General features: G+C 39.7%; 1 protein-coding gene across 1 annotated transcript; it reads right to left on the bottom strand.

Moving 5' to 3' along the window:
- Window positions 1-46,570: 46,570 nt before the first annotated feature.
- Clca1 (chloride channel accessory 1) lies at window positions 46,571-71,557 on the bottom strand. Its single transcript, XM_070007523.1, has 14 exons — window positions 71,328-71,557; window positions 66,267-66,407; window positions 65,964-66,111; window positions 63,800-63,905; window positions 60,862-61,042; window positions 57,727-57,945; window positions 56,731-56,958; window positions 54,966-55,140; window positions 53,435-53,541; window positions 51,421-51,636; window positions 49,755-50,016; window positions 48,940-49,110; window positions 47,847-48,083; window positions 46,571-47,065 (listed from the first exon to the last, which is right to left on the bottom strand). The coding sequence occupies exons 1-14, from the start codon at window positions 71,487-71,489 to the stop codon at window positions 46,683-46,685; spliced, it is 2,736 nt and encodes a 911-aa protein (XP_069863624.1). The 5' UTR covers window positions 71,490-71,557; the 3' UTR covers window positions 46,571-46,682.
- Between the last annotated feature and the right edge of the window lie 532 nt (window positions 71,558-72,089).

Here is a 72,089-nt window from a genome sequence, read left to right as displayed (position 1 = left end):
CCTCTCAGGGTCAACAGAAGTCCACAAATAATTACCAGAGTGGAAAAACTGGCCTATTCAAGTTTAAGAGCATTAATAATGCTCTAGGGGAGCTGGGACTATTTGGCAAATAGCAGCATTACCCACAATAGACAAATGAGATTAAGAAAGAATGAACCATGGTCCTGGCACCACTGGCTTCATGCCTGTAATCCTAGCTACTCAGGAGGCTGAGATCTGAGGATCACGGTTCAAAGCCAGCCCAGGCAGAAAAGTCCTGGTGAGACTCTTATCTCCAATTAAAAACCACTGAAAAACCAGAAATGGAGCTGTGGCTCAAAGAAGTAGAGCACTAGCCTTGAGCAAAAGAGCTCAAGGACAGATAGTATCTAGTCACTTAGTTCAAGCCCCACAACTGACAAAAGAATAAATAAAAAACCTTTTTTTTTTTGTAAAAGAATGAACATTACCAAATTAGTGAATAACAAACTGCAAAGGAAAAATTGGCACATGCTGTCAATAACATCCTTAAATGTAAGTGATCTTGATTTTCAATTAAAAGACTAAGATGGGCTGAGTGGATTAAAGGGCAAACTGTGCTCTGTCCTCAAGGGATAGATCTCAGGCAAAGATGCACACGTCATGAGAGTGAAAGGCTAGAAGGTGACAATCAAAGCAGACAGAATCCAAAGGCAAGTGGGAGTAGCCAGCCAGAATTGTATCTAACAAAGCAGAAGGGATGAAAAAGTTTCCCACACATGAAAGGGAACAGGCCATCAAGAAGCTACCACACCCAGAAATAAAACCATATACTTGCAGTTATCTGACATTTGATAAGGGAGCCAAAGATATATGGTGGACAATGGGATAGCCTCTTCAATCATTGGTGTTGGGAAAACTGAAAACTATTCGCCATTCCTTAATACCAACTCAAAACAGCTCACAGACCTCAATGTGAGACCTGAAACTTTGAAATTACTCCAAAAGGGAGTGGGAGAAACACTAAAACTTATAGGTAGAGGCAGAAACTTTTTGAAAGGAATCTCAGAGGCACAGCAGGTAGGAGAGAGACTTAACGAATGGAATTATATCAAAATAAAAAGTTTCTGCACATCCAAGGACATAGTTATTAAGCTAGAAAGACAGCCAAACAATTGGGAAAAGATCTTGATCAGCAATACACCAGACAAAGGCCTAATATCCAATATGTGCAAAGAGTCAAGAAACTAACCTCTCCCAAGCTTAATACACCAATTAATAAATGGGCAAGGGAGCTAAGAAGAGATTTCTCAGAAGAAGAGGTAAGAATGGCAAAAACAAAAAACAAAACCCAAAACAACCTCCCCTCCCCTGCAAAATCCCCACAAGGAAATGCAAATAAAAACAACTCAGATTCTATCTCACCCCAGTTAGATTGGCCAACATTGTGAAGCTGAACAACAAACATTGGTGGGATGTGGGGAATAAGGAACCCTATTGCACTGTTGGTGGGATTGGAAACTAGTACAACCACTCCAGACAGCAGTCTGGAGTTTCATCAGAAACTAAACATAAGCCGGGCGCTGGTGGCTCACGCCTGTAATCCTAGCTACTCAGGAGGCTGAGATCTGAGGATCGCGGTTCAAAGCCAGCCCAGGCAGGAGAGACCGTGAGACTCCTATCTCCAATAAACCGCCAGAAAACTGGAAGTGGCGCTGTAGCTCAAGTGGTAGAGCGCTGGCCTTGAGCTGAAGAGCTGAGGGACAGCGCCCAGGCCCAGAGTTCAAGCCCCACGACCGACAAAACAAAACAAAACAAAACAAAAACTAAACATAGACCTTCCCTATGACCCAGCCTACCACTCCTGGGCATCTACCCACAACATCACAAACCAGGATAGCATAAAAACACTTGTACATCTATGTTCATTATTGCACTCTCCACAATAGCCAAGCTGTGGAAACAGAGATGCTTTACAATTGATGAGTGGATCTAAAAATTGGGGTATGTGTACACAATGGAGTTTTACACAGCCATTAGAAAGAGTAGTATTATGTCAGTTGCAGGGAAATAGATGTACCTAGACCAATTCATGTTAAGTGAGGTGAGTCAAGCTCAGAGAGAAAAATGGCACATGTTCTCGTTCATATAAGGAAGCTAAATCTAAAATACACCAGGATATGATAAATTATTCAGGACTCCAGCCATTCACACAGTGAGACCAAAGGAGGATACTCTTAGAAGAAGAAGACAAAAATGCAATGCCAATGTGCATCTCATCATATGACATAATATTTATCGAAATAGATGCCAGGAAATGGAAACAAGAGCTTTTTTTTTTCTCTTTTTATCTTGTTTGTTCATTTATCTGTCTTTGAGGAGGGGTTAAGTGGGGGCACAAATGGAAGGACAAAAGGTGAACAAATGCAGTGGTACTCATTAGACACTATATTGAAAATGAACTAAACAGCTTGTGGGTGGGGACAGGAGGGGAAAAATGGGGAGAGAGTGAAGGAAGGGGCGATATTGTCCAAAAAGAAATGCACTCATTACCTAACACGAAATGGTAACCCCTCTATATGTCACCTTTATAATAACAATAAAATGAAAAAGGTACAACAATTGTGAATATTTGTACCAAATATATGTACCTGATTCTTCTTTTCTCTTTCTTTCTTTCTTTCTTGCTTTCTTTCTCTCTCTTGTTTTCTTTCTCTCTCTCTTTTTCTCTTTCTTTCTTTCTACCTTTCTTGCTTTCTTTCTTTCTTGCTTGCTTGCTTGAACTCTGGTTCTGGGTGGTGCCTGAGCTCTTTTTGCTTAAGGCTAGTGTTCTACCACTTGAGCCACAGCACCATTTCCAGCTTTTTCTGTGATTAATTGGAGGTAAGAGCCTTACAAACTTTCCTGCCCAGACAGCCTTCAAACTGTGATCCTCAGATCTCAGCCTCCTGAGTAGCTAGGATGACAGATGTGAGCCACCAGTGCCTGACTTTGCATCTCATTTCATGAAACAAAGGCTACTAGATACAGAGGGACAGACAGTTCCAGATACAGTAACAGTAGGTGATTTCAATATCCCACTCTTACCAGACCAAAATTATTAAGAAAGAAACTTCAGAATTAGACTGCACCACAGATCAAATAGACTTATTAGATATTGAGAAAACATCCTCCATAAGAACTGTAAACTACACATTCTTCTCAGAAGCCTATGGAACTTCTTAAAAAGTGATCACATTTTCGTTCACAAAGTAAGTTTTTTTTTTTTTGTTGTTGTTGTTTTTTGTCAGTCATGGTGCTTGAATTCAGGGCCCAGGCACTGTCCCTGAGCTTTTTCACTCAAGGCTAGCACTCTACCACTTCTGGTTTTCTGGTGGTTAATTGGAGATAAGAGTCTCACATACTTTCCTGCCCTAGCTAGCTTTGAACCGCTATCCTCAGGTCTCAATCTCCCGATTAGTTAGGATACAGGGGATGAGCCACTAGTACCCAACCATAAAGTAAGTTTTAACAAACAAAAAAATAGAATAATGTTTTCTATTATCTGATCATAATGGAATAAAATGGAAGTCAATGGCAAGAGGAACTACAGAAATTATGCAATTACAGAGATGGAACAATGTACTTTTGAGTGATTAGTGGTTCACTGTGGAAATTATTGGGGAAATGAGAAAGATTAGATCAGATAAACTTGAAAATAGAACTTATCAAATGCACTAGGACGCAGAAGTAGTTCTGCAAGGGAAGTTTTTAGCTATAAAAGATTTCAAACAAATGAAGAAAGCTAATGATTGAGCCCTGGGGTGGGCCAATATAGTCATAAATTCATAATTTAAACATTGGATCTATATTTACATAGAGTTGCCACAATTTGAGTTCAAGCCCTGGGTCTGGTAAAAAAAATAAAAAATTAAAAAAATTAAAAAATATGAATGAAGCATTCTGGCTCAGAATTCTCTCCATTTTTCTGCCAGAGCTGGGATTTGAACTCAGGTCTGAGTAACTCTGTTGCACTGTGGGGGAAGGGAAAGCTCAGGCCTGGTCCCAGGGCCTGAATTGAAGCCTCAGCAGTGGAAAAAATAATATGCCCACCTATTTTAAACATAGGATTTCTATTTACATACTGTGTGGAATGCATCTTGCATTCAGTGTAGTTATTCTTTTTATTGTGTGCCTTAGTCATGGTTGTATTTTGTATCTTACTGAGTATGATTACAGATATAACTGTGCTGACATGGATGACAACCTATTCCATGTCTATAGAGTTGCCTATGCCTTCTCCATCCTAGCTGAGACCGAGGACTGTCACAGGACAGGGAAACAGGTGGATCGATTGGCTTCTCACGTAAGGATTCATCTTTTGGCTGTGCTGGGATTTGAGCTCAGAGCCTAGCAGGCCCAACTGGCGAAAGGGTCAAGGTGAGGACACCAGCCTGTGAACAACTAAGGAGCTAGGCCCTTCCCAGGACCAGAGACTGAGCCCCAGGGAGGGCCAGGATAGTCATAAATTCATAATTTAAACATAGGATATATATTTACACAGATGTGCAGACACCATCTTGCATCCAGTGTACGTCTTCTTATATTGTGTCTAATTCATGGAGGTATTGTGTATTTTACTGAGTATGGTGACAAGTATAACTGTGCTGACATGGATGACAACCTATTCCCATGGTTATAGGGTTGCCTATGCATTCTCCATCCTAGCTGAGACCCAGGACTTGCACAGGGCAGGGAAACAGACGGATCCATTGGCTTTTCACATTAGGATTCATCTTTTGGCAGTGCTGGGATTTGAACTCAGGGCCTAGCAGGCCCAATTGGTGAATAGGTCAAGGTGAGCACACCAGTCTGTGAACAATTAAGGAGCTAGGCTGTCCCCAGGACCTGAGATGGAGCACTGGTGGTGGCCAATAAAGTCACAAATTCATAATTTAAACATTGGATCTATATTTACATACAGAAGTGGGTGGCATCTTGTGTTCAGTGTACTCATTCTTTTTATCTCATGTCTTATTTATTGATGTAATGTGTATTTTCTTGAGTATAGGATGACAGATATAAATGTGCTGACATGGATGACAACCTATTCCCATGGGTAAAGAGTTGCCTATGCTTTCTATATTCTAGCTGAGACCCAGGGCTTGCACAGGACAGGAAAACAGGTGCAAAGATTGGCTTCTGACATCAGAATGAATCTATTGGCAGTGCTGGGATTTGAACTCGGGGCCTAGCAAGCCCAATTGGCAAATGGGTCCACATGAGCACACCAGCCTGTGAGCCACTAAGGAGCTAGGCCATTCCTGGGACCTGAGATCGAGCCCTGGGGGGAGGGATATAGTCTTAAATTCATGATTTAAACATAGGATCTATATTTACATACATGTCCAATGTCCCCCAGCAGCCAGTTGGCCACACAGGCACAGGTTTTCTTGGCATGTTTGGGTGTTCATAGCTTGCTGGTGGACTGTGAACTTTTCAGCCTCCTCCAACTCTTTCTCTGACTCCTGGGAATCTGGGCAGCTCAGGAGGAGATTTGCACTCAGACTTTCCATGGTGGTACTTTGAGAGCCGGGAATGTCATGGGCATTCAATCTGGTACACATAGGAGACCAATGAATTTCTTCATCCTTTTCAACCTCCTTGGAAAAAAAAATTCCCTGTTGGGGATTACGACAGAATCCCTTGAGACCATCTCTGCTGTTCTCTGGACTGCATGATGCTTTTTCTCCATTGCTAAGTTGGTCCCTCTCCTCATTGGTCTGTCTCTTAGGCATATCCTGAATCTTTAACTCCCTCTTCGGATCTTCTTGGCTTTTGGCTTCTGTGTCCCTTGGGTGGGGAGGACTGAGATGACACGACACCTTCAGTTCTACAACTTCTTTGGCTTTACAACTTGAACAAACTTAGATATTGAAATTAGAAGTGAGGATCTACACTGAGAAGGGGTCTTTATGTTTCTGAAGGTTGCCGATGTTCCCCAGCGGCCAGTTGGCCGCACAGGCACAGGTTTTCTTGGCATGTCTTCTCAACATGCCAAATGGACATTCCACCCACACAGGGGAGTTTGCGGCTTCTGGCAGAGGGCACCTCTCCCTAGGCACCACGTGCTGGCCAGCTGCAGGCATGATCATTCTATAAAGGGGCCAGCTTGCAGGCCCAGGTCCTGTGCGGTAAACCCTCCGAGGTAAGGTTGGGCAGCAGGGTCCATGAGGAAATTTACTGAGAATCTTTCCCATCACTAGTAATGGTGTGTGAATGATCAGTAAAATAGAGCAGCAGCCATAGCCAGCCCACTTTCCTTCTCTTCTGGTGTCTAAGGACGCACTGCCCAGCTTGGCACTGTGTGACATGATCTGACACGTGCCACAGAAGAGGTGCTCATATGGTGTATGGGCACGTGACAGGTTCATGTCCAAACACGTGAGAAGCTGTCCAAGGACCAGCAGACAAAAGCCTGCCTGCTGGATTTCTTGCTCCCCACCCCTCCTTATAGGTGTTGGTACCAGAAGAATGCTATCTGGTCCTGTGTTTGGCTAATATTTAGACTCGCCCGGTGGCACAGAACGGCCTTGTGCTGCGCCCACTTCTGCAAAGATGAAGGCACCTGATCCTCTGCCATTTCTCGTTCAGAGCACAGTGCTAAAAGGTGACTGGCTGAACAATCTCCAACGTTTTTCTGTATCAGGCATGTTCTGCTTGCTTCCTTTTATTCATTTGGTAAAGCAACATTTAAGGCCCATTACCTTCTTCTGTTCCCTCCAATGTCAGTGGCTCTGGGCCTAGGAAGAGTGAGTCATGCTCTGCACCCATCGGTTTCCTTGCAATGAAAGCATCCTTGGTTACCATCTCTATATCTGTAGTCCATGCATGACCTTCACCTGCACTTCCTATCTATAGTGAGAACAAGCATTGCCTAGGGGAGTCACCTCCTAAGCTGTTATAGGTCCACACTAGACTCCATGCCCCTGAGGAGTGTTGGTGTATCAACTGTCATACAGCTGTATTTCCCATCTCTGTTGGACTTGAGCTTGCAGAAAAAATTAACTTTTGTGTTGTCTGTGCTGAAGAAATTCAGTAGCAAATTATTCAATATATCGAGCCAGGTTTCTGGTCTTCATGGATTGTGTCTACAAATCAAATACATCATTGACTTGCTAACAACGAGGGCAACAATGGGTTGAAAGTAAGATCCACATAAATGAGATATTGTGAGCATACTGGTTGGATCGACTCTTCACCCAACATTACTGTCAACTTCATGTAAGTTTAGATCTTCTTATGCCCAAGAGAAGAGCCCTCTTCAAAGGAAATATATACAATTATCCTAGGAGCTGTGAATTTCAGCATGATAAGGAAGGTTAGAAAATACATATACATGGCATTCTCCAGATTGGATCTTGTAGCTCTGTCTTCATCGATTCTGCTAATCTTTCTTCAAAGACAAGAAAACTAGCAATCAATTACATACTTACTATGGTCATTCACAATTGAGAAGCTGCCAACTCTTTCTCACCTGGTTCTCAGAAAGACAAGCTTGATTTTCTACTCATCATTTCATCCTTGCTGTCTACCTATTTTAGTGACAACTGCAGTTACAGAAACTTGGTAAAGGTATATATTCGTGTGTGAAGGAAATTTAATTAATATGAATTTGAATCAAACAAATAGACTATGCTTAAGCACTGTTTCTAAGACTTCACTCACTGGCTACTAGGTATCTGGAATGCCCTTGCCTGGACAATGTAATAAAATACAGTCATAAAGAAGAATATTTTAAGTCATATTCAGTGGTAATAATTGAGGATAGGGCCTCATTCATGCTAGACAAGCACCATGCCACTGAGCAAATCTTCAGCTTAAAATTTTTTTTTTAAAGAAAGGAGATAAAGTATGGTTTGCAAGTGGAGTACTCCCTCTCTGAAATGCTTGGACCTGATCTTGGACATTTTCAGATTTTGTAATATTTGAAAATATATAATGAAATATCTTGGGGATAAGACCCAAGATGAGCATGGGAATTAACGTTATTTCAAACAATATCTTATACGTGTAGCCTGCAGTTAATTTTATCTAACTGTTCATGTTTTTTGACTTTGAAATGTCACATGAATTGTAGAATTTTGCATTTGCAAGATTATGTCAATTGCTCAAAACATTCTGATTTTTGCATCATTTGGATTTAGGGTGTTGCCATTTTAAATTATATTGGAATTTTAAATATAGAAGAAATGAAGATTCCAAAAGCCTGAATCTGAGCATACAGAAACCAGATTTGAGGATTAATGGTTTTGTATTTTTAACTCATTAGAAAGGAACATTTATGAATAAAGTTTACTCATGGCTTTTCTCAGAACCCATTTAAAAACAAATGTTGCATAAAGCTTTAAAACATTAAAAAGCAGAAAAAATTATCTAAACTTCTGATAGTAACCTTGAGTTGTCTAGTAATCTAATTTTATAGCACAGAACAATGGACCTTCAATGGATTTAGCCAAGCCTATCTGTGGTTACAAACTCCTGGCTTCTCTGATTCCATGAAGGTCTTTTCATTCTGGCAGTACCAGTTGGAATGTAAATGATAATGCCAGGTACTTGGAATGCAGTTGGCGCTCAAGTAAGTAAGGCTTGAACAACATCATCCTACAAGTGAGGACCACAGTATTTCTGAAAGCTAAACAATTCAACCACCGACGGATCAAAACTGAGCTACAGCTAGTCCTATAGGTTCTACAAATTTCCCTACTGATCCCCTTCCAAACTCCCTGCAACATAAACATTAGGAAATTCTGAAATTCTATGAACTCCATCTGTGGGTTTCATCACTGAATCCTCAAGTTTGAACATAGAGTAGGTCTTCAATAAATAGTTAAGTGAGGAAAGATACAATCTCCAGGAGTGTAAGAGTTGATCACTGTTTTCAAATCATTCTCTGGTTTCTCCCCCCTTTACCTAAACATATCCCAAGTCTCAGGCCTTCACAGAAGTATTGACTCAAATCTGCATTTTCAATACATTTATAGCAATGTTATAAATGACATAAACTCTAATTCCATGTTCCTCAACTAATCAAACCTCTAAAACCTCTCTGTAGAACTTAAGCTAAAATGATCCTCAAGTGTCTGGCAACAAGTGCTGTTAGAAATAGGAAGACAGGAAGAAGCTAGGATTTGCTCCTTCTTGGGCTGTCTCCTCCATTTCTCTCCTCTATTTCTCACTATCATAACTCCTCCCTGTCCCATTCCTCCTTCCCGCTTTGCTCCCTTTTCCTGTGTTCATCATGAAATCACATCACACAGAGGAACAGAACAGCATCAACTTTTCTATGCTAATTAATTTTTAAATACTCATATTTACTAGACAAAGCCAGTAGGAAACTAAAGCAAGGCAATCATTTGCTTTGATTTCCTCTCCTTCTGCCTATCTGCCTTCTCTATAGCCTCATGGCTCCCATTCTTGCCACTCCTGGCAGGGAGAAGGACTCTAGGTTTGTGGTCACTGAGCAACTGACATGGGAAGGTGCATTAGGTTAGATTAAATGATTTCACCAACACCAGCAGGAAGTACAGAGAACAGGATGTAATATCATGTGAACTGCAGTCAGGCCTCATGAACATTCTTCGAAAGTATCCTTCTAAGTTGTTTTAGGTTCATTGCTGCCATAACTGTGTATTATATGAAGAAAATGCATTAGAAAAGAATGAAGAACAAAAGGAAAACGGTGTGATTATAGAAGAAAACTTTCATGGAACATAGGCATTTTTAACTTATCTCTATTATCCAAGACTGCTCTATTAACCTCATCTACCCTCCATCTATTTACGCTTATTCTATAGTATTCCTCTGTACATTTCTACATTGTATTTTTTCATTTTTGTTGTGAGCCTAGGACTCAAACTCTATATTGATGTCTTGCTCATTAGCTGCTACTCTACCAACTGAGCCACACCTCCAACACCTACCCTGTGATTTTTTTAAAATGGAACTTAACTCAAAATTGTTCTAATGGGACAGCACCTACTACATATCCTTCTAGTATGTGAGTGGAAATTTCACTAAGACTGTGTGTGTCAGTCTAATAATTATCACAGACTGGGTCAATGTCAACAATAAAAGTTTATTTTGGATAATTATTCTGATCTAATGATTCAGGACCCATACGTGGTGGTGACACTTTTTCTGGCAGACTCAAGACTCTATATGACATCACAACCAATAAAGTATGAGAACACATGTGTCCTAGCACAAATGTCATGTAGCACTGACATGATTTCTCTCTGCTTGCCTTATAGAAAATCTTGCTCAAGTATATGGTCAGGATTTACTTTAAAATTAACTATGTTTCATTAAATATATTGCAAGCAACACTGATGCTGTGCTTATGGATGTGGGAAATAAGTCATACTTGGAGACCCAAATTTACGTCATAGGAACTAAGGCATTATACACAATGAAACACTACAATAACTCCATCAAGATTTTTTATATCATTCTTACTATTGTTCAATCACTGTATTTCTGAGTAGTCAAATACACTGAAATTATTCAAGTTTTTTATTTCTTCTTCTGTAAATTGAGAATGACTGGACAAATATCTCCCAGTTTTTACTCCCTGAATTTTTAGAGATTTTCCTCATTCTAAAGCCTAGTGGAAACCACCTTTTGTATGTGGAATAAAGATGATCAAGTAGGTAATGGGGGGGGCGGGGGGAGGATGGGATGGGAAGGGGAAACAAAGGAGGAGGCTACAATGCTTGATAAGAAATGTACTCATTATTTTGCCCATGTAATTGTAACCCCTCTGTACAGTATTTTCAAAATTAAAAAAAAAAGAAAGGGCAAAAAAAAGTAGGTAAGCATCTTTACTTTGATTTTCAGTTTGTTAGGTATATTTTATTAAGCAATTGTGATGATTACATGCTGGTCAGAAGCCTAAACTCAGCTGAGGCCATCTGAGAGGCGCAAAGAGAATTGCAAAATCATTCTCATCTCCCCACCTTCCACTCACCTGGCAATCCCACGCTCTGTTACCTCTCTGCCATTTTGAAAATGGTGGATATTGATTCAATGGGGTTTTTCTTTAACAAAAAGTTTATGATGTGAAGTTATATACTAACCTCCCACACTGGGTAGGCGGAATTTCACTATCTCTCTCTCATATATCTTCTCTTTCTTCCCTTCTTCTCTTTTCTTCATGTGTATGTATATACATACATATACATATATACATATATGTGCAATGGACCATTACTGAACAATTACAAAATGAAAACAAATTGTTTGTATGAAAATGAAGGACACTGGAGATATAATGTTAAGTAAAACCATCCAGCCTCAGAAAGACAAATATTGCATATTTTTCCTAATTTATGGAATCTAGATTTAGAAATAAAGAGAATATATAAGGAATTCAAGAAATCAGCCCCTTCCAAAACTATTGAACCAGTCACTAAATGGGCAAAGAAGCTAAGGAGAGACTTCTCAGAAGAGGTAAGAATGGCAAGAAAAGCATGAAGCTCATCATCCCTGGCCACAAAGGAAATGCAAATGAAACAACTCTCAGACTCCATCTCACCCCAGCTGGTGGGAATGTAAACTACTACAACCACTCTAGACAGCAATCTGGAGGTTTCCCAAAAATCTTAACATAAATCTTCCCTAAGACCTAGCCATTCCACTTCTGGGTATTTACCCAGAACATCACAAGCCAGAATATCATAAAGACACTTGTGAATCCATGTTCATCGCTGCGCTTTTCACAAGAGTCAAGTTATGGAAACAGCCCGGCTACTCTACAATAGATGAATGGAAATATGGTACCTATACACAGTGGAATTTTTCATAGCCATTAGAAAGAATAGCATCATGTCATTTGCAGGGAAATGGATGGACCTAGAAGAAATTATGTTAAATGAGGTAAGCCAAGCTCAGAGAGACAAATGAAGCATGTTTTCTCTGGGGAAATGATAAATTAGGCAGGACTCTAGGCATTCACACACAGTGAGACCAAAGGCTCATAGGGAAGGAACACAAAAGCACACTGTCTATGTTCCTCTGATCATGTAAAATATCTATTGAAATGAATTCCAGGAAATGGAAACATAATTTTATAAACATACACATTGCCTTTAATATGCTCTTCTTTGATTTTTTTATGTGTGTGTGTTTGTGTTATGTGTGTGTAGATGGACACCTTTGATTGTTGAGGATTTGATTGAGTGATACATCAAGGATACTCCAAAATATTCAATCAGTCATTCAACTCTCCATCCATTGCTATCTTCTAATAAATGCCCTCTGACTCTTCAGCAAAATAACCTTCATGCTAAGATTTTAGTCTGATTTTTTTATTAGTTCTTTCCTTTTGTATTTTGTAATAATCGTGAAAAGCTTACACCTAGTCCTATTTTTGTGTTTTCAAGAGTACACAATTTTAAGCTGGTCCAGGATTCCTTATGGGAGGATCTGCTCCTTTGTCACTTTTGTTGCGCTGATTCACCTGTTACTTGAGTGTGGACGGGAGCTGTTTCGGCAGTGGCCTGTTACCTTAGAGCCTGAGCATGTCAGTTCACCTCAGTGTCCCTCCTGACAAAGTAATTCCACTCACCAGTCACATCACTCACTGTTTTAGTGTCATTAGGTACTTTTGAGCAATATTTATGATAGCAGCTTGAATATTTGTGGCAATGGACTACTGATACTAGTAAGAGTAAGTTCCTTTACTCAGGTACACCAATCACAGCTTGAGAAATAATACACAAAACTCTGAGAGGATGTTATAAAAATGGGGACAGATGCACACACATGTGTGTTGGGAGAAGAGGTGGCACTGTGACAAGAGATCTCCAAGTTCTCTTATCAGGAGGTGGGTGCCTATTGGTAACTGAGGAGTTATCCAAGCACAAGTCAGGGGCGAGAATGGAGAATCTCTATGCAGATAGATTATCCCGTGGTTCCAGATCATCTATTCTTGAATACATCAGGAAAAATTTTCAGAATGTGCTGTGTTATGCTCTCAGTAAACTATAATATGCCTCAAATCATTTGTTGTGATTGGACAGCTGATACAGGCCTGTGGTGAATTCAGGAGGCCATACTGCCGGACAGGTGAAGAAGATGAAAGAGGAAAGACCTATTGTTTGGGACTCCTGCACCTCTTTGAAGTCTGGTACAAATGTAATGCTTGGTGTTTTCTGCCTTTAGCTTCATCTGGGCCACAAGCATTCTTTTTCCCGGACGTTCATGGCACTGCAGATGCAGAACAGCCCAGTCAGTACAGGCTGATTCCCCGGTGTATCTTGTGCATGCTGAGATACCCCTCCCAGTGGCCCTGCACTTGGCCTATCATAAGGTCTGAAGTGTAGACATACTACACTGCGGAGAGTCCAACGAATGCTTCTCATCATTGTGTTTCTGCTCATGACTCTCCTTCGGAGTGTCAAAACTAGCACCAAAAGAACGCAGATGTAACAAGGGGGAGAGCATGGACTCCAGTTTACTGGCCTCAGGTGGGCAAAATACTGCTGCATTTCTTCACATCATGCCACCCACACAGAGGAAGATGACCTCTCATTGAACCCCCAGGGATGCTGCTGTAGAACTTCAGGGAGCCTCTTCCAACTACACATGAGCTCTGTATGTTCTGACATAGGTTTTGCAGGCCCAAAGCTGCTCTCATTTCTGTAGTTCTCCTTAAAAGAAAGGAAGAAAATCTCCAAACACAAATCTCTGGGTCCTGTGATCTCCTGAAATGAAAGCTTGGCGTAACCTCATATTAATTCTGTGTCTGGGACTCCATAGAAGCCACCGTCCTCTTTTAAACTCAAAGATGATTTTAGCCTCAGTTTTGACTGAGATTTGTAAGTTCCTTACCTCTCAGTTCCATCCTTCACTCGAGTGGCCATGCTATTTCAACTATTTATTCATTCATGAGTATTTTCACCACTTTCAATTTTAAATAATAGTTTTTCAGAGACATAATTTACAACCATCAAATTCACTTTTCAATATATTCATAGAAATGTCCAATCATTACTATTAACTAATTCCAGAGCATCAGGACAATAAACTGCTCCGTGTGATACTCCAATGGTGCACACTTCTCACAGAGACTTATCTACGCTAGAGAGAAAAAACACCAAGGCTGAATCCTGATGTGACCTATAGACTCTGAGTGACAATTACATCTCCATGTGGGTTCACCAGTAATCACAAGTGTATCTCTTGTACAGCAAGGAGTATGGGAGAGGCTGTACTTGTGGGGGTGAGGGAAAACAGTATTTTCTACTCACTTGTGAAATGAACTAATTCTTTTTCTAAAAATAACTGATGGGACACAATGTTTTGAAATACTGATTCATGGAGAACAGTAATTCAAAACCCAGAAGCACCTGGTTTTAGAGTCAATGCAAGATCACTTAAGTATATATACTAGATATTGCAAATAAGGGAAACCATGGGACCTATGTTTCTTTGGGCCTGGCTTACTTCACTTAATATAATTTTTTCCAAGCCTTTCCATTTCCTAACAAATGGGGCAATGTCATTCTTTCTGTGCGGGGGGGGGGGGGGGGAAGGGGGGAGGAGGGGAAGGGATGGGAAGGGGAAACAAAGGAGGAGGCTACAATGCTTGATAAGAAATGTACTCATTATCTTGCCCATGTAATTATAACCCCTCTGTACAGTATTTTCACAATAAAAAAAAGAAAAAAGAAAGCATATATAGAGGGGTTATGCAATTTTATTAAGATTACAAAGATTTATTGTTTCAGAAACAATTGACAGAATATTACTGATACTTTTTTGTTAGACAGAATCTCACTATTTAGTCCAGGATAGTGTGAAACTCATGGTCTTCCTGCTTTTATCTTCTGAGTGTGTGTGTGGATTACAAGTGTTTGCTAACATGTTTGGCTACTAATTTATTTTAATAAGGTTTCTATTGTCATGGATAGTGTTGTTTGCAAATGATCTTTTTGGTCTTCTCCCTCTCAGAATGTACACCATAGTTAGTATGCATTTTCCAAATGACCCAAAAGGGTGTTCTTGCTACATGGCTTAGATTTTAACTGAGATACCTGTACCTGTGCACTATGTGGAAGCTTTTGAACTTTTAGTTTGTATGTGTCATGTCAAGAACATATATAAATGTATTTTCTCTTCTACTATCAATAGACATAGCACACACATGACAGAATTTTAGGTCAAGAGGCATGTTGTAAAATCATCCATTAATAACATTTCTTGCATAAATTTTGCTGAACCCAATGACTAGTAAAATAGGAACACAGATTGAAAGAAAATTGCCTACTGTCATTATAGAGTGTCAAAAATTCAGTGTTTCCTTTCACCTTGATTTTATCTGAAGAAAAGGGGACATATAGAGCCTCTCATGCTTGAGAGGCTGGGGCATGAAGATTGGGAAGTTCATGTATGGAAGCTAGTATGAGAAAAATTACTGAGACCTCATCTCAGAAAACAAGCTAGGCATAGGGTTTATTCCTGCCATTAATTATGTTGGAAGCATAAGTAGGATTAAGTCAGAAGTTTTTCTGATCAGATACATTATGCTATTTCTAAAAAATAACAAAATAAAATGAGATGGAGGCATGCTTATGTGGTAAAGAAGTTGCCTTGCAAGGTCTAGGTTTTGAGTTCAAACCCCAGTAAAGACATATAAGTATATGCGACTGACCTCATCTATTCACAAGAGTAGATAATGAATTGTATGTTCCACATTACCCAGACAGCGAGAATGAGGTGAATACCATGCATTAATTTGGATCATAGACCTAAATGTATAAGAAACATAAAGCTATCTGGGCATTGGTAGTTCACATTTGGAATCTTAACCTGAGGTTTGAAGTCAGGCCAGGAAGAATTTTGTTTTGTTACTAATTTTGTTTTAATTTTTAAAAACAAATTTAATCTTTTTACTGTTGCAGATTTCAAGTTCTACCTATAAAGACAGGAATGAAGAATATAAAAAGCAGTCTATCTATCTGATACAAAGAAGCTGATAACATACAATTTACAAAAAAATTAAATGTCTATCAAAATAGAAGGGGTAAATAACATACAATTTACAAAAAAATTAAATGTCTATCAAAATAGAAGGGGTAAATAACAGTATATATAGAAAATTTAAGCTTTATGTCAGAGGGAAAATAGTCTTCAAGATCAACATTGTCTTACCATAACAATGACAGAATGCTGTAGGGAGCCGAGGCGAGACTCCGCCCACTTGGTGCTTGGCGGGACGCCTGGGCTGTGCGCGTGCACGAGCCAGGTAGAGTTCCCAGCCAATCCCATGACACCTGGTGACGGTGAAAGGCAGGCGACCAACAATAGAAAGACCCGCGTTCCGATTCTCCTATATAAGCGGCTGTGTTTCGGGTGCACGCTCTCTCGCGCCCAAGCTCTCCTACAACTAAAAGGCTCTCCAATAAAGCGTGATCTGAGAAGACTCCTGGTGTGGTGGTCGTTTTTCCTCGCTGGTCGAGTAGACGGTCACTACAGAATGCAAAATTAAGTTGTAATTTGGGGGATAGGGATTACTGCTTTATAAAACCATTAAGTGCTAAGAAAATTGAACTAAGAAGAAATGCTTTGTCACACTTTTTCCCAGTACTTGAATTATGTATTTTTGATGGGATTTTTTGTTAATGTTGTCCTCCAAATATTTCTTTTTTTTAAAATTTTTATTTTTTGTGAACATACTGTACAGAGGGGTTACAATTACATGGGCAAGATAATGAGTACATTTCTTATCAAGCATTGCAGCCTCCTTCACATCCCTTTCCAGCCTCCCCTCACCCCCATTCCCCACCCAATCCCGCCCCCCCCCACCAAAGTTGTAAAGTTCGTTTTTGACATGACGACTTCTACTTCTCATAGTTGCATCGGGTCCACCTGTATCCTTAAATGACTTGTTTTTCCCCATCTCCTCCACAAATCAAGTATTTCTTTATTGAGATTAAATGATTATATAAATTTCACATTACTGTGGCATAGTTACACTTAGCTAACGTCATAAACACATTTTAACCTTCACAATGATAATCATTGCCTTAATCTAAAAACCTTAACAATAAAACTATTTCTCCCAGATTGGGTGGTATGTGTATTTCTTTCCTTTGGCTTAGTGTCAGCTGTTCGCTCTTTGTCTCTCATTCCCTCCCTCCCATCACCACCTTTGAGTTGCTTAGTTCACTTTCTTCAATGTCCAGTGCAGCTGATGGGCCCCTCTGCTGTATTTTTTCATCCTTTTTCACCTTTTTTGTGTGTCTTCTCCTAGCTTCCCTTGGATGTGCACCATGGTGTATACACCATAAATAAGGTCATCTAATTTAAATTTAAAAATTAATTTCAATTTTAAAAGAATTTTGTTTTTAATTCATAATATTGTTCCCTTCTTTAAGAAAATATCTGATAAATTTTGTCTTCACTAAACATAAAATCTCTCTCTTTTGATCGAGAATTTGGACATTTAATCATGGAAGAGCAGGAAGGATATATTAAAGTTCACTCAAATGGTGACTATACGATTTCTTTTGCTGGCCACAAGGGGGCACCATTCTCTACAAAGGAATTGACTTTTCTACAGATTAAATGTACCCAAAATAAACTTCCTTCTCTACAGTTTAAGGCGTTTTCACTATTTTTATTCAGCATCATAAATAATCTCAGATGTCTTACAACATTAGATTTTTAAAAGCTTGACTGTTCCAATAGTCCTTTCAATATCCTAAGAAGAAGACATCTGAATCACTCTCGCCATCTCCCCCTCCCCCATGCCCCATGAAGAGTCTCAGACAGGTTGGGGAGAAGAAGAGGCTTCTGTAGAGGTTATGAAGGTACTCAGCTGATTGGTTGCAGGAGAATAGATAGTTCCAGAGACAAAACCTTACACACACCAGACAAGCAGCATGAAGGGGCTGCCACACTCTCTGCTGGGAATTTTCTGCATCCAGGTTTGCTGTGAGTTGGGCTGTCCAAGACAGAGCACCTGAGAGGGTTTCTCAGCTGCAGCCTATGGAGGGGAGGGAGGAAGATGTACTCACAAGCCTCCCAGGTTTCTGTCCTCTCAGAATTCGTGAGAGCACTTTCAGAACTTTGCAGTTGTGATAAAGATAATCAGGTTGATGATTCTTTCTTCGTTTTATTCAGAGGTGAGAGGAATTCAGGTGGAGCAGAGTCCTCCAGCCTTGCTTCTCCAGGAGGGAGAGAACTACACGGTGCAGTGCAATTCTTCAAACACTGTGAACAATGTGCAGTGGTTCTGCCAGTATCCAAGAGGATGCCTCATCAACCTGTTTTACGTTCCCTCAGAAACACAGCACAATGGGAGCCTCACAGCCTCAACAGTCACCAGGGAACTCCAAAGCTTGCTGTCTATCTCCCCTGCCTGGAGCACAGACTCTGCCACTTGCTTCTGTCCTGTGATAGACACAGTGCCCCCCCAGGCACCTGCAGCCCCTACGCAAACCCTCAGCCTGGCGCAGCCTCTCCACAGCCATGCATGTCACAAGACCATCTGCGCACCTTTGCACAGCTTCATGTCTCTTTGCTACATTGGCAGAGCTTCACACACAATTGTTTTGGCCTCATAGGTTTGACATTTTGGTCTTGGTCTTCCCTTTTCCGTCCATATCTCATCCTGCATTACATATACCTAACTTGGAACTAGCCCAGTGGCTGATAGAAAATGACATCAAAATAAATTAATTATGTGTGCTGGATTCTAGGAGGTGAAAGGGTAAAGGTAATAAAGAAAAGAGAATCATCATTCAGATAAAGACGCTGTGACATGGATGTGGTTTAGTGAGGTATGTCAAGCACATTCGGGCATTCTTACCATGTGCCACAGGGGCCGCTCCACTTGTAGCCCACAGTTCCAGTGAAAATTTCCCCAATCTTAAAAGAGGACATCTTACCTATATAACAAAAGCATACAGAATACCTAATAAGCAGGATCCCAGGAGGAACACTTCTAGGCACATTATAGTAAAAATGATAGATCTGAATAATAAAGACAAAATTTTACATGCAGCAAAACCAAAGAAAGCGCTATACTATAATTGGAAAAAATCAGAATCACTGCAGATCTTTCCACACAGACACTTAATGCAAGGAAAGCCTAGGAAAGTACCATCTGAGCCTTGAGAACAAATAACTGCCAGCCCAGACTGATACCCAGTGAAGCTAGCATTCATATTCAATGGAAAAACTAAAAATTTTAATAGTTAAAAAACAACAACAATGAAGTGGTGCTGTGGCTCAAGCGGTAGAGCGCTTGTCTTGAGCTGAAGAGCACAAGGACAGCACCCGGGCCCAGAGTTCAAGCCCCATGACTGACAAAAACAAAACAAAACAAAACAAAAACAACAAATTCATTAACAATGAGTCAGAACTTCATAGAATATTAAGAGGGTAAACACAACATGAAGAAAACAAGATCAGGTATCCACATCAGACAGATATCATTAGAAATCCAACTTCATAAACAGAGGAGGAAAGGAAAGAAGAAAAACTTAGGAAAGCAGGAAAATGACAGGAAACACAATACATCTCTCTATAATAATCATAAATATTAATTGTTTCAATTCACCAATCAAAAGAAAAAGAACTGCAGATTGGATCAGAAAACAAGACCCAGCCATCTGTTACCTTTAAGAAACCCACCTTACAACCAAAAGTAAACACAAACTCCATTTGAAGGGATGGAGAAAGATCCACCCTGAAAATGCTCCCAGCAAGAAGTTGCCATCCTGATATCTGACAAAATAAACTTTTCATTAAAATCAATACAAAAAGACAATGAAGAACACTATATATTAATACAGGGAACAACCCAAGAAGAGGTATTACCATTATCAACTTATATTTCCCAAACATTTGTGCACACAAATATGTTAAGCAAATACTCTCAAACTTACAGAATAAAACAGATCCAAATACAATAATACTAGGCGACTTTAATAGCTCACTCTCCCCAAAGGGCAGGTCTACCAACCAGAGGACTGGTAAAGAAGCCACTGAATTAAATGATGTCATATCTCAAGCAGAATTAATTGACATCAACCGAGCTTTCCACCATATAACAAACCAGTACATGTTCTTTTAAGCAGCCCATGGAACTTTCTCCAAAATAGACCATATCATAGTTCATACATGGAATTTAAGCAAATAAAAAAAGATTGACATAATCCCTTGTATTTTATCTGACCACAGTGGAATCAAGCTAGTTCTCAATAACAAAGCATACTGCAGAAATTACTGAAATACATGGAAATTGAACAGCACACTTCTGAGCAACACCTGGGTCACAGAAGAAATTAAAGAAGAAATTAAAAAGTTCCTGCAATTCAATGAAAATAAATAAATACTGAAAAGAAACCTGTGGGACGTGGCAAAAGCAGTCCTGAGGGGCAAATTTATTTTTCTCAGTGCACACATCAAGGAAATAGGGACAGACCAAGTAAATAATCTCATGTTGCAACCAAAACTTATGGAAAAGCATGAAAAAAATGAACCTAAAGTTACTAGATGGAGCAAGATAACCAAAATAGAGCTGAAATTAACAAGATGGGACTAAGAAAACTACAAATAAAATTAAGAAAACACAAAGCTTGTTCTTTGGAAAAAAATCAGTAAAATTGATGGACGTTTGGCAAGATTAACTAAAAAAAGAAGAGAAGAGACCCAAATCAATAAGATCATGGATGCCATGGAAAAAAATTACAACAACTACCCAAAGCATCCAAACAATTATAAAGAACTATTTCCAGAATCTATACTCACTAAAGAAAGAAATGAATTAAATTTTAGAGAAATACAAATTGCCCAAACTGAACCAAGAAGAGATAAATCAATTAAATAAGCCAATATCTTACAATGCGATAGAGGAAGCAATCAGAAATCTTCCAACAAAGAAAAGCCCAGGACTAGATGGATTCAGTAGGGAATTCTATAAGACCTTTAAAGAGGAACTAATACCCATACTCCTCAAACTCTTCCAAGATAGAAATAGAGAGAGCTATCCCAAACTCATTCTATGAAGACAATACCACACTCATCCCCAAACTGGGCGAAGACCCAACAAAAAAAGAGAACTATAGAACCAATCTCCTTGATGAACACAGATACAAAGTTCCTCAATAAAATTCTAGCCAACAGAATCCAGAAACATATCAAAGAAATCATACATTACAATCAAGTAGGCTTCATCCCAGAGATGCAGGGATGGTTTAACATACATAAATCAATAAATGCAATCCATCACATCAAGAGATCCAAGGTCAAGAACCACATGATTATCTCCATTGACAGGGAAAGGCTTTTGATAAAACATTCATTCATGTTAAAAGCTTTGGAGAAAATTGGAATGGAAGGAACATTCCTTAAAACAATAAAAGCCATATACAACAGACCCATAACCAATATTATACTTAATGGGGAAAAACTACAACCAATTCTCCTAAAATCAGGAACAAGGCAAGGAGGCTCATTCTCACCACTCCTCTTCATATAGTTCTGGACTTCTTAGCCAGAACAATAAAGCAAGAAAAAGACATTAAAGGGGATCTGCATAGGGAAGGAAGAAGTTAAAGTATCCCTTTTTGCAGATGAGATGATACTATACCTCTATGATCATAAAAATTCCACCCCAAACTCTTAGAACTTATAAACAACTTTGGCAAAGTAGCAGGATATAAAATTAACCCACAAAAATCAGTTGCCTTTCTGTACACCAACAATGTACAAGCAGAAAGGGAAATCAAGGAAACAACCCCATTCACAATAAAAGAAAAATTTAGGAAGTAACCTAACTAAAGATGTAGAGGAATTCTTTAATGAAAACTATAAAAACTTAAAGAAATTATCGAGGACACCAGGAAATGAGATTTTCCATGCTCTTGGATAGGCAGACTTAATATAGCGAAAATGGTAAATACTGCCAAAATTGATATACAAATTCAATGTGATTCCCATTAAAATCCCAATGATGTTCATTACTGAAATACAGAAAACAGTCCAAAAATTCATATGGAACATAAGACCTAGAATAACCAAAACAATTCTAGGCAAAAAAGACAACATGAAAGGGATCTTGATGCCAGACTTCAAACTCTACTATAGAGCCATAATAACAAAGACAGCTTGGTACTGGCACAAAAACAGACCCCAAGACCAATGGAATAGATTAGGAGATCCAGAACTACAACCACATCCTTACAGCCAGCTGATATTCGACAAAGGAGCCAAAGACATACAGTGGAAGAAGCACAGCTTCTTCAACCACTGGTGCTGGGAAAACTGGGCAGCCACATGCAGAAAACTAAAGGTGGACCCCAGTTTTTCACCATGCACCAACATCAACTCAAAATGGATTAAAGATCTTAACATTAAACCTGAAACTCTGAAACTACTGCAGGACAGAGTAGGAGAGACACTTGAACTTACAGACACAGGAAGGAACTTCCTGAACAGAGTCCCAGAGTCACAACAGGTCACAACAAATTGAAGAGAGATTGGATAAATGAGACTACATTAAAATAAAAAGTTTCTGCACAGTTAAAGACATAGCCACCAAACTAGAAAGACAGCCAATTAATTGGGAAAAAATGTTTACCAGCAACATATCAGACAAGGGGTTAATATCCACTATATACATGGAACTCAAGAAATTAATTCTTCCAAACATAACAAGCCAATTACTAAATGAGCAAGGAACTAAAGAGAGACTTCTTAGAAGAAGAGACAAAAATGGCAAAGAAACACAGGAGGAAATGTTCAACATCCCTGGTTGTAAAGGAAATGCAAATAAAAACAACCCTGAGATATTACCTTACCCCAGTCAGAATGGCCCACATCTTAAATTCAGCCAACAACAAATGCTGGAGGGGATGCAGAGAAAGAGGAACCCTACTGCATTGCTGGTGGGAATGTACAATAATACAACCCCTTTGGAAAGCAGTCTGAAGGTTCCTCAGAAAGCTAAATATAGACCTCCCCTATGACCCAACCATACCACTCCTAGGCATCTATCCTGAACAACAGGAACCAGGATACAAGGACACATGCACCTCCACATTCATTGCAGCACTGTTCACAATAGCCAAGATATGGAAACAACCCAGATGCCCCACTACAGATGAATGGGTCCAAAACTTGTGGTATTGCAATACAATGAAATGTTATGCTGCCATTAGAAAGGACAAAATTATGGTATTCGTAGGAAAATGGATGGAGCTAGAAAAAAATCACTTTGAGTGAGGTAAGCCAAGAGCAAAGAGACAAACAGCACATGGTCTCCCTGATATGTGGATGTTAAATACAAAATGCAAGGAGATATGACAAAGTAAATAAGACTCAAGAAACAAAGGACCTCCACTCATCTGGTCGTATCATTACTAACTGACCCCATGCTGCTGACCACATATATGCTATATGTGTGTACATCTGAGGGAAACTAGGAGGAGGACACCAAAACAGAGGGAAACAGGAGAAAACATACAACAGTAGGATCCATCAGCTGCACTGGACATTGATCAAAACAAACTAAGCAACTCAATGGTAGCAATGGGAGGGAAGGAAGGAAAGGGAAGGAGGGAACAGCTGACACTAAGCAAAAGGAAAGAAATGTACATATCACCCAATGTGGAAGAAATAGTTGTATTGTCAAAGCTCATAGAATTCTCAAACTTTATAGACCACGATAAAGACAATTTCCCCCATGAAAGTTAAAAAAATAATAATTTCATATTAAAAGCTTTAACTTTATACTGAAAAAAAATGTTATCTCCTGTTCTATTCTTTCTGAGTGGAGCAAATACACAAGGTCACGCAGTCAAGCAGCTCCCAACTATTAGAAAGTGGTCTGGATTGCCAAGATGGGTGCTTTTGCTTATTGTTTTAAAATACAGAGGTGCCTTTGGCCCTACCCAAAATGAAGTGAGCTTTAGGGCCCTCTCTTTTTAGCTAGGTTTATCATCATATTGTTCCTACCCATTTACAGAGAATTACTAAGTTGGTTTTTTCTTTAACCATTTTAAAGGAGAAGGCAAATTTAGATAGCACCTTTTAGGTTTCTAGTACCTCTACATGGAAGAAAGACTTTTTTCAGTTGCTTTCTGGTTTAAACTTGTGATTCTGTCCCTTTTTATATTTATGATTTTTATATCTATTAAAAATAATATAACCCTGTTTCCTCACCTATTTTGAATTAAAGATACTTGAACTCTTTGTCTCAGTTTTCTCATCTCAAGAGAAGGTATGATAAAACATTTTCAGTGAGTTTTAAGATAAAAGTGAATTTAAGATTCTTAGAATACTATCTACCATATTGCAAACGCTCACCAAATATCATTTATTATTATGTTTTCTGAAAAGTGAAACCTGGAAAGTAGAAACTGACATTTTTTGTCAAGCCAGTAAGGCAACTTGAACTCAGGTCCTGAGCACTGTCCCTGACCCTGACTTTTTTCCCCTCAAAGCTACACTCTACCACTTTAAGCCACAGCTTTACTTCTGTTATCTGACGACATCTTTCTTATATTACTGAATTATTTCTGAAAAAGCTGAAGACTGTCTTCTGTTTTGGTTCTAGATATGTGGAGTTTGGTTCTAGATATGTCATTTTGTGCTAACAAGGTGCTGAACAGACTGGAAAAATTAACTTTTTGGATCTGTTAGAGAGAGAGATCTATAAAAAGCTTCAGTGGGAACCAGTGTCCAAATGAAATATTGTGTGGACAAATTTGAGAGTTTAAAATGCTAAGGCGAACTTGTTATGGAGGAGCTCATCGATGTTTTGCTCAAGTTAGACAAAAACTTTTCATGCTTATAGCAAAGAGAGGTTAATAGAATCATTTTTGAAATATGCTACAGCATTCTGTTCTTAACAGACGTATCCTTGGGGGAAAATAATTCACCAAAGCTTAACCTCCAAGGATTTTAAGAGTCTAAATGACACTCTAGGGAACTCCAGTCTTCTAGGAAAAGAGAAATACTCATGAAGCCTCTAGCCATCCTTTTCCACCTTTGGAGGGAGAAAAAGCCTGAGACATATTTTTGGCATTCAAAGAACAGAGAGGAATAGGCTCACTAAAAAACTGAGACATAACCATAGGAACATAAGCCTAGTTCTCCCTTATACAAAATTAGTAACTGCATATTAACTGAATCCCTTCTGCCCAGTATATCATGTCTGATTATCAAGAAAAAAATTACAAGGTACAATACAAGTCAAACAATAACTTAAAGAGACAAATAAAGCATCAGAACCAGACATAGCAGGAATATTGGCATTATTAGGTTGAGAATTTAAAAGTGTTGAGTAATATGATAAAGGCACTAATGAATAATGCTCATACATAGCATTATGAACAGGTAAGTAATATAATAAATTCTAAAAATATAAATAAAAAGAAATAGTAGAGATAAAAAAAATCACTGTCATTAAAAAATGCCTTGGGTGGGCTTATTACTAGGCTGGACACTGGTAAGGAAATAATCTCTGAGTTTAAGGCTGTGTCAATACAAACCTCTGAAACTGAAAATCAAAGAGAGCAAAAATTGAAAAAAACAGAACGGAAGCAGGTTGGTGCTGGTGGCTCACATCTGTAATCCTAGCTACTTAGGAGGCTGAAATCTGAGGATTGCAGTTCCAAGCCAACCCAGGCAGGAAAGTCTGGAGACTCTGATCTCCAAAGACCCACCAGAAAACCAGAAATGTCACTGGGGCTGAAAGTGGTAGAACACTGGCCTTGAGCAAAAACTGCTCAGGGAAAGTGCCCAGGCCCTGAGTTCAAGCCCCCCCCCCCCCCACCGAACAAAAACCAAAACAAAAAAGTAGAACAGAACATCCAAGGATCATGAGACAACTATTACTGTGTACAAAACTTTATTGTCTAGTAGGCAGACTATATAATTCCAACAAGTTGACATTCTGGAGAAGGCAAAATTTTGGTAACAGAAAAAGATTTGGGGTCCCAGGATTTAGGTAAGGAGAACTTTTTAAGGTAACAAAACTACATTTATATCTACAATACTTCATTATACAGTTGCTAAAACCTATAGAATGTGCAATCATAAGAGTAAGGTATGCACTTTGGGTGGTAATCTTATGGGAGGTCACCACTTGCAACAAATATAGCACTGTGTTTGAAGAGGGGATTCTGGGTCTAACCAGTGTTTGGCCAGGGGATTGGGTTTAACTGGCACCAACTGGCATGCCTGAATGCCTGGAGGCAGAGGTGGGGACTTCGATGATAGGTTACTGGACCTGTCAGTCCTGTGCTTTGAACTTGGGAGACTTCGGAGTTTCATGTGACCCTGTTCCTTGACCTGACCCTATTTTAGGGTCATTAGAGCTCAGAAGCCCTTATGCCAAGCCTCCTGTGCTGCGTTTGCTGTCTCCTGGCTTGCCTCCAGGAAACATGGCATGCCCTTCAGCTCTTCACTGGGGTCGATCTGGGTGGTTGGTATTGTTTCTCTGCTCTTCTTTTACTCTCCTGCTCTCATGGTTCAGTTTTTTTTTTTAACAGTGTTAAGTGTATTCACAGGGCTGCAGGTCTTTGTGACAGGAATTCTGCAGATGCCAGCTTTCTAATAAAGACTCCCAATAAGCCCTCTCAAAAGGTAGCTTCTCTGTATCTCACCAACTGGATTTACCTTACAACATGTTAAGAGATGTCAATATCTAGGGCAAACTATACGTTTGTGGAGGCTGGGGTTATGTAGATAGATTTACCATATTATTTATCTTCAAATTTGTCTATAAACCTAAACCTACTTTAAAACAGTAAAACTTTTTTGCTTAAGCTAGGGATCACTGGTTTGTAGCAGACCCTTGCTTATTTGAAGAAGCATACCTCAGTTTGGATTATTCAGGCTCTTTACAAGATCTTCTTCCTTCTCCCTATCTTGATATTTTTGTTTGTATTTCACACAAATATATTTAGCCTATAGTCATTTAAAAAAATTTTTTTAAGGATTTAAACATTATTTTTAAGTAGGTGTGTGTGTGTATGTGTGTGTGTGTGTGTGTGTGTGTGTGTGTTTGCATGCTAGCAATCATAGGGCTTGAACTCAGCGTCTGGGTGCTGTCCCTGAGCTTTTTCTTTCTCAAAGCTACTGTTCCATTTTTGGCTTTTTTGATGGTTAATTAGAGATAAGAGTTTCATAGACTTTCCTGCCTGGGCTGGCTTTGGACCTCAGATCTAGCCTCTTGAATGTCTAGGATTACAGAGTGAGCCACCAGCAACCAGCTTAGAAATTGACTATTAACAAAGCTGTTTATGAATACAGTATATTGAAGGACACTAGCAAACCTGTTTAGCCAGCTTTCCCTCTCCCCCATTGGTAGGTACCATCAGGGAGGATCATGGGTCTTTCCCAGGCCAGCCTTCCTACAAGTCACCATGCAGAGAAGCGATTTGTGTCCTGCCATGTCTCAGGCCAAATCCACCTTTCTCTGATCACCACCCAGGAGAGGGTCTGACCTGTTTCATCCTGGAGCAACTGGAAAAGGTCTGGCCTGATTCAAACACATCAATCATAATCTGACAGGTTGCCTGAAGGGAGGACAGAAAGGGGAGGTTAGGTGAAACATAATACAACAGCCCAGGACTACGGGTCTCTGGGTCCTCCTACTGAAGGTTCTGAGTGGCCTTCACTATCTCTTTACTAAAGAAATTCTTTAAAGTGTACTTATCATTTGTGGTATTATTTTGATACTACCAGAGAACAAGAACTGACCACACTGGTGTCTTATGCATCAATATCTTGGTCCATGTTACCCCTTTCAACATTCTCATTCATCTCTCCCCTATTCACCTCTTCTCTTACTCTTCTTTGAGGCATTTTAGGGACCTTTTAATTGATAAAATCCGATTAACAGTTGCCCATTCCACTGCAGATTTATTTTCCTGGGATGGATTAGAGGCTTAATTATTACATGCCCTTGCCTATTTTTTCTGACTAGAATTTTCTTCTTTTTTTCCTTGAAAGTATTAGACATGATGATGTCTCCTTTGTGCTCCTGTGATGCATTCCATAATTTTAAATTATTTTGCTTATTTGTCTCCCTGACTAAACTATAATCAACTGGAAGAACCAGCCTTCAACATGGTACTTGCCACAGGATACACATGATGTTCAATGAGTCAATAAATTCACCAACAAATATTATGTCCCAAGTGCTAGACATGCTCAGACCATCATGGTTTGACTATGAAGTGTTCCCAGGGCCCCAAGCAGTGACACTCTTTCTGAGGCTCATCTCTGGTACCTTTTAGGTTGCAGTTGGATGGGCCTAGTTGGAGAAAATAGATGACTGGGGACATATCTAGGAAGGCTATTCCTAGCCTCCTGTTTCTTCTTTGCTCTCTCCTTCCTATCATGAGAAGAAACATCTCTACCACATGTTTTAGCCAATAGCATGTACACAGACCAAGCAATCACAGACATAACCTCTGAAACCATGAGCCAAAATGAATGAATGAATGACCTGAAGCCAGAAGACATTGATCTCCCTGAGTCAGATGTCCACCCTGACAAATGAATCACCTGTAGTCAGGAGACAGCACTAAGTGACTACTCAGTCACGGGTGTATTATGAGTCAACTATAGAGGAGGGAAGATCAGATAATCAAAGAAATGAAAAATAGGGCTGATCTCAATCCTTGCTTTTTCAAACATGTTTGTAGCTTTATCTGAGGTTCATTTAAAATGTATCTACTGAACTTGAATATTTGTTATTAAATAGCTCCAAGTGATTTGGTTGCATGTACAAATTTGAGACACAGGGGTACACTAGCCAAAACTGCTGGGAAAATTAGCACTTGTCTGTAGCAGGAGATATTTAAGACCATGTTTGCAAGATCATCTTTGATTCCTTAAAAAGTAAAGCATTATAAAAAGTTTTGGATTTTTTTGAGTTTTGCAAATAATTATATTTTTCTGGGATAGTATGCAAATAGACATTTCAACTTCACTTATAACATTTACCTCTCTCATCTCACATACCAGTGACTTAATATTGATGCCTACAAATCCTCATTTCCATATCAGGACCTGGTGCACTCTGTCTGTCTGTCTGTCTGTCTGTCTCTCTGTCTTTCTCTTTCTCTTCTTCCTCCCCAACCTTCCTGGTACTGTCCTGAGTTTTTTTTTTGAAGGCTAGAACACTACCAATTGAGCCACACCTTCCTTCCTTCCTTCCTTCCTTCCTTCCTTCCTTCCTTCCTTCCTTCCTTCCTTTTTTCCTTCCTTCCTTCCTTTTTTCCTTCCTTTCTCCCTTCCTTTCTTTCCTTCCTTTCTTCCTTCCTCCCTCTCCCCATCCTTCCCTCCCTCCAGCTTGAACTCACACTCCCTTAGCTTGCTTGCTTTCCACTGCTGCTCTTCTTGAAACACATCTCCAGCCCAGCTTTTTGTTATTCATTTGGAAATGGGGGTTTCACAGGCCTTTGTGTCCAAGTTGGTTTCCAACTTCTCTCCTCAAATCTCGGTCTACGCGGATGAGTCATTGGCATCCAACTGGAAATATATTTAGGCAAAGGAAATTGGAAACAAGGAAACTGGAAACAAGAGTTTTTCTGGGTTACAAAATAGACATACACTATGCAAAAGTGCTGGTGTTGCACACCTGTAATCTCAGCTACTGGAGAATCAGAGAAAAGATGGATCTTGGTTCAAGGTCAGCATAGGCCAAAGTTATTGAGACCCACATCTTAACAAAGCAACTAGGTATCATGGTGGTATTTGTGCATTTGTATTCTTAGCTATGTAAGCAGTACACCTGAGGCCTGAAGTTGGCTCCAGGTTAAAGCATAAGACTCCATTAAAAAAAAAACAAAAACAAAAACAAACATCTTGGAGGCATGGATCAAGAGTTAGAGGGCCTGTCTTAGAAATGCAAGGCTCGGAGTTCAGATTCTAATGCTGAAGAGAAAGAGGAGAGGGTGAGAGTGAGGTAGAGGTTGCGGGGGCGGGGGGCAGACCTATGCAACTACGGAACACTTTTGTTAACATGTACTAGATGAATCTTAAGTAACTCTCCTTTTAGTGTGTGCCATTGACTCTACAACTTTGTAGGATACTTCATGAAAGAAATAAGTGAGAGAACAAAGAAAAATGTTGCGACAGGCTAGATACCATTGTGTTTGGATGAAATATTTATAACATCATGCAATAAAGGAATAGGGCATATGTTGAATCATGTCCCTGTTATTTTCAGAACGCATAAGATTTGACTGTTTCTAAAACAGCAACCATTCATTTGAGTTGTAATGAAATTAGTTGCCAAGAGCCATGATCTTCATTTGCTCCAGGGACTTATTACACGATAGGGAAATTGTTTCTCCCTAAGGAAATAAGTTCTTGAGACAACTCCGGACCAGTCTAGGTGCAGATTATCCAGGAGCCAATACAGAATGTTTTGCTGGCAACTTTTTCAATCAAGACCAAATTCTGAAACTAGCTAGGCCATGAAAGCCTGAGATGGAGCCAGTGGCAGACATCCTGATGGTTAAGCATCACCACGGTCTGTAGGCTGCTCTAGGGGAACCAGTTTCATACTATCTGCCATTCCTTGTTGTGTGAACGTGTGCTCACACCATTGTCTTCTCAGGATTCATCACTTAAGCCAGAGAAGTGAACAGACTCTCTTCATGACAAGAGGCCTCCAGGCCTGTCACCACAGGCCTCGGCCCCAGGCAGCAGCCATGTCACCCGGGATTTCTGCATCAGGGGTCACTGGGGAGCTGGGAAGGGCTGGGCTGCTAGTGGAACGGCCCGACCTCCTGGGCCTGGACTGGAGATCAGGTGAGGTGAGGACACCAGCAGGAGCATGCGCAGTAAGAGCAGCTGGGGATGGGGCGGCGGGGGGACAGAGGTGGCGCTGGCGACGCAGTGGTGGAGGCCTCAGTGATGGCGGCCATGAAGCCTCATGGCAGCCATGGCGGGCGCGGCAGCCGGCAGAGCCTCTATGGCAGCGCCGATGGCCACAGTGGCAGCGCCAACAGCGACCGTGTGGGCCGTTATGGTGGCGGCCTGGGAGAACGTGGCGGCCGTCCCCGGCCACGTTGGGGTCCGCAGCAGTGGCGGCGGCGGCCACGTGGTTGGCCGAGGCCATAGCGCCCCTGGCGGCCACAGTGGTTGTGGCAGTGGAGAGCGGGGCGTTGGGGACCCACCAGGATGCCAGTGACCCGCTGGCCCCAAGCTCCGGCCGCAGGGCGCTGGGAGTGGGCCAGGGCAGCTTGGAGGAGGGCGGGGAGCGAGAAAGGCGCCCCCACTCCTGGTCAGGTTCCCTGGCTCGGCGTCATCACCGGGTTGCTTTGGTGGGCTGTGTCCTAAGCACCCAGCCGACCCCTGGCTCCGGGCCTGCTGTTTTTGGATCCAGGTGCTGAAGAGGCGGTGCGCTGTGGCCTCCCCGGGCCTCCCTGGGGAGCCCGAGCCCAGGTTCAGACAGCACCGCCCCGGGGTGGCTCTTGCTACACAGCCATCCCCAGCCGCAAGGAGGGCTGGCGGTCACCGTTGTTCTCGGCACACGGTGCTGTTGAGGTCTCAGGCCATGTCTTCTTGCCTCACAGGAGCATGAGGAACAACTCAAGGCTTCAGATCGAGATACCTGGGACCAGCTCTCTGGCGGTGGAGGCCTCAAGTCCCTTGCTGTGGTGACTCTGGAGGTGCAATCAGCCCCGCAGCCCAAGGGATCTCCTTGTTGGCAGTGCAGGCCTCAGCCTTGGGCACCTGCACGGACGCATCCACACCCAGGCTCGAAGAAGTGAGAGGAGAGAGCAAGGCACCTGAACGTTTTCGAACTGGCTGCTGCCATCCTGGTGCTTGGGCAGCAGACACAAACAGTGATAGCTATGGCCAATACAGTGATTATGGAACCAGCCCTCAGCCCCACGGTACTGCCACGTGGTCTCACACCAGGCCTGAGTCACCTGTGGTGGCTACACAGGGTGCTGGATGGTAAGCAGGACCCCGAGTCTGCCTCACGGGCAGTGCCCAGGCAGCAGCAGTGTCATCTTGGCAGCTATGGCAATGAGGGTGATGCCAGGAGCCTTCAGGCCCAACACCCCACAGCTCCTTCGACAATGCCTCTAGTTCCAGATGCTGTCAGCCTCACTGGAGACAGTTGCACCAAGCTTCACAGAGTTCAGGGCAGGAGATCAAAGATCTAGATATAGGACTTGAATCTAAAAACTTCTATAGGAAAGCATAAGGAGAACACTAGAATTCATTGGTAGAGTCAAGATCTTCTGAGTAGAATTCCAGCAGTTCAGCAAACAGAACAAATTGACAAATGGGACTATATAATGCATAAAATCTCTGCACAGCAAAGGATACCGTTAAAATGAAAGGATACAGCTAACGTGAAATCCTACCGATTTCACAGGAGATCTTTGCCAGGTATACATCTGACAAGAATCTAATAACCAGGAAATGCAAGAAGCTAAAAAATCTGAATCCCCAAAGAATCATTAACCCAATTAATAAATGAGCAAAGGAATGGTACAGACACTACTCTATACATGAGGATATTCATGCATTCCCCGCCCTTCTCCTCCCCCACCCATGAAAAGAAACACAACTTGAATCCAAGCACCAGTGGCTCATGCCTGTAATCTTAGCTACTCAGGAACCTGACCTTTTGAGGACAGGTCTGCAACCATCATGGGAAAAGAAAGTATGAAACTCTACCTCCAATTAATCACCAAAAACCTGTAAGTGGAACTGAGGCTCAAGTGGTAGAGTGCTAGCCTTGAGTAGAAAAGCTCAGGGACAACACGTAGGTCCTGAGTTCAAGCCTCATGACAGGCAACTAAACATTGAGATTACAGTCTCACTTCAGTTAGAATGGCCATCAAGAATACAGACAACAAATGCTGACAGGGATGAGGAGAAGAAGGGACTGTTGGTGGAAATGTAAATTAAAACAACCACTATGGAAATCAGCATAAAAAATCCTCAAAAAACTAAACACAAAACAACTCTATGACCCATTAATGCTATTCCTGGGGATTTATCAGAAAGATTGAAAGGACATCTGCATACCCATGTTCATTGCAACACAGTTCATAATAGCCAAGAAATAGGCCAGATGCCCTACAACAAATGGATGGATCAAAAAATGTTATGTCTGTCTTGTCTGTCTGTCTCTGTCTACATGTACATACATATATATGTCTTATTACATTTCTTCCACAGATATCACATATAACATACACATACAGATAGATGTAGATAGATAGATCAGAATCTTATGTAGTTATCAGAATGAATGAAATATCATTTGCAGGAAAATGGATGGATCTGAAAAATATGAGGGAAGTAAGCCAGGGCAGTAAGAAAAAGGGCACCTATTTTGCTTCATATATGGATCTTAGACCCAAGTGAACACACAGGGACATTTGGATATAAAAATGATGAAATTCACTATAGCATATGCAGGAAAGTCCTGAAATGTGAAACTCTATAAATTAAGCTTTTGGAATAATAGAAGGAAGCTGAAATAAGTTGGAATGGAGTTAGAGGGGGCAATGGGTGAATGAAAAAACATGGGACAATAGAATGCTAAAGAAGTGGAAGGCATGAAATGAACCATGGAAAAAGGACAAGTAGAATGGGAGAAAAATGTAAGAGAGATGACTGATTAAGAAGCACTGGACATGTGAAATTGGAACTCCTTATATGACCACTTATAGTTTAGAAAATTAAAAATTTCCACTATGACTCTTTCATAAAAAACACAACTTTTATCCTTGTAATAAGTATTAAATACTTACAAAAATATTGGAAAACATAAGGTTTAAAGAAAGGGATTTTAATTATACACACCACACACATACTTAAACCACTTAAACCATTATGACAAAACTATTCAACCACTAACAAATATTATAAATAATAAACCAAAAGTTTATTTTGGAGTAAAAGGAAGACAATAATACAGGCAGTGAGATAATATTAATTTAACATCTCCTCTGTGCTGAAAATAGATGTTAAGGAAATACATTGTGTTTCATAATATACATATACATATATTTAAAGCATTTTATGATGTTAGTAAAATCCAATTTTAATGAGAATTGCCTCACATGAACATATAATATACTATTGTTTGGTTATTTTTGGAAGTTAAGGGGTGTGAATTCAAAATCTTGACTTTTCTTCAAAAAAAACCCCACCACTTGAGTAAAGTGTCCAGCCATATTATTATTATTAACTATTGTTTTAAATTCAGGGTCTTTGTTATCAATTTGTTATTTATGATATCTGTCTGGACATAAACTGATATATGAAGGGGTTAGGAATTTTATGATACTTAAGATTATCTACTACTTTCTAAAACTATGGCTGATTTATAGTCTCTGAGGAAGTATATGAGACCATACACCTCACTAGATTAACACTTGAAAATAATTTTGTTGGTTTGGAATATGAAAATTGATTTTAGTTTGGCACTGGTGGATTAAGCCTCTGATCCTGGCTACTCAGGAGACTGAAATTTGAATATCTCAGTTTGAAGCCAACCTGGGCAGGAAAAGTAAGTGAGACTCTTATCTCCAATGAATTACAAAAACTGAAAACAAACAAAACTAAGTGGAGCTGTGGCTCAAGAGGTAGTGTGCTAGCTGTGAGCAAAAAGCTAATGGACAATACCTTGGCCTGTAGTTCAAGGCCCAGGACCGGCACAAAAAATATTAATTTTATCAAATGAAATGATTTTGTCTTTTATTGATACTCTTAAAACTGCTATAACACAAAAAATTGGGATGAGGAGATTGAACAGGATGACCCATTATAATAATGCGATATACAAGACACTCTTGAGAACAAACTCTATAACTTTGTGATGTGTGGGGAGGGAGTAGTTGGAGGTGAAGAGGGAAGGGATGGTAGGGGAAAATCAGAGGGGGTAACAATGCTCAATAGGAAATGTACTTATTACCTTACTTATGTAACTATAAACCCTCTGTACAGTATCTTTACAATAAAAATATATATTACAGGATTGGTATGAGGAGATTGAACAGATGAGGAGACTGAACAGATCAATCCTGTTTGCTCTTCTTAGTTACCTTTCAATATTTACTATTGAAGGTCAATACATGCATGAATATTTATAACGTGTGTTTCCACAAAGCAGTCCAACAGTCACAACAGAGCAATAGAGTTATGATAAATTAACAACTCCATCCCTACATTATACAGCACAAAAAACAAAACAGAATCCAGGCAATTAACCATAAGCATTGAATTAGTAAATCTGATTGGCACACAATGTTAAAGTTAGTAGCTATGTTGAGAATAGTTCTATGAGTCGGTTGGAATCTTCTCTTATTTCTTTGTTCCTGGATGTATCTTAAGTTCAGATAAGGAAAAATTCAGATAAATATGTAAAATGTTTATGTGGAGCCCTGAAAAATGTTTTCTGCATAACAAACACCAAATATAAATTATTTCATGCATTTGAAAGACTTCTGCCTATGAAGCTGGCATAGTTAAAAAATTACAATGAGAATATTTAAAAATTCAGAAGAATAAATAAGAAATACTGGTTTACGTGCTTTTAGTAATATCAGATAAAATAAAATGTTATTCAAGTATCTTGTGCTATTACTGCTTTACTGATACTTATACTCTAACATAGAGATGGTTCAAAGTAGCCAACTGCCTGAGTTCAGCATGCTGACTTTATCACTAAGTAGCTGTATGATAGTGTTCTGAACCACTCTGTTTTGGACACCTAATCTATTAAATATGGTTAATAATATTGCTGACTTCATAGAGTTTCTGTGATGAAAAATGATATATTTTAACAGAAGCTTTTAGAGCAGTGCCTGTGATGTAATAGGTCAGTAAATGCTAGTTATTTTTACTATTACTACTAAATAACAAATATTTTTATTATTCTGTTTTCTACCTGTTACTACTAAGGATTAGCTGACCTCCTTTTTGTTCATCATGCTGATATCTTGGGAATAGATCAGTGTAGTTGTTTCCCATGCTTATATAAGTTTTGGGAATAGATTAGTACAGTTGTTTCTAGAGCTAGCCTGCAAAAAAAAAAAAAATTAACCAATTAGCCCGAAAATGCTTTTTGGCTATGAGGAACAAAAAAACCCCTAAAAATCTGAGTCTGTATAGCAATGGTCCAGGTTCTGCAAATGAGTTTCTGTTTCTAGAGAAGTAGAATAAATAAGCTGATTAGAGAGCTTGGTCTCTAGAATCAGTGTCTGAGTTAATATTGCATTAATCTCTTTCCAGATGAGATGGCAGGTAGAGTATTCCATCAATGTTTTAGTTATCCACCTGTACAGCTTTTATTGTGTATGTATGTGATCCTGGGGCTTGAACTCAAGGGCTGGGCACCGTGAATGAGGTTTTTGCTCAAGGCTAGTGCTCTATCACTTGAGCCACAGCTCCACTTCTGGGTTTTGGTTATGTAATTGGTGGTAAGAGTCTCATGGACTTTTCTCTCAGGCTTTCTCAGATCTCAGCCTCCTGAATAGCTAGGATGATGGCACTTTGCTGTGCAGCTTTTTTTTTGTCGGTTGTGGGGGCTGAGTTCTGGGCCTGGACACTGTTTTCGAGCCCTTCAGCCAAGGCAAGCGCTCTACCACTTGAGCCACAGTGCCACTTCTGGCTTTTTCTGCTTATGTGGTGCTGAGGGATTGAAATCAGGGCCTCATGCATGCAAGACAGGCACTCTACCACTGAGCCACCTTTCTAGCCCCTGTGCAGCTTTTTTTGATAGGACATTCCATCCATTACCAGGCTCTGGCCCTTCTCTGGCTGTGCCTCTTGAAGGGCTGCCTTTATGGGCATCAGACCTGTGCAATTACATATAACCCTGCACTCAGAAGGATGCTGTGCTGTATCTATCTTAAAATTCATTTATTTTCAAATGTGTGTGTTTTAAGGGAAAGTGTATGGGACTTCCATCCAAACACATGTAAAAGTGAAGGAGACAAAGTATGTGGATGTGTGTGCACTGTTTTTCTTGTGCTATTTGCATATAGGTTCATGACATTTCTCATATATGGAATTTATGTGGGATAATAATGCTTGGGCATTCAGAGACTCAGAAGCAAGCATGCCATGTTAAAGAACAGGCAAGCACAGCCAGAGAATCCACATTTCCAGTTCAGTTTAGACAAAGAATACAACAGCAGTTTAAGAAAGATAAATGTTGAAGAAATTCCATCTTTCTTAATTGTGTTGTTACCGTGTGTCAACCAACTATTTAATGGAAATGAAAACACAGAAGAAAATGTGGAATAACTCATAGCTTACTTTCCCTGTCAGTTCCTTGCCAGGAAGCCACAGAGAACATAATTAGAAGGTGAGTACATCAAGTAAAATGAAAACATTTGAGTCAGTTTTATGCAATATATATATATATATATATATACACACATGCATGTATGAACTAAAAATACACATTGTATATTTACCATGCAAGTTAAATGCTCTTTTTAAAACAATTTCAATATATTATTAATATAAAGATGAATGGTGAAATCATCTGAACTCTTCAAAATTGTAATTTTCTTTACTTAGAATATTATTAAATGATGAAAAACAAAACAAAAACACCATGACAAGCTGAGAAACTGTAAAATGGGGGAGAATGTTTCATATTTAATATACTTCCACTGTTTGAGAGGTCCTACATTTCATTTCACACTCCATTTCCTAAATGACATAGCAGGTCAGGTCTTCTTAGATGAGGTGAAAAAGGCCAAGAGATTGTGTCCATCCAATGAATGTCACCCTCACAATATACTTCACATACCAGGAATTCCCTGGCCAGTAATGGATCCTCCTGTAGTCTACATGTCCAGAGCTGACTTTGGGACTGGAATAGTTTTTCCAAGGGCAGATGGTATAAAAGGTGTGTCCACCTCTAGGCTGGTATAATGGCCAAAGGGCATCTGTTCATGTGATGTGTGGATGGAAGATGTCATGACCAGATTCAGGAAGCTGTTTGGATTTGTATTGTGCAATAAAGATTAGGAAGAAAAGAAGGCCCAATAAGGCCCATCTTTTCCTGAGATGCAGTGTTTCAGCACAATAATGATTCTCAAAAATTTTAGATCTGAACCTGGCCTCCTAGGTCATGATAAAGGCGTATTGATCAAGATAGAAGATAAACATATTTTAGAAGCTTGTTTTCCTGTTTTGTAATGGTTGCAAATTTAGACACATGGGATCTGGATCTTCATTTTTACTCTTGCCCCAGGACCTTCTAAGTTTTAGATGTAAGTATAGGAAACAGTGTCTGTCTCTTAGAACAAAAAGCCAGTAATTGTGGCTATTATCGCTACCAGATAAAATAATGAATATTAATTTCAGTGAGGTTACATCTTTCTCTTCTTGGTCCCTCATCCTTCTCATACCTATGTAGTTGGCATTTATGGTGGTGGTAGTTGTGTTCTTCTTTCCAACCCTCAGACCTAAGGATTTGCTCTATGTGGCCTGGTAGCTTGAATCCTACTGCTGGTATCTATCACACCATGGCATTCTACTACAATTGGTTGCATTCTGTGCCGGAATCCTGAAAAAGTGTGTTGTCTGTAGTCTAAATTATGCTGTCCATCTATATAGCTCATCGTTATTTCCTCCTTCTTTTTAGATTCAAAATTGCTCTTGAAAATTGGAAGATGTTTATCCTTAGTAACAGTTGAAATAGGAAGAACCATTTAATATATTTTCTTTTATGTTAGTGGTTCCCAGAAATGGGATCAATGGATTTTACTCAGTTGTAATGACATTGTGTAGGCTTTCCAATGCAAATTTTTTTTCTGTCATATCAGGGCAAGCAGAACTCACTGAGGTCATGTGTCATGCAGTTATAATTGCAAAAAAACCTGAGTGCATGTTCTCTTTAACTTATTTACCCATGTGTCTTTAGCATCTGATATAGAGCTTAAGTTACAAAGAAAGAGCTCACAGATACATGTCAAATGGATAAAGAAATGCCTTAAGCCACTGGTAGTACTTAATGCAAAAGAAAAAATTTTCAGGACAAGTGTGACAGGAGGTGCCAAGAGGATAAGTAGAGGCAGAATTGTCAACATGAAGAAGATGTCAAGGAGGAACTGAAACAATATATATGAAAGTATGTAGAGAGAAAATGATGTACCTGGTTAAAAAAAAAACTGTTGAATGATGAGCACCATCATGAGATTACAAAGCCAGTTCAGTATGGAAGTGAGCAACTTAGTGGCCAGCAAAGGATATTGGAATGTAAGTTATGGATCTGAAGTTTAGTGGATGTCAGGTGAAGATCAGAGAAATCTGATGTTAAGGTATTTATTGATTCATAGAAGTTCTGATACCACTGAGAATGATGTTAGGAAGCGAATGGGAAAATATTAACGGAAGGACCTGAAACCCTCTTCACAGGAATATCAACCCTTGGGAACTGGGGAGTATCATGGTATTAAGTCTACATTTTTGCATCCTTTTCTTCTTTCATTTTCTATTCCTTTCATCTGTCATGCTTTAGCTTATCCTATCCTTTCAGCCCATTATACTGTCCTTAGAACCTCTCTTTAATGCAAAAATGCTTCCTGATTTCAGAAACAAATCTTCAAAAGATCTGCTTTCAAGAGAAAAAAAACACAGCTTTTTACTTATCTTTGTGTCCCAAGGGCCTAGCATAGAACTGAAATGCAGTTAACAGCAGATGAACATATTTTTGATGAATGAATTGAATTACATAATCTAATGTATATAGGTCATTAGCAAAATACAAAATATGTATTTTTCCCAATCACTTTCCCTCCACACTTGGCCTGCAGCTCCCTTTCCTATCTCATGTCCACCACTGTGGTTCTAAGGGGTACTGACACCTGTAATTCCACGCATGTAACACACATTGCTGTGCTTACAGATGCCTCACATTGTTTATTCATTATACACTTCAGTCCCTTCTTTTAATACATCATGTTGCTAGATCTACAGAAAATGGTCCAAAGTTATAAAGTAATAAAGTCAGACCTTTTATCTTGAAATAATTTGGCTTGGGTATTTCTGACATCCTTCAAAAGAGAACACCTCTTAGCAAACTCTTTTAAATTAGGTGGAACTGCAGGTGCTTTTTAGCTGACAAAGCTCTTTAAGATGAGTTAAAATATTCCCACTTGTACCACTGATTGATGCAAGCACCACTTACATCTAGTAGTCAAAGTCATTATTAAAAGACATCACTGGGGATTCCTGGGAAGATGGCGGAGGAGAAGATAGGGACAAAAGAAGCTCTCAGGTAGAAACCAGTTTTAGTGTTCCAGTGGAAAATCTAAGGCTAGAAAGTCACACCAATTGTGTCATCATAGTACAGAGAGTTGGTCAGAGAGGAAAAAGGCAGCTTGGTTAAGGACACAGATTTGAGCACTTGAGGTCCACAGTGGTGGCAGCGGGCTGCTACTGCGGCTACCATATCAAGAGAGAGTCCTGAACAAAGGTACCAGAGGTGGTGTGCTAGTGGATTCCACTCACCAATAGCAAGAACTGACAAGGAGCAGAAATCTTCACGCTGCTGATCACAGATAGTCACAGACCGTGGATGTGGACAGACCAGAAACCAAAAGAAAGATATAAGGTATCTCCAAGACATCTTTGCTCCTTCTCACTGAGCAGAGGTGGGAAGGTAACCACCACCAGAGAAGTCCATCTTTGATACTGACATAGGATGGGCCAGAGCAGCTAACACATAAGTCAGGCCTTGGGAGAAGACAATAAGAGACATTCAACAGGTCAAAGGAACCTGACCTTTGGTGGGGCTCATCTCTACCCCTGGGGAAAGTTGCCCCTCCCAAGCAGAGACAGCTCCACATGGGCAGGGGAGACTCCTTAGTGGGTAAACAGAGCCAGAGGCTACCCTACCCATCATCTGCACAGGCAGCAACTCCAGCCCTAGAACAATTGGAAATCATTACATGTAAATCCTGAGATTGGCTCCAGGCTGGGTTGCTTAAGTCTCTCAGGAGCTAGCACATCATGGAAACTCCCTCACAGCAACTCCAAGTTAGAGGAAATAGCCGTCTCGCTCTTTTGCTATATTCAAAGTAGATCACCCTCCCACTGAACTAGTCTGGGAAGAGGGACATAAAGTCCTGGGTGAGGCAGAGCATAATTTCGGCCTGCTCAAACAAACTGATTTAAGAAACTAACCAACCCACAGGAAAATCAAATACCACAAGCAAACCAGAGACTCTACCAAGACACTAGTTATGGACAGAGGGGAGACACAAGATTCCCCCCCCCGCCCCACAAATTCGAAGAACTCTTTTTTCTACCTAATGAAAAAAATGTCTAATATTTTCATTTTTATTTTAGGTTTTGTTTTTGTACTTTTTTGTTTCTTTTAAAATATTCTCTTTAACTTGGAAAAAATTATATTAAGTGAAGTAAACCAAGCCCAAAGAAACATAGGTCCCATGGTTTCCCTTATTTGCAATATCTAGTATATGTATGAGTCAAGCAGAAAAGGTCAGATAAGGTGATGTTAGGGAAATGAGCCCTAAGATATCTATTCAAATGCTTTTGTTCTTTCATGCAATTGTTTCTAACGCATTTATAAGATTATTTCTTTGTTGCTTTGTATGTCCCTCCCCCACAGTATAACCCCTGCTTTCACTGTATTTGATGTTGGTATAATTTGTGGAGGGGAAGGGGAAAAACAAGTCGTTTAAATAAGGATACAGGTGGACCCATTGCAACAATGAGAAGTACAAGTTGTTATGTCGAAAACGAACTTTACAACTTTGGTGGAGGGGGGGTGGGGAGGATAGGGTGGGGGGGCAGGGGGAGGATGGGAAGGGATGGGAAGGGGAAACAAAGGAGGAGGCTACAATGCTTGATAAGAAATGTACTCATTTTCTTGCCCATGTAATTGTAAGCCCTCTGTACAGTATTTTCACAATAAAAAATAAATAAAAATTAAAAAATATTCTCTTTATACTCTTTTCCCTTTTGGTCCTTTTTTTTTTGCCTTACTTAATTGCTGTTCTGTTTATCCCCAGATATATACCTGTCTTCAATTATTAGACTTTATCCTTCATTGGGTGCATACTTAATTCAGATATTGATTACTCAATTCACAAACTCCTATTACTCCATTAACTAATTTAATTGTAGATTTCTTTATACTTACATAATTTTTAAGTGTTTCATTTTTTATTTTTTCTTTTTCCCTTTTCTTTAACTCTCTGCTCCTTTCCTTCTATCCCTTCCCTCTCTCTGTATTTAGGTCTTGGTTATATTCCCTCTCTCACTTTCCCTCCCTACATTCCTCCAATCTTACTTTCTCCTCACAATTCTCTGTAAACTTATTAATTTCTGGTCTGCTGACCCCTTCTTTGATTTTTTTTTTAGTCCATTGATCCCTAGTTGGTTTTTGTTGAACTAAATTATATCTGTTGAGTTAAATTGTATCTGTACTTATTTTGACTACATCAAATAACCTGTGCAACTACAGATATCCAGTTGATGCTTGCCTTAAAATAGTGTTCTAGTTTGGACTTTGTTTGGCTATCCTACCCAAATGGGCAGAACAAGCTGGAGAAACATAAGAAAAATGGCAAGCCCATTTATCTCAACTCCCATTCATGATAATCAGGCAACAGAGCAATTAATGAAAAATCCAGAGGAGAGTTCCAAAAATGCTCTACAAACACTATTGGTAAACATGTTGAATGAAAAGACTGAAAGCCTGCAGAGGTCTCAGTGAGAGTGGTCGGGAAATGTGTGAGCGTGATAGGGAAATGCATGACCATGATGAGGCTAACCAAAGATTAACAGAGGAATTGCGAGAGCAGAATGAGAATAGACAAAGATTGATGGTGTCATTCATGGAATCCACAAACAGACAGCTGAAGGAATCCAGGGAGGCCACAAAGGGAATGCTGAATGGAGTCCAACAGAAGGAAAGGGAGATCAATGAAAGCATAACTAATTAACTAAGGGATTTGAGAATAAACACTAAAAACCAATTTGAGAAAGTAAAGTTCATACAAGAGCTAAAACAAAACTCCAACAAAGAATTTGAAGCCATCAAAGCCAAGCAATCAGAAGGAAAGGAAATAAAAAACAAAGTAGAAAGTCTTGGCAGTAGGTTAGACCATGCAGAATATTAAATCTCTGGAACTGAAGATAGCCTAGATATTATAGAAAAAGAACAGACAACTATTGAACACAAATCCAAGAAATAGAATAGACCTACTCAACATTTAGAAGACACCATCAGAAGGCCTCATTTGAGGATAAGGGGTGTAAAGGAGGTCCTAGAGATAGAATTAATGGTCTAGGAAATTTATGTAACAGGATCCTAGCAGAGAAGTTTCCAACAGAATACAGATACAAAAAACCTGTAGAACATCAAATAGACCAGACCAGAATAGGACATCCCATCATCAAATTGTAATCTGCACAGGATCAATTCAGACCAAGGAAAGAATCCTTAAAGAATGGATCAAGACAATGTGGTATATATACACAATGGAATTCTATGCCTCCATCAGAAAGAATGACATTGCCCCATTTGTTAGGAAATGGAAAGACTTGGAAAAAATTATATTAAGTGAATAAGCCAGGCCCAAAGAAACATAGGCCCCATGGTTTTCCTTATTTGTAATAACTAGTATATGTCTGAGACAAACAAGAAAGGTCAGTAAGTTGATGTTAGGTGAAATGAACCCCCAAATAAGTATTCAAATGTTTTTTCCTTCACGCAATTGTTTCTAACACATTTATAAGATTATTTCTTTTTTGCTTTGTATGTCCCTCCCCCACGGTATAACCCCTGATTTCACTGTATTTGATGTTGGTATAATTTGTGGAGGGGAAGGGAAAAACAAATCGTTTAAATAGGTGGATCCATTGCAACAATGAGATGTATAAGTCGTTATGTTGAAAATGAACTTTACAACTTTGGTAGGGGGGGAGGGTTGGGTGGGAGAGCAGGGGGAGGATGGATGGGAAGGGGAAACAAAGGAGGAGGCTACAATGCTTGATAAGAAATGTACTCATTATCTTGCTCATGTAATTGTAACCCCTCTGTACAGTATCTTCACACACACACACAAAAGCTAAAGCCATTTCTTCTAAATTCAGGAGAGAAAAGGGTGTCCACTCTCTCTACTTCTCTTCATTTTAGTATTAGAATATCTACCTTGAGAAATAAGACAAGATGCAAACAGAAAGGGGATCCAAATAGGGAAAGATGAAGTAAAACTCTCCCCTTTGCAGATGACAAGATCTTGTATTTAAAGAACTCCATGTACTCCACTCTCAAGTTCCTTTAGCTGATCACAAACTTTGGCAAAGTCGCAAGATACAAAATTAACCCTCAAAAATCAATGGCTTTTCTGTATGCCAATAATGATAAGGGTGCCAGTGAAATCAGGAAAACAACTCCTTTTGTAATAGCCTCACACACAAAAATAAAATACCCAGGAGTTAACTAGGAGTGAAGGACCTCTACTATGAAACCTTTAAAAACCTGAAAAAGGAAATTAAAGCAGAACTAAGGAAGTGGAAAAACCTCTCATGCTTCTGGATTGGGAGGATTAACATCATGAAAATGGAAATACTGCTAAAGGCTATCTACTAATTCAATGTGATGCCTATCCATATCCCAACCTCATTCTTTAAGGAAATAGAAGAAGCAATCCAAAAATTCATATGGAGCTATAAAAGACCCCAAATAGCAAAAACAATCCTTAGCAGAAAGAACAGTGCTGGAGGAATATCAATACCAAACTCCAAACAAAGCCATAGTAATAAAAACAGCTTGGTACTGGCACAAGAACAGACCTGAGGACCAATGGAATAGAACTGAAGACCCAGAAATGAACCCACAGACCTATAGCCACCTAATCTTTGATAAAGGACTTTAAAAAATAGAATGGAAGAAAGACAGACTCTTCAGTAAATGGTGCTGGCAAAATTGGCTAAACACTTGTAGAAAACTAAAGCTATATCCTTATATATCACCCTGCACCAGAATCAACTCCAAATGGACAAAGACTTCGAAGTCAAAGCAGACACCTGGAAACATTATAGGATGGAATAGGAGAAACTCTAGGGCTCCTTGACACAGGTTGAAATTTTTTAATAAAGACCCAGAAACACAACAAATCAAAGAAAGATTGGACAATATGAGATTGCATGAAACGGTGGGGCTTCTGCATGGCAAAGGTCATGATGAGAAAGATCAGTGGAAGGCCTATGGATTGGGAGATCTTCACTGGCCATACAATGGACAAGGGTCTCATATCTAAAATATATTGGAACTCAAAAAATTAAATCCCCCAACAAGAAATCCTCAAAGAAACAACTGCCTAATTAATAATTGGGCTAAAGACTTAGACTTCTCCAAAGAGGAAATAAGAATAGCCAACAGACACATGAAGAAATGCTCAACTTCTCTGGCCATAATAGAAATACAAATCAAAACAACATTGAGATTCCACCTCACCCCAGTTAGAATTGCTATAATCAAGAACTCTAATAACAACAGATGCTGTAGGGGATGTGGCCAAAAGGGAACCCTACTGCATTGTTGGTAGGAGTGTAAACTTGTTCAATGACTTTGGAAAGAAGTATGGGGGTTCCTCAAAAGGCTCCACATAGAGCTCCCCTATGACCCAGCAATCCCACTTTTGGGCATTTACCCAACTGACCTCAAACAAGGCCATACTAAAACTACCAGCACAACTATGTTTATTGCAGCATTATTTTTAATAATAGCTAAGATACGGAACCAACTCTGATGCCCCTCAGTAGATGAATGGATCAAGAAAATGTGATATATATATATATATATATATATATATATATATATATATATATATATGTGAATGGAATTCTATGCCTCCAACAGAAAGAATGATATTGCCCCATTTGTTAGGAAATGGAAAGACTTGGTAAAAATTAAGTGAAGTAAGCCAGACTCAAAGAAACATAGGTTCCATGGTTTCCCTTATTTGCAATAACCAGTATGTGTCTAGGACAAGCGGAAGAGTTCAAAAGCTATGTACATATGACCATATAACCGGATGCTAAGCGAAATGAACCCAAAGACAGGAACACAAGTTGTTTTTTTTATCTTAGTTGCTGTTCTTTTTGATGGACTTATAATGTACTATGTGATTCTTTTTTGTTTCTTTGTATGTTCTTCCCCCATGGTATAACCCCTGTTGTCACCTATAACACCCTGTTGTATTTGATTCTGGTGTCCTGCATCTTGTATATACATTTTTTTCTAATTTGGGAGAGAAAGGGGAATAACAAAATGCTGAAATAATGTTGCGTGTTGACCCATTGTAACAATGAGATGTGCAGACACTATGTTGAAAATAAACTTTACAACTTTGGGGGGACGAGGAGGTGGGGAGGAAAGGGATGGTATTGAAAAAACAAAAGCGGGGTAACAATGCTTGATAGGAAATGGACTTATTACCTTGCTCATGTAACTGTAACCCCTCTGTACAGTATCTTTATAATGTACATATATATATATATATATATATATATAAAGACAACACTGATTACATTTTAAATGATTTTAGTATGCATGTACCAATTGCTTCACTTTCATTTTATTACACTGCCCTTTACAGGAAGTCTAAAGTACATTTTAGAAACTTCTATGATCAAAAAGAATGGAGGATTCATTAGATATATTTCATAAAAACTCAGTGCAAACCTAGTGACACTTGCATTTCTCCAAACCATTTCCACATAATTTTAAAAAATTGAAGCCCAGAAATGCTATTATTGACTTCAAGACAAATAGTAGAATTTTCAGTGGGACTAGGTGACTCTGGAGGAGGAATAAACAAAGATACCCGGGCAATATTGGATATTTCTGATTTCAGATTGGCCTTATCAACAGCTTGAATAGCAATGAAGAGATCAGTGTTATTTGCAAAAGCAGTGTTTTCTGGTTGGAACACAAAGACTTCCTCAGAGTTGGCCTCCTTTGGGATGAGATCAGTAGTGTTCACTTGAACAGATTCATTGAACTTGTCTCTCAGATCAAGAATACTTGCACTTACTCGAATGATATACTTGTAAGCTGAAAGGAAAAATGGAAAGAGGATGGAAACAGTTAACCTTCCAAGTTGAAGCTTTAAAAGTCTATTAGAAATATTACCATCCCATAAGGTTTCAGTGAATAAATGGATTCAGAATTTCATATTGCAAGGGTTAGTATCTGTTTTATGTTGTATATGTTTATATATCCTGACAAAGCAATGACTATAAAATTGGATTGGTTGTGACTTAAAGCCTTGGTTAGCATTTCTGGCCATTGGACTTGGCTGACAGAAGAGGCTGTTTAATTGTTGCTTATTATTTTATTATTTAAAGAGAGTTATTTTATGCCAATGCATTGTAAACATTAATTTGTATAGACATCACCTAGGAGTTCTCAAAATATAGATTCTGGCTCATTAGCTCTGGGGCAGTACTGGGATTCTCCATTTCTGAGAAGTGTTCATGTAATGTGTATGCTGCCAAATTCACAGACCACAGGTGAGATCTGAAGTCTGTCAGGAGTTCTCATGTATTTTCTCTGTTTCTGCAGGAATCTCGAATGAAAATGGATTTCCACTGAGACTTACTATTTGACAAAAGAAAAAAAAACTGGAAGTTTTTCACTGCTGCCTAAAACCTCTTACTCCTCGAGTAGGTTAGTTTTCATGTTTTCAATTCATTTCTAAAAACCTTGACTTTTCACTGAAGAGGACATTCAAGACCTACGCGATAGCTGCTTCCTCCTGCCTCTCAACACCCCCTTCTGTTTCACTACCTTCTCCATCTGTGCGTGGCTGGAAACGTCTCCGTGTTCCACTTACCTTGCCCATGATCATAGTCATCCCCAGGAGCTGTCCAAGTCAGATTAATGAGATTGTCCTCTTGGATTTTTGCCTTCAGGTCAGTGATTTGGCAAGGTGGAAAGAGGTCAGGGATGGGAGCCTTTGGCACACTGGAGGCCACAAATGAACCTCCTGAAGATGTTCTGCTGAAGCACACTTGCTTCACTTGAAGTTCGTTATTGGTTTCAGGAGGTGGGGGATTCCATTTGATTTCACCTGTGTTAAAAAGTACTCGAAATGTCATAAACACCACCACAAAATGGCTATACAACTTTCTTTACTTTTATTGAGTCAGCCTCTTCCTATTCTTTTCTTCTTTCGTCCCACCAACAAAATTCACTTGAATCCTTGGTAACAAAACCCCACATCAGGCTGTATCAGAGTTGTCTGTTTTCTGGGCATCATTTTCCATTTGTCACATGTGGGGATTAGTGTGTGAACTGGGAGCGTTGTCTAACATTCTCCTGTCTTCACAGGAGGAAGTAGAAAGAAATGGAGACTGTAGGTTTATGATGAATGATAACTGAAATAGATAATAAGCCCTGAATTATTATATCTTTTTTCTTTTGCAGAAGTGTCAGTATCAGGAGATGGAGTTTCATTACAAAATCTTTTAAAGTTCATTTAAAATGATAAATCACTTATTTAACCATTGCTATTTACCAGAAGCAGCGCATTGGGTATACATACGGCTTTGTTTCTCCTCACAAATCCTATGCTAAAATGGAAGAAAAGGAAGGATATAGATAATATATATTATTTCATAGCAGAGTAGGATTTCAACAATGGCAATCAAAAGCTATGTTCTGTCTAGTGATTTTTCAACTGGGGGCTATTTTCCCCCTTTACAGGACAATGGGGCATGTCTGGGGATATTTTTGGCTGTCATGACTGGGCAAGGAGAGCTGCTACTGATATCCAGCACCAGAGGAATACCTGGCCCAAAATGTCAATTGAGCTGATGTTGAATGAGCTGGAGTCAATCCTGCATTTTCCCATCTCACAGGCTTAATGCTTTCCACTTGATCCCAAATCCTTTTACTGAATCACGCCTGCTACCTGGATTACTTACCATTCTCAGTCCAGCCAGGGATGTACATGACTCCACTCTGCTGAGGCGTTGCTCTCTGTGTGGCTGCATTTGTTCCTCCTAGAGCCCTTATTTTCACACTGTATCTACCATTTGCATCATAAGCTGTAAAATACCTTGAGTAGACACCATCATCTTTGGTAGCATCAGCACCTTGACAGTGAGATGAAAGAATTAATCAATGTCCTAAAGGTAACTGGGCATTTGTAGGCTTTCAATCCATCTGTGAATTAGTTTTCTTAAAGCATTGTAGTTTGAAGCCAACCAGGGCAGAACAGTGTATAAGACTCCATCTCCAACTGATCAGCAAAATAATAGAGTGCAGGCATAGCTCAGGTGGGAGAGCCACCTGTAAGCTTGCATATGTGCATATGCACACACACACACACACACACACACACACACACACACACATACACACACGCCAACTGAGAGCAATAAAGCCATAAATTCAAGTTCTAGTACCTGCACTAAAATATGATACATAGATTTATAATGTACCGTTGTGTATATTTTGTGTATATATACCTTTATATACATTACCTACCTATGTATATACCAATTTATCTAGGGAATACTTAATATAAAATATTAGTCTGGAAGTCTGAAAACTCCATATTGAGTGTAAGTCACCCATTTAGGGCTTTGTAAAAGCTAAAGGTAGGCCCTTCTTCATGTTTTCCAGCATTTTAGAATACTGGATTAAGGAGAAGCAGATAATTCATTAAGTCAAACTCTCGTGCATTCAGTGATTGCTTCTTGTTAAAAGATGTTTTTCTGATGCTCTTGATGGTTACCTGCTCCATTGTCCAATAATTCCAAGGTAACTGTTTTTCCGTTCACGGATTCAATCAAGGCTGTGACTCTGGCCCTGATGATGGGAGAGGCCCCATGGCGAATATTTGCATAAACTACCATAGGACTGGGGAATTTGCCCGTGTCCTTGCTCATTTTGGAGGTCACTGTAATTGGAGGCAGGGTAGCACTTGATGCACGGGAGGTGACAGTCAGAGTCAGGGTTTGTGAACTTGCTTGCAGACTGTATTTCCAAACTCCAACCTGACCAAAACAGATGAAGATATTTCTCATGAGTAACTGCGGGTAACAGAGACCTGACTTCAGTGTTGTAAGCTTCATCCAAAGGAGACTGCCACATGGTTCAGGCAGAAAAGAGTTTACTAGGGGGAGAGCATACCACCAGCCTGCACCAGATGGAGGGTGCAGAGGGGTGCAAGGGATGAAGGGGAAGGGACAAGGGGCAAGGGAAAAAGGCAGAACTAATGATGGAGATGGATTATATAGGGAGAAGGTGGGGGGGAGGTGTGGCCACAGCGATGACCTCAGAGCCTGGGAGATCTCCCACTTCCTCAGGTGTGTTAGTTACCTGTATTACTAGTGCTGTGGGGGGGGGGGTGAGGAGGGACTTCTAGAGAAGTGTCCATGTGTACACCAAGGTAAAACAAAAGGAAGAGGTCATTTTCCCCAGGCAGGCCTAACAAGTGTCACTTATAGGAAAGCCTATCTGCTACAAGTATGTGTAAGCACAGCTAAGAAGATGGGCATCTCTGATACTCTATCAGCCACGGCAACTTTCAGTGAGTTTATACTGACTACATGGTTGCTGATGTCAAGAAAATCCTAATCAGGGAAGATGAGGTCTGAAAGCTCTGTCTTCATTTGTCTTTTTCTTCGTTCCTTTCTTTACTTTTCTTTTTTAAAAAAATTTTGTCATGAGGCTTGAACTCAGGGCCTGGGTGCTGTCTCTGAACTCTTTTGCTGTAGGCTAGCATTCTACCACTTTGAGCCACAGCTCCACTTCCAGTTTTTGAGTGGTTAATTGGAGATAAGAATCTCATGGGTACTTTTCTGCCTGGGCTGGCTTTGAAGCATGATCCTTAGTTCTCAGCTTCCTGAGTAGCTATGATTAGTGAGCCACTGGTGCTCAGCCATTCTCTAGATTTTAAAAGATGTGTTTTGGAGGTAAAGGAATAGTTCTCTTTTATTACCTACATAAAATATTACGAATTTCCTTTTCTCTTGACTTGCTGCCAAATAGAATGATTTTTCAGTGGATGAAAAATGTTCATTTCTGTCTTTGTTTTTGGTGTATGTGTGCCTGTAACTGAGGCTTCGACTCACTGCCTGGGTGCTATCTCTGAGCATGTTTTGCACAAAGCTAGTGATTTTCCACTTGAGTCACAGTTCTACTTCTGCCTTTCTTTTAATGGTTTATTTGAAGATAAAGAGTCTTATGGACTTGCCTTCCTGGGATATCTTTGAACCACAATTCTCAGATATCAGCCTCCTGATTTGCTAGGATTACAGGAGTGAGACACCAATGTCTTGTTTATTTTTCTCTTAAGGCAGTGCTAACTCTTCTCATAGCAAACACTACCATTTAAAAAGCTATCATTGTCCTGTAATTTTTTTCAAATTGTAAGCAAGAAATAAGAATCTCCATACCATGGCAGTGCCTGGGATTTCAAGGTAGGCCATTTTGGTGTTTCTGTCTACTACCAAGCCATCTTGTTTCTTTCCACTGGGATCCCAGAGAAAGATTTGGGGAGGTTGGGTTGTCCAGGTGATAAGAAACAAAGTGTCCTTTCCCACGGTGCTGTCCACGATCACTGTGCCATTCATCCACTGAGAGCTCTGGAGGGCGAACCCCTTACTTTCCAGCTGTTAAGGAAAACACCTCTTTACTTTCTTTTCCATTCCACCCCGACTCCCACATGCCCACCAGGAAGCCATCAGCAATTCTCTAGTTGTTGGTTTGTCCTTTAGGTCTACTCTGGTCTACTTCTGAGTTACATTTTGAGCCCTTGTTTCCACAGTATTTCATCCTTCAACAAAACAAGACAACTTCTCAAAGAATTCATAAGAAAACTTGACTTTATTACGCTCTGTTTTTCCTAGACATCTTCACATGCCTCTGAACTTGTCTGAGGCTTCCTAACCCTTCTTCATGAAGCCCTCTCTGGTGCTCATCTCACATGTTAGATGTAAATCATCTTTCCTGCCTGTGAACTCCGACAGGACTTTAGTTCTATCAGTCCTTTGGTGTTCATCACACTGTGCTTTCTTCACACTAACTAGTGTGCCCAGTTCATTTCTTTTTCCAGATTGTGAACACTGAAGAAGACAGACTCATATTTTACCCTCATAGAGACTAGTTAAATTACAGATAACACATTAGTAGGCAAAGTATCATGGCTGTCCCCAGGAAGATAGGTAGATTTGTGGAAATGAGTCCAAAAGAGGAACTACAGAGCAGGGATTGAAGTGGGGAAGAAATGTGATTTGAAGATTGTCTGCTAGATAGTTATCAATTATCCCTAAGTTGATTCCTATTGGAAGCTAGATAATTATCAATTACCCCTAAGATGATACCTATTAGAAACTGCTTAGGCAGCTACGTTTCTAGTTTGGCAGGCAGGTTAGTAATGATTCTAGATGTGAAGGGGTCTTACATCTCTTGTTTTGTGACAAGTTGCTAAATAAGTCCTGCTCAGTTCTCATTTTTCTACTTCTCCTTCACTCTTATATTTCTTAAATACAAAAATAATTTGTAGATGCTCTCAGCTTTGTACATTTCAACTACTTTTCTATAATATGCACTTTTCTTTTCAAAATTAGACATTTTGTTTGATTTCTAAATCCGACCCAGGATAACAGAAATAGGCATAATTGCTATTTTCTGAGACTGACTAAATGCTACTTTTGTTGGCCTAAGAGACTATTGTTTCGAAATCTGTCATTTCGGTTTTATTAATACAGGATTCCTTTACCTCTATCCATAATAAAAGTAAAAGTAACAATTCACACTAGTGTGGGCACTGATTGTTCACTTTTTATAGTTTAAAATATCACAGGTGAGTAATTTCTTTAGCTACTATAAAATCATTTTAAAACATACATATCCTTTTTTAAAAAGTTGCCCCAAGAATTTGAAAGAGAATTTGGCTTCCTTGAAATTTTTGAACCAGATGTATCCATCAGAGATAGTTTCTAGTTTGGCTGACCTGAGACTGACAGGTGTTTGAATAGTTTCATAGGCTTTCCACAGTGCTAAGTGCTTCCCCTCTATTATGTGAAAATCCTGAGCAACCAGTCGGGATTTGAAGTAATGGGAAAAAGGAGTAAAATAATCTCAGAATACTTGTCTCAGAAAAGTTGTAATTGAGATGATCTATTCAGAAGGAAGTTCTTCACCACTTATGGGTTCATGTTAGCAGATGTTAAAAAGGAATTATTGGAATCATATTTTTATACTGTGTTATGAGAGATTAACTTTGTTTCCAAACAAGTAAACATATGTTGTTTTGTGCAAATAATGTTGCATTGTACGAATATTGTCTAACAACCAGCTGAACCTAACTGATGGAGGAATGTAGAAGTTAAAGTGCTTAACCATTGTCTTCTCCATTTTGGAAAAAATATGAGTAAACATGAGAAACCCAGTAGTAAGATGGCCAACCTGGATGGAGCGCTGGGAGAGAGCTCCATTTCCTGATGCAAGGGCTGCAAAGGCATCAATGAGGCCATTGTTCTGAGCCTGATCGGAAGCAGATGTTTGTAAACCTCCTAAAATGCAATGACATGATCTGAAGTTACTTTCCAGTATTTATGTCCTAGGAACTCTGTTGCTAAGATAACAGAATGCACAATATAAGGATTCCCTGTGTTATTAGGGCAAAAATAAATCAACATCAGCTCTATTTCCCAGTAATTCAGAAGTTCATACTGAGTTGTAGTTCTAGTAAATAATTGTACCAGTCACCTCTCTGTCATCTGGCTACTTTAACTATCTTCAAACTAACCATGAATTTCTCAGAGGTCAGCATTAATAGAATAAAATCTACATTGCAAAGGTTTTGTACTTTCAAAAATGAATTCATTAAGCCTTACTCTAATCTCACTGTTATTCTTGGCTTTTGAGTTATCTTCTAAATTAGGAAATATATGTGTATGTTGTGTGTGTGAGTGTGTGTGTGTATATGTGTAACAACAGCAAGAAATAACAGGACAAAGGGATGGTGATAGAAAAAGAGCATACATGGTAAAAGAGTGATAATACACAAGCCCTGGTAATTTTGGGCTATTTATAATTAGTATTACTAAGATAGACTTGTAAAGTCACTTTTAAATTATTAACGTACCAAAGAAAGTTAATGAAAGAATTCTGATAGCACTGCTGATACCCAATATCCATCCATCATCCCTTTGTACAGGTGTCTGCATCTCTCCTTCCTGCTTTAAGTATTGGTTACTAATGGCTTATAGCTGCCTCCTTTAGCAGATAATCCATAGTAAAAAAGGACTTCCTTACTTAGAAAAATGACACATCCTTCACCTGTATGCTGCCCTGACAGTTCATGGCCATTGACTGACCCTTTTGCCTCAAGTTGTGATCAACTTTGTGATGTAGTTCCTGGGCCAGGGTCTTCTTTATGGTCAGACTTTTAGCTAAATTCTAAAACTGCATCCATGTATGACCATTTCCCCTTCTCTGTCCTTCCTTTCCTCCTTTTCTTCCTGAGAGCCTTCTACAAATCACATGTACCCAGATTCCTGGCTCAGACTCTTCTTCTAGGAAATGCAGCATAGAAAAAGTGGTATTGGGCTCAAACAGGCTTATCATTTCAGCTGCCCCCACAAACTGACCAGTATCATAATTTATATCCCCAAGTTAAAAAAGAAGAAAAAACTGTGCTCATCTACTTTGAGAAAAAAGGCAGGGAAGTGTAGGACCTATTTGAGTCATCTATCTGTGCATCTGTATATGAGACTTAGATGCAGATTATCTTAGTGTTTTGTAAAGAAATTGCCTTGTGTACTACATTTCCCAAGTCAGCTCTACTGGCCATTTGGAGGAAGGAGAGTTGATTGGTGTTTACCATGTCTCTTCTCATCCCACTTTCCTCTCGCCCCCTCCCTCCCCACCTTTACTAGAGCTCATAATATCATGGCAAGACAAAGCAGCAGGGCCCCAGCAGATCATCTCTTACCAGTCATTTTGGACAGCTGCTCTAATTCTTTAGCTGCAGAAGGACCCAAAGCAATTGTGTGGATGATGGCTCCGCTTTGTTTCACCTCGTTAAAGCACCCACTTATAGTGTTGTCCTCCCCATCTGTCAGCAGGACAATTTCAGAACCATGGGTTGGATATTTCTTCCTAATCACCTGAAGACAACATTCAGAGCTTGAGGTAGCAGTCTTGGAATGGCTAAGGTGTTTGTGAAAGCTACACTTACATAGGACAAGAGGAGAAATTCCAAAGGGAAATAACAAATGCCTGTGAGTATTCAAGTATCTGTCAGTTTTGCAGCAATGAAGGTTTACAGCAACCTGATGGAATTTCACTTTGGTCTTTTTTCTCTTATAGTCTCTGAGAAGCTGTGAGGCAGGGTAGTTCTAGAGATGAGTAGTGCTGGGGTGGGAGCAAAGATTTTTCTAGTTTTTATTACCTGATATCTCCTTGGCAGACTTCCAGAAATTCCGACGCCTTCAGAAAACATCCCTATAACGGGGATTATTTGGAATATATACTACCCAGAAGAAATTCGGGCTGGGAAGGTGGCTCAGTGGTAGAGCGCTTACCTTACATGCCTGAGGCCCTGAGTTCAACTCCTCAGCACCACATAAGCAAAAAGAAAAAAGCCGGAAGTGGTGCTGTGGCTCAAGTGGTAGAGCACTAGCCTTGAGGTGAAGAGCTGAGGGACAGCGCCCAGGCCCAGAGTTCAGGTCCCACGACTGGACCCCCCCTCCCAAAAAAAAAAAGAAATTGTAGCTTGTATGATGTTCACCAGTCTGACAATATGAATTTGTGACTGGCATAAGTTCTGACTGGTCATTAACCAGATCATAATGGCAGTTAAAAATTTAATATCCCTTCTGATGAAAGCAAAAACACTTTGGTTCTATGAACCTATTTATTGGGTTCCTGCCTCAATATCTATCTATCTATCTATCTATCTATCTATCTATCTATCTATCTATCTATCTATCTATCTATCTGTCTGTCTGTCTGTCTGTCTGTCTACTATCTGTCTGTCTGTCTGTCTCTCTCTCTCTCACAAACACACACACACACACTAGTGAGAACAAAGACACCCTTGGGTCTTTGTGTATCTTTTCTTTACAGCACTTACTATACACTTATACACACTTATTATACACGTGTGGTATTTGTTATTATGTGATAATGCATCCTCCCAGTAAGACTGTAGGCTCTATGGCAGAAGGTGTGGTACGTGTCTGGCCTTTCCAGTAGTCTTTGTGCCTAGCACAACAAAAATATTTGATTGCAGACGTACATACAAAAAAGCATGAATGTAATGATACAGAAATCCAGAAAGGCTTGAATGAATGAGTTAACAATAGTTTGGGAGGCTGGGAAGGTGGCTCAGTGGTAGAGTGCTTGCCTCGCATACATGAGGCCCTGGATTTGATTCCTCAGCACCACATATGCAGAAAAAGCCAGAAATGGTGCTGTGGCTCAAGTGGTAGAACACTAGCCTTGAGTTGAAGAGCTGAGGGACAGCACCCAGGCCCAGAGTCAGGTCCATGACTGACCAAAAAATATATATATAAAATAAAATAATCATTTTGGAGGGCTTTGTCTTTGTATCATTTGATTTGTCCTGGGTTGTCTAATTCAGTTAGATTCTAGTCATGTGCTGGAAATGGAAATTTTATGGAACAAAAGTCACAAAAAGAACAAAAGTCACACTAAGAACACTGAGAAGCTACAATAGGGGAAACATGTCTTACAGTAAATGCTGATCGAAGTCCAGAGCAGATGGATGTCCCTCCTGCGGCCACAGTGGGTAAGCTTCGGGTGAGTGCATCCCTGTCTGTCCCACTGTTTATCTGTCTGAGTTCACTTTGGATGTAGGCAGCTCCGTCAAACATCACCATCCCCACCCAGGACCCCAGCTCCACAGTCTGCAGCAGGAATAGCTTGCCTGCTTGATTCATTCTGTTAAGGCGATTGCCACTCTGCTTGGACAAATAGAAGAAAAGCAGTCAGATTGGGTGTATGTGGACAGACAAAGAACAGAACAGGCGAGACGGTACTTGGGAATGGCTGTCTCTACAGAGTAAATGACAAGCAATTGAGACACATTTTTATGTAGGAACTTTTCCATTCCTATTTATAGCATCTTTGGGTAGAATTCTAGAATCTTTGCATGAAAAACAAAAGGTGGCGCCCCATGATACAATCGTGAAAGTACATGGTTATTCTCATGAATAGTTCTAAGTAAGTCCTCTATATGATTGTACAGCAGATTGTTAGTGAAACTGAACTAGCCAGGTGCCAGTGGCTCACAAGTAAAGCCTAGCTGCATACGAGGCTGAGATCTGAGGATCATCGTTTGAAGCCAACCTATGTAGGAAAGTCTGTGAGACTCATCTCTAGTTAACCGACAAAAAGGCAGAAGTAGAGCTGTACTCAAGTGGTAAAGTGCTAGTGTGGGACCCAAGAGATCAAGGACAGTCCTCAGACTCTGGGTTCAAGCTCCAATAATAAGCTATGTACTTCACCAGATCTCTGCTTATAAGTGGAAAGCAGTTTAATGTGGCAAATGAGATTCTTGATGCTGAATGTATGGAATGAAGGACTGAGCTTCTCTGATGGCAGTGCTGTTGTGATGACTTTCACCATCTCATTATATTGAAGCTGGGCCAGTTCTAAGTTGTGATCCAGATCATATCTTACACCTATCTATGATTGGCATCTGGATGACTATGGGTCAGTGAACATACCGACATGCTTCCAGACTTATCGAGGACTAAACACACAATTCTTTTTCCGATCTGCAGTAATGAGAAGGTGGGCGTGGGTGGCTGAGTGCTCATAGGAGTGGTTTTCTTAAAGTCTTCGGAATCACGGATGACTTCCCAAGTGCTTCGAAGGTTGCATCTTTGGTTTTGCAGGTTTGGGGCTTCAGCATTGTGGTTCTTTTCTGTACAGAATTCCACTATCTGAAATTGTCAATCAAACAACATAGATAACAGTAAGCTGCTGAGTCAAATGGCTAATCATTTCAATCACTTCAACTCCCTACTCTTGGTTGCATACCAATTATGGTGCCTCAGTCTCACAGTTACTACAGAGACTGCTAGGGAAAAAAATCACAGCCAGAATGCTGAATCCTATCTCAAATCATGTCTCTTACTTCCTCAAACTTTAGTGCTCCTCCACAATCCATTTCTCTGGTCTATGTGGCTTCTTTCCTAATCCTCAGCTTCACTTGTTTCAAGCCATCATCACTCTCTAAGCCAGTCTTCTCCATCCCTGTATCATAGAACCCCACTACTTTCCTTTCTGACCAACATCCCACCCTCCAACCTTCAACACCCAACATGCTAGCTCTCTCTAAAATCCATTCAGGTATCCCAGATTCTTCCAACTCCACATGTTCATCACCAACCTCATCGTGTTTTTCCAACACTACTCCGCATCCTCCTTGTGTATTTCCTAACTAGGAATCACCACTAACGCACCCAGTCACTTGATATGGGAAACGAGGAGTTTTCCTTTTTCTCCTACAAAACAATCAAGATCAATACACTTCACACTATTTCCAGTTCTTCACCTTACCCTCTCTTTGCAACGGACTCTCCATCACTCAAGCCCTCAAAGGCCCGCCCTCAGGCTCCTGTAATCAACTATCTCACTTTCTATCTGCTTCTTTGCTGATTGGTCCACCTCCAACTGTCTGGGGAATCTTCCTTCTTGCACCTGTAAATAGGACCCTTTTGTGTGGTGCCCAATTGTCTCAGGCTACAAGATGGACTTCTCATGGCAAACAGCCATCTCCAAGGTCTGGATTTTTACTTCACATTCAATCCTTACACTAGTTTTGTGCTCCAGTGCTCTATTTTCTCAAACTATGGCCTTTTAACTTCCACATTTGCCAGACTTCTATACTTCTCTGCATTGCTCATGGTACTTTGTCAAGAGTTCCTCTTTCATTTTCTACATTATAAGCTCTGCTTTCCTGTTTCAACCAAAAGGTTACTTTCCCAAATGTTCTCTCATTTTCTATCATTCCCTCAGAGATTTTCCACTTTAACCTCTATGGACTAACAGTACAAGGTAGAAAACTTTAGTAAGGTCCTTTTATTATTGGAATTACCATCGAAGGTCCTCAAACTCTTGCTCAGTGTCTTACACGTAGGGAAAGTTCAATGTAAGTTTGTTGGTTTTTTAAAAAGCAACTTTAACATCTTGGTACATCATTTTATTTTATTTTTTGTGCCAATACTGGGGTTTGAACTCCAGGTCTGGGCACTATTCCTTAGCCTTTTCCCTAATGTACCACTTGAGCCATACCTCTGCTTCTGGGTTTTGGGTGGTTAATTGGACTTCCTGCCCAGATTGGCAGCATCCTGAGTAGTTAAGATTACAGGCATGAGCCACTGGCCTCCAGCTGTACCTCACTTTTTTTATTTACAAAGTAGTGACAGTTATTATATTATGCAAGAATTACACCAAAACATATACAATGGTATTGATACTAATGCAACCACAAATTATCTTTTTCTCTTCATTGTTCATATCTTTAGTATTTGGGGGACTAAAGAAAAGAGACACAGTATAAACAGAAGGAACAACCTATTTCCTCCTCTTGGAGTTTTTGTGGTTTTATCACTTAACTAAAAGCCAAAATATCTAGGAGTTTAGTAACTTAGAAAGCAATTACTAGTCGTAAAATACTTAATGCTTTCTTTATTTGCATTTTTTTAGGTCATCTGCTTTGGTAGTGTTTCCCTTTTATTAGTATGGCTACAACTTTTTAACAAGGTAACCTGTGAAATTTCAGTGTTAAATACTAGACAAATGTTTTCAAATCTGGCTGTGCATCCAATTTAACTGTAGCTAATTTAAAATATAGTCAGCTTCCAACTTACAATTTTTCTACTTTGTGGTGGTAGGCAAGAAATACATATTCAGTAGTAACTTTATTCTGATGTTTGATCTTTTCTGGAGTTGCTTACAATACTAGGATAATGGCAGTGAGCCACAGTTCCCAGATCAACACAGGAAAACAACTAGGAAAACAACCAACACTCAGGTGTATTAGATGAATTTCAACTTATGGTATTTTTAACTTCAGATGGGATTGTTGGGATGGACCCCATAGTAAGTCAAAATGAATCTGCACATTATTACAACCACTTCTTGAAGTCTAAATAGGACTGCAACGTCAGATTGAAGGACAGACCTTGTGCACAATGATGCAAAAAATTGTAATGACTGATGCCACATTGTTATTGATAGACCCTTGCAAATTATTTCACTCTCCTTTCCCAGAGGGAATATATAACTTTATCTATGAAAAAGTTGAATTATGGAAGATGAGAAAGATTTCTCTCTGAAATCAGTTAACTTATATATTTAATCTTAATTTGCATAAATCTGCTGAGCTGTGTGTTTAGCATTAACATAGGTTATTAGTTATGTTCAATTTATGACCATTTGGTCTTTTGGGAAAAAAGGAGCATTTAAAAACTATTTAAAACTATTAAAACTGTGGGAAAAATTCCTAAAAACATTGATAGTCTTAAAAAACAGTAAATGTCAGTTCATACCCAAAGGCAAATACATAGCCTGGAACGAGTTCTCTGGAAGTTAAAGGGCTACTGCTCAAGGTTTTGTTAATCCATAAGGCCTGACTAGGGTCCCCAGGTAAAATATCTTGTCTAAGAATTGTACTTATTTGCCTTTGAGGGCATTTGGAGTGATTCTAAGCAGTTAAAGTTAGTAGAAAGTAGCTGATGGTTTGTTTCCAAAACATTTTGTTCAAATTTTGGTCTTTCCTTAGAGTAATAGGATGAGAGATTTTACTGAATTCATAAAATATTGTGGAAAATGTAAAAGAACAAGGAACTTACAGAGTCAATACTTTGCGCAAACATTATAGAAGCCTTCTCAGTCTGTGGTTCTTCGGGAATGAATTCACATCCTTTTTCAAACAGTCCTGTTAATTTGTCAAATTTGCATGCTTTGTCTTTGATACAACTGCCTCCCTGGCAGATCCGTACTCTATTTTTACCAGTAATTCCTTTTGAACATCTGAAAATATATTAAGGTTAGATGTTTAGGCAATGTAGTAATTTCAAATGGAATAACAGTTTTGTTTGTGATTTCTTCTCCTGAACTGAGGAACAAACACATAACTTCATATAGCAAAATTATTAAATTTTTATAAAAGTCATTTCTGCTGGTAGAAAGTATCTTAGGGCTACTAAAACATTACTGGAATTTTTTTTTTCTTGGGTCCGGTCGTGGGGCCTGAACTCTGGGCCTGGGCGCTGTCCCTCAGCTCTTCAAGGCTAGTGCTCTACCACTTGAGCCACAGCACCACTTCCGGCTTTTTTTTTTGTTTATGTGGTGCTAAGGAATCGAACCCAGAGCCTCAGGCATGCAAGGCAAGCGCTCTACCACTGAGTCACCTTCCCAGCCCCATTACTGGAAATTCTATGAAGTGAAAAAGCTAAGTCTGTTAACATTTGTGAGGATTGAGATCCTCAGGCTCCTTCTAATCTCTCCTTCTCATACTTGGAAGTAAGGAGCCTTCTTTGTTTCCAACTAAAGATTTGTGATATTTCCCAACTGTTTTTAATTGGCTTATTCCACATAGGTTTTGCATAGCTCTTCGTTATTTAACAATATTATGTTATATGCTTATAAATCGAGTTTGTTATAAATGGAATGGTTTTCTGGTCATATTTACTTTTTATTTACTTTTGAGTATATAAATAATTTGTGAGTATGATAGAGTACTTGTAAATTCACACACAACTTATCTTAAAGAAGGAAAGAAAAAGCTAAACATTTTACCATTAGAATTATATTATTGTTAACATATTGAAATATTTATTGTATCACTGTAACATTGTACACAATTTGTTTTCTGTGTTTAAAAATTGGAATGTAAGTATGTTTAAACTGTTAATATATAATTTCATATTATTGAAAATATTTTTAATAATTTCATCTTTTGATATTATGATATGAATTCAGCTAACCTTGTTTAGTTTAATTTCTCCTCTACTTTTTCAGTACTACAAATAAAATTTAAATGAGTAAAAAACTTTCACATGAAGTTTTGACTCTACTTCCAAGTTTTTCATGTGCTTGATATCCCATTCTATTATTTCCTCAAGAGAGATTTTTTTTTTTTTTTTTTTTTTTTTTTGCAGAAAACAGTAAATTTTTATTGTAAGTAATTTCCCGGTGACATGGCTGGCAGAGGTTCACTGTTGTACTTGTATTCAATTACTTCTTTGATTTCCCTTCACCCTCAGACTTTTCAGGAGTCATTTTCTCCTTCTGATACTTAGCAAGGTCAAAGAGGGATTTTTTTAAACATGAAATTTACTGAGCCAAGAAAGAGGAAAGCATTTCAAAATTTGGTGCATCACCCAGCCATTTTATTTCTTCTTTTGTGAATTATATATTCTCTTCTGCTTAGTTTTCTATTAGGATGTCATGGAGTTCTAACAATGAGCAAAGATATAATGGGAGCAGACCCTGCTAACAGAGCCTGAAGGTCATAATCACTGTGGGGTGTGGGGAACAGCGATGCTCATGTGTGAGAAATGGAGATCAAGGCTGGGTTCTGAGCTCAGTGCAGCTCCCCCTGGAAACTGAGGCAGGATTCTCAATGAACCATGACTTAGAACATCTAAAGCTATCAACCAAGCAAGACTGGAAACAAAAGTAGGGAATGTGTTTTAGGTTTTTTTTTTTTTTTTTGTCCGGTTGTACAGCCTGAACTCTGGGCCTGGACACTGTCCCTCAGCTCTTCAACTCAAGGCTAGCACTATACCACTTGAGCCACAGCACCACTTCCGGCTTTTTCTGCTTATGTGGTGCTGAGGAATCGAACCCAGGGCCTCATGCATGCCAGGCAAGCGCTGTACCACCTTTCCAGCCCCGATAAATACATTTTTTTATCCACTGTAATTTATTACCATTTTATTTAAAATCTCTGACTCTATCGTTTTTAGAGAGTGATAATTACATTTTTTACACTATCACACAGGTACCTGAATTATGCTAGCTCTTTACAGTGAATCAGCAAATTCCCTGTTAGGGAAACAGTCAAACCAGTTTATTTGCTCAGAAATTATTGGTTGCAAACTATGCCCATAGTACTTTCTGACACAATTTTCTGTTCTATGGACTCTGTACTGGATTCAGTTCAAACTATTATGTGATTTGTTTGGCTGTGTTAGCTTTTTTTTTGGGGGGGGGTCTGGTTGTGGGGCTTGAACTCTGGGCCTGGACGCTGTCCCTCAGCTCTTCAGCTCAAGGCTAGCACTCTACCACTTGAGCCACAGTGCCACTTCTAGCTTTTTTTTCCCCTTCTGATTATGTGGTGCTGAGGAATCGAACCCAGGGCCTCAGGCATGCGAGGCAAGCACTCTACCACTGAGCCACCTTCCTAGCCCAAGCTGTGTTAGCTTGTGCATCACCTTTCTGCAAATTCCACAGGCCCTCACAGGCTTGTTCATCCCAACACTGTCCCATGCAGGTATCATTGCGCCTTAGAGAGCCCTCAGAGTTCTGGGGCTATATATTTATTTTTAAATAGCTGGTCCAGTTACAACAAAAGGCACTGCAAAATGGAGATTTCAATCCACAGAAACATCTGTTAAGAAAACAAATATGATAGCTCTGTGGAAATCTGAGAAGAATGAACTATGACTAAAAATGACTTAGAGAGCAAGACCAAAAACTGTTATTTTAATGCAGCCTATTCAAGGAAAAAATATAGTTTCACTTTAAAATAATGTAGGAAAAGTGAAATCTGAATATACATACCTTACAGGTGTGGGCTTTCCTTTGGATAAGTAGAACTTCTGGTCATTATTGTATTCATCAAATACTCCCCATCTTAGATGAGCCCATTCATGGACAAATGCCCTACCTATGGGAAAAATATTTGAAACACTTGAATATAATAAATAGGGTAAAATAATCTTTTCACACTAGAGAAAATGTTTATTATACTTTGCTAGGCTCTCTGAAAATTGGAGACATGAATTCTTTTTGTTGTTGTTGATTGTAGGGTTTGAACTCAGGGTCTGGGTGCTCTTGAGATTTTTCACTCAAGGATAGTCCTTTACCACATTGAGCCACACCACCACTTCCATTTTTCTTGAGGTTAACTGGAAATAAGAAACTCATGGGCTTTCCTGCCTGGGCTGGCTTTGAACCATGATTCTCAGATCTCAGCTTCCTTTCTTACAAGTGAGAGCCATCAGTGCCCAGCGACATGGATTCTTTAAAATGATCAAATACTTACTGATTAACATACATGTTAATCAGTCACCTACTGAGAAGCAGACAGTAATTCATACAAAGATGAGACAGCCTCAACTATCCTTGTCCAGTGCTTGGTCCAGTGAAGGACACAAAGGTTCAGACACAAAATGCTTCACAGTGGAAGGTTAAGTCCAACTCTTAGTAGAGCATGCTGGAGGCCTGATGATTCAGGCCTTGCCTCTCCAAGTTTGATTCACTGTTGTTTTCTACCTTCTTTCAACACTCCAATTCCAATCAGTTCCTCACCTTATACATTGTAGGTCACATAATACTCTTTCTCATCTCTGGATCGTTTGAGATGTATTTCCTTCGGGAATCTCTCCTTCTTCTCTCTGCCACTGTAACTCATACTCTTCATTATGACTGCCTTAGCAAGCTCAGATTAGCCCAGGAATTCCTTGGGTGTACATCTTTTTATTCCATTCTGGCACGTATCACACTCTGCTGTCATAGCTGCTTCATGGCTACTCTCTCACTAGGCACTTTGTGAAGTCAGATATTACAGCTTCTTCACAGTGTTAGCTAAGCACACATGTCTTCAAATTAATAGGCATGGAGTCAAGTACTAGTTACGTCTGGATGTGTTTTAATGATTTATATACAGCTTTGCTTTTCTGAATTGTGAATTTCAAGGTAGGCTGGATAGGGATGGGTAGGTGCAAGAGGGTAAGCAGAGGGAGCCCCACAATCCCACAGTTAAGGATTTATATGCTGGGTTCTGAGGAACAATGTAGGATTTACAGGTAAGAGGAGACTGCAGAAGCTCAAGTGGTTGGAGTGGGCTTAAGAGTATGACAGAGCAAATAGGTAAAAAATGTATTGAGCCATGGGCTGGACATTTTCTGTTCCTACGATGGAGTTGAAATATAGGATTGTAGAACAACCAAGAAGTACGTTTGGCACCTCTGGATAACTAAGTGTTCTAATATAGTTAGGGGTGGGGCATGGACGCACCTGGGTTCTTTGCTTCCTTATTTTCTCTGTTCTACCTCTTTGAAAAAAAAGAAAAGCTGAATCTGGAGGAATCTAATCTTTTTCAGACAGTAAAGATGCATAAAGCTGTTTGCTTAATAATGTATCACATTTGATTATATGTAGAAAGCATGTGGTTTATGTGCATTGTTGCTGTTATATTTCAACGCTTCCTCTAGTTAGCTCTATCAGTACATATAGAAATGAGAAAGGGTTTTCTTTCAGACGGATCCCTTCCCCATAGCTACTGTGTCTGCATTTTAACAAGATCAGTTTATAGTTTGAATGTACACAAATGTCCAATAATGCTGTACATATCTGCCATCTGGTGGCTATCTTGTGAATTGCAGAAGAAGGTTTGAGTCTCTTCACAAATTTATAGTAACTTAATCCTACTAATTAATGTCAGGTAACTTCACAATATATGTAAAACAGTTTCAACAATTATTCAATTATAATTCAATTTCAAAAATGAAAAACTACATTTGTCCACACATGCAAACCAAAAAATTATAGCTGAGAAACGTACTAATCGTATTCCTTAATTCAAGTGAAAAAAACTTGCTTTCTCAGTTTATGCTGGTTCACTTGATCTTTGTGCTTTACAAAGGCAATTCTGAGTTTATCTGCTTTGACAAAAATATTAGCTCATGAATAACATAGTAGAATATTTCATCGGTATCCATACCTTGGGGTCCATATTGAAGCAATTTCTTCCCTGCTAAGAAGTTCGGAGTGAGATGAATCCTGTCGCCCATCTCTCCACACTTTCCTACTTGCTCAGTATAGGGTTGGTCATTACCTGGAGGACTGGTCTCAGCAACCAGAACATCAGCCTGAATATTGAGAAGTTATTTATTAACACACCATGTCAGCAAATTGACCTCAGACCAAAATATCTGGATACAATTTCATTTGATTTTACAGCATTTTTCTTTGGGGGAAAAAGATTACAGAAGAAAATTGACATTGAAAACAATGACATACTCACATTTTTGAGGGTCTCGAGTTTTGGCCTCACATAATCAGGTTTTGTCTTCCAGTTTTCAGGAATCAAAATGGCAACATTTTTGAAGTAAAATCTTTTCCCTGTTGCTTCAAACAGGTATGGAGATGCCTGAGTCACCATGTCCTGGGGAGAAAAAAAATTACATAACAATATGTCTGAAAATAGACAAAACACTAATCATTAAAATTGGCGTGTGCTTATTACCTTTCAAACACCTTGATGGAAAGGGGAGATGTGGAAAGGCCTTTATTAATGGAGCTAACTTTTCTAAGCATTTGTCATACACCATGGGTAATGGTGGGCCATGCAAACTCTGGAGGAAGATGTAATCCTGAGATGGCCACGTCCTGGAAGACAATAGGCATTTTCTAATCCTGGGGCCACAAATAAATTGGAAACTATGATATGTCTGATAAGGCTGGAGTGAGGAATGAATAAAATTGAAACATAGGACTAGTTGGAACAATGCTTATTTAGCACGAATGCTTATTAAATGCCATCAGCATCAATGAGTCTTTGTGGGGAAATCTGAGAATTAAGAGGGCATGAGTGTAGGCTCTCACAGCCGATAGGATAGGAGTGTTGAACATGACCTCAACACCTGCTGAATCTTGTAATAATCCTGGGATTTCAAACCAAATTGAATGCCCAGTTTAGAGTTAGTTATCAAGAAATAGCATCGTTACATGCTTTCAAATTATACATAACTGTCTCTATCCAAAAATGAAAGAACACCACTACTAAATGTCTCATCCAAGCTGGGCGCTGGTGGCTCATGTCTGTAATCCTAGCTACTCAGTAGGATGACATCTGAAAATCATGGTTTGAAGTCAGTCTCTGAGCCTCTTATCTCCAATAAACTACTCAGAAAAAGCCTAAAGTGATGTTGTGGCTCACTGTGGTAGAGCATTAGCCTTGAGCACAAAGAGGTTCAGCCCAAGACCTGAGTTCAAGCCCCAAGACCAGCAAAAAAAAGTCTCAGCCAATGCCTCGAGACGCTTTATAACAAGATAGTAGAGAAGTCTTACAAGCCAGCCACTGCTGTGGGAAATGGGTACTAGATCTGTTAAGACCAGGGTGCTGACGGAGGAAAGAAGGACTTGAGAATTTTAAGGTGGGCAGAGGTGAAGCCAGCCAAAACAGGAGGAGCAGTCGGGGTGCTTGAAGAAACACAGATACTCTTACCTTTTATGTTTTAATAACAAAACATTTGGTATTTGTTCCAGGTTCTGGGGCTGTAAGAAGAGTGGGTGGTCACAGCTGTAGGATGAACCAAAATGTCCTTAAGGGACAGGGATGGGATAGTATATTGTTCACAAATAGATTCCTAGTAGCTGACATTATGTTGATACTCTGAAAATATTTTGGAAGAATGAACAAATGACCAACATAACAAATACAATGGTTATGGTGAGCGCTCAAATGCAATGCCAAGACAGGCCGAGTCTAGGCTCCCAGACATTGATGAGATCCTGAAATACTCGTGTGTGTGTGTGTGTGTGTGTTTGTGTGTGTGTGTGTGTGTGTGTGTGTGTGTGTGTGTGTGTAAGAAAGAGAGAAACAGCAGGGTGAGGGGGAGAGGAACGGGCTAGGTCTTCTCCCTGACTCCCTTTTCTCATCTGGAAGGTGCTCTCCAGGCCTTCTCCAAGGAATTATCTGCAGGGGTGCAGATACCTTGGATGGAACTGTTGCAGCACCAGATGGCAAAACTTTGAGAACTGGCTGAAGCTGACATAGACCCTGTGTTGAAAATGAATTATACAACTTGTGGGTGGGAACAGGAGGGAAAAACTGGGAGAGAAAACATAAATGTACTCGTTGCCTGACTTGTAGGAGGGAAAAACTGGGAGAGAAAAAATAAATGTACTCGTTGCCTGACTTGTGTAACTAACGCTTCTATACATCACCTTTCTAATTAACAACTTAAAAATGCATGAAGAAAAAGAATAATAAAAATAAAAAGCTGACTTAGAGGCTCTGTTCCCTACAAGGGGAGTCTTTTTGTAGACAGTCCTTGAAGACAGTGTGGGGGAGTCAGGAAAGGCAGCAGAACTCATGGTGAGCTCCCTCAGCTCTCAAGATTTGGAATCAAAACGGAGGAACTCACTTTTTGTAAGAACTCAGAATTTGAGCATACCTTGGCATGAAACTCTATGCATTCTTCTGACAAAGAAGGGAATGGTGGAAGCCTGCTTATTTCACATCCGATTATTTAGTACTCATTCTCAGAAGCCAATTGAGTAGCCAGTGAAAAATACATTCCTCGGGAGGAAAGCCCCAAAGATCGCAAGCTGAAGGCATGCTGGAGTCTCTGCAGCACCCCAGAGCTGCCATTGCTATTTCTGTTGGAGCTATGCTGTCTGTGGTCTCCTGGCATGATCTTGCACCCCACTGTCTGGACAGGGTCAGAAACACATTGGACTTGCTTTTCTCTTTTTTTTCCCTATGTATTTCATTTTTTTCCCTGATGCCTTTCCCAAGTTTAGAACTCACTCCTGGCTTCTGATTATTGAGATTTTAAAAGGAATGACTTTCTTTTCTTTCTTTCTTTCTTTCTTTCTTTCTTTCTTTCTTTCTTTCTTTCTTTCTTTCTTTCTTTCTTTCTTTCTTTCTTTCTTTCTTTCTTTCTTTCTTTCTTTCTCTTCTTTTCTTTTCTTTCTTTTTTTTTTTTACCAAACACTTTGGTGGTCTTCTGGGTAAACAGGTAAGCCTCATATAGAGGCTTCCAGTGCCCACCTACTCCACCTAGAGATAAGCTTCTGACATGGAGCCATGATTCTTTCTCGAACCTCCACTTCTCTTAGTTTGCTTCAGCTCAAAGTAAGACATTTGGGTGGAATATATTGGGGGTGTTTGAATACTAACTTTCTTTTTTTATTGTGAAAATACCATACAGAGGGCTTATAATTACATGGGCAGGATAATGAGTACATTTCTTATCAAACATTGTTGCCTCCTCCTTTTTTCCCCCTTCACATCCCTTCCCATCCTCCCATCTATCCCCTTCTCCATCCTCTCCCTCCAAGCCAAAGTTGTAAAGTTTGTTTTTTGACATAACGTTTTGTACATCTCATTGTTGCAATGGGTCAGGCTGTATCCCTATTTAAACAATTTGTTTTTTCCCTTCCACTCCACAAATTATACCAATATCAAATACACTGAAAACAGGGGTTATACCATGGGGGAGGGCTATACAAAGCAACAAAGAAATATCTTATAAATATGTTAGAAACAATTGCAAGAAAGAAAAAGCATTTGATCATTATCTTGGGGTTCATTTCGCCTAACATCAACTTATCTGACCATTTCTGCTTGTCTCAGACATATACTAGTTACTGCAAATAAGGGAAACCATGGGACCTATGTTTCTTTGGGCCTGGAAGAGCTCCCCTATGACCCAGCAATTCCACTTTTGGGCATTTACCCAAATGATCACAAACAAGACCATACTAAAGTTACCAGCACAACTATGTTTATTGCAGCATTATTTACCATAGCTAAGATATGGAACAAACCTAGATCCCCTCAGTAGATGAATGGATCAAGAAAATGTGGTATATATACACAATGGAATTCTATGCCTCCATCAGAAAGAATTGCCCCATTTGTTAGGAATGGAAAGACTTGTATATTAACTCTCTATCTAGAGGGATACAGATGGGGACTGGTGACCAGTGACTATGTTTCCAATTTACTAGGCACCAGGCACTATGCAGGCATTTATATATTTGATCCTCATTAACTTACATGAGGACACATTCACTACTGTCCCTGTTTTGCAGAGCAGGGTCTTACTCGTTGTAAAATGCTGTCTCTCAAGGTGCTACAGTGAGATTCCAGAATGGTCTTTTAGAAGGCGTTTTCCTCATATTTTTAGCCCTCTGTTGTTGCCTAAAAAAACTTTTTTGTCGGTTGTGGGGCTTGAACTCTGAGCCTGGGCTCTGTCCCTCAGGTCTTCAGCTCAAGGCCAGCGCTCTGCCACTTGAGCCACAACACCACTTCTGGTTTTTTGGTGGTTTATTGGAGGTAAGAGTCTCACATACTTTCCTGCATAGGCTGGCTTTGAACTGTGATCCTCATTATCTAAGCCTCCTCAGTAGCTAAGATTAAAGGTGTGAGCCACTGGCACCCGGCTCCCTGTGTACTTTTTTGTAATACCTCCACCTGACATCAGCTTGGGCACATTTGCCAGGACAAGATGCTTTTGTGTGTCTTCCCTTCCCTCATGGAAGGGGCAGCAAAGTGAGGAACTGTCCCTCTGCAGCCCTGAGAAGAACTCTTGTTTTGGGGTTGATAAAATACAGAGTTTCCTCCCATTGGTAAGGTCAGGATGGCTGTTACATCAGACCTGGCTTTCTGGGTTCCTATTAGCACCACAGGAAAGGGAGATACAATTTAGAGGAAGAGAGTCAAATGTGTACAAGTGGGAACATCAGCCAAGGGAATTTCTTCTGTGCATCTCATAATACCTGCCAAAGGTAATCATCTCTGCCTGACCATAGAGCAAAATTATTTTCAGTGAAAGCATTCTCAATAAATAAATACATATGCTATTTATTAAGTGCCAATGAGACATCTAGCTTTGAAGTACATGCAGTGCATTCATGTTGTCTTTCCCACAAACTTTTTTTTTTTTTCCTGGCCAGTCTTGGGCCTTGAACTCTGGGCCTGGACACTGTCTCTAAGCATCTTTTGCTCAATTCTAGCACTCTACCACTTGAATTATAGCACTACTTCTGGCCTTTTCTGTGATTAATTGGAGATAAGGGTTTCAAAGACTTTCTTGCTAGAGCTGGCTTTGAACCAAGATCCTTAGATCTCAGCCTTCTGAGTAGCTAGGATTACAGGTGTGAGCCATCAACAACCAGCCTCATAAGAGCTTTACTGGCCAATGGGTTCTCATTTGCATTTTATAGATGAAGATACTGAGCCTCAGACATAAAAGTAACTTTTCAATGACATGCAGCTGACGTCAGAAGTCACTAGACAGTTACTATTAATTAGTAATTACCAAAGCACAGAGAATGGCCAGTTTGGACTTACCTTTATTTGTTGAATGAGTGCTTCATCTTCTGGTACACTGGGGTCTATGCCAATGACAATGCCTTCGTAGCCATTGTTGTTCAGCTGAATGAGGGAACTGCTTAGGGCTCCTCCTAAAAGGTGAAGGATCACGAGGAAGACAGAGCCCTTCAGTGATTCCATTGCTGCATATCACCCTTTGATTTCTCTTTGGGAAATACTGGTTGTGGAGGTGTCTTTCTTTACTCCCATATATATATCTATATATCTATGAAGAAATGTAGGCAGGGATTTTCCGAGTCAAGGGTAGTTTACTGTGGGACATTAACCCCTTGACCTAAACCTGTTCCATTATTGCATTTACCTTCAGTGTGTGAATAGTTACAACTTCGAATCAAATTGTGTACTTTTAAGAGTTTTAATTTAAAAGGAGGGGCTTTGGGCTTTGCCAGATGCTAGGGTGAGGGTGGGGGGCACTCATATTCCACTTCCCAGGAATCATTCATCCCTGACAAGCACCTTCATTCAAAGGTTTGTTTACTTACAAATATTTGCCCAGCCAGCAACATTGACCCACCCCAACCAACTCAAGCCCGCACCTGGTCTCACAGACTATTGATATTTTCAATAGGCATTCATTAGTATAAGCCAACTATCTACTTGTCCCTTATCTTGGTCTTTATTTTTAACTTCACTGACCTTGGCATAACCTCAGCAGCACTTCTCCACAATTGTGTTGGGCATTGTACTTGAACCAAAACCATTGTAAGTAATGTTGATAGT

The sequence above is a fragment of the Dipodomys merriami genome, unplaced genomic scaffold, assembly GCF_024711535.1.
Source record: "Dipodomys merriami isolate MVZ:Mamm:240054 unplaced genomic scaffold, mDipMer1.0.p SCAF_7, whole genome shotgun sequence".
Lineage (NCBI taxonomy): Eukaryota > Metazoa > Chordata > Mammalia > Rodentia > Heteromyidae > Dipodomys > Dipodomys merriami.
Note: the sequence above shows the minus strand (reverse complement) of the source record. Positions and strands in the feature narration are given on the sequence as shown.

Bases quoted from the DNA above. Each gene is read 5' to 3' on its own strand.
- Clca1 (XM_070007523.1), bottom strand. From the start codon at position 71,489: ATGGAATCACTGAAGGGCTCTGTCTTCCTCGTGATCCTTCACCTTTTA. The intron at 50,017-51,420 runs GTATGGAGATTC...TGTTTTGGTCAG, and splicing joins AAATCCCAGGCACTGCCATG to GTTGGAGTTTGGAAATACAG. The intron at 47,066-47,846 runs GTAAGTGGAACA...TTTTCCTTTCAG, and splicing joins TGACTATGATCATGGGCAAG to CTTACAAGTATATCATTCGA.